Source organism: Dipodomys spectabilis, unplaced genomic scaffold (genome assembly GCF_019054845.1).
Source record: "Dipodomys spectabilis isolate Male_0828 unplaced genomic scaffold, ASM1905484v1 ptg000322l, whole genome shotgun sequence".
Lineage (NCBI taxonomy): Eukaryota > Metazoa > Chordata > Mammalia > Rodentia > Heteromyidae > Dipodomys > Dipodomys spectabilis.
Genome location: NW_024870999.1, coordinates 917,004 through 977,951, shown reverse-complemented (window position 1 = coordinate 977,951; position 60,948 = coordinate 917,004). Strand labels below are relative to the sequence as shown.

The window sequence follows — 60,948 nt, the reverse complement described above, 5'->3', positions numbered from 1 at the left end:
CTTGTCCCTACTTAGGCCCGGACCAGCTCAGGCAGGAAGGCCAAAGAGAAAAGAAAGAACAAAAACAATACCAACAATTCAGCTCCAATGGAGAGTTGAATTGGGACACAGTGGTGACCAGAGAAGAGTCAAGCCCCATGTCTCACTGTTCCTATCCTGTCTTCAAGCTCTACTCTGGTCCTCGTGGTATCCCAATTCAACTCTTCATTGGAGTTGAATTGTTTGTTGGTATTGTTTTTGTTTTAATGTTAGTATTATGCTCACCTTTGTTCCCCAGCTCCACCCACACCTGGGCCACCCTCCTATTCCTGGAGTTCCCTCCTTACAGCTGGCCCCTCCCTCTCTCTCCGCCCGAACTCCCACCTACCTTACTTCCCATCCCCCCCAGACCCTCCTGCTACCTGGATGGTGACTGAGGCCATGTGCTCTCTCTTAGGGGAAATATGGCTCCTCTAATAAACCTTATAATAATCTTTCTTGTGTGCCTGCCTGCCTCTGCGTGGGCCCCTGAGATGGATGTGTCCGATCCTCTTACACTTTCTTTCCTCCTCGGCCTTCATGGGCCAATTTTGTAGCTGTGTTAAGTGTATTTGCTGGCTGCTGGTCTTTGAGGCGAGTCCACCATGCACTTGGCAGCCTTTTAATAAGGACTCCCAACTCAGCCCCTCACAATGTGGCTTCCCTGTTGCCTCACCTTCCAACAGGAGGGCGCAAAAAGCTCAGAGGTAGCACCCAGGTACGCCCTGAAGTCAAGCCCTAGGACCAGCACCAAAAACAAACCAAACAAGAAACAAAACAAAAACCACACACGATTCATGTTTTATTTTATACATGCATATAAAGTGCTCCACTGCCCACCCCCCCAACTGAGGCTGTTTACTTTCCTGTGACTCATTCTTTCTCATTCTGTCTTTCCCCCCTTTCAGGGATTTATATACTATAAAGTAATGGAATATATTTACTAGGTGCAATACAGAAAACATGAATTGCACTGATCTGCTTTTCTAGTAGAATCAAGAATCAATCTGCCACCTTTACAGTTTGATATCCAAGACCTTTGAGTAGGTATTAACTACCTCTTAATCTTTATATCTGACCCCATTCAGAACTAAAACCTTGTAAGTCTTAGCCATATCTCCAACAAACCAAGTTCTTCCCAATCTTGCAGCCTTCTGTTGTATTTTCCTGTCCCATAGGTGATAAAATATAGTAACAAACCAAAAATCTCATCCAAAAGTCCTATCCATCTAAGTAAAGGATAAAATTATTTTGTGGTGTGTGTGTGTAAGAGAGAGAGAGAAAGAAAGAGAGAAGAAGGGAGGGAGGGAAACAGCACTGTCCCTGAGCTCTTTCACTCAAGGCTCTACCAAGTTAGACAAAACTGTTCTGGCTTTTTGGTGGTTAATCAGAAATAAGAGTCTCACAAGAGGGCTGGGAAGGTGGCTCAGTGGTAGAGCGCTTGCCTTGCATACATGAGGCCCTGGGTTGGATTCCTCAGCACCACATAAGCAAAAAGGAAAAAAAAAGCCGGAAGTGGCACTCTGGCTCAAGTGGTAGAGCCCTAGCCTTGAGCTGAAGAGCTGAGAGACAGCACCCAGGCCCAGAGTTCAGCCCCACAAAAAAAAAACAAAACAAAACAAAACACAAATGATAGCCCATTTAAGAAGGTGGGGTATAAAAAAAAAAAAGCCTCATAAGATTTTCCTGCCCAGGTTGGCTTTGAACTGATCCTCAGATCTTAGCCTCCTGTGTAGCAAGGATTACAGGCATGAGCCACCAGCACTCAGCTGATAAAATGATTTTTAGTTATAACTATAATAGATTGAGTATTGCAACCCACTTTAGGGGATCACAAGACAAAAAAAGAACTCATTGTATACAATTCATCACATTAGGTAGGATGAAGGAACAAAATACTAGTAGTCCTAAAAGCCAGGTAGGGCCTAGCACTGAAAAAAGCTGGCATGAGGACTTAGGGGCTGCGCATACAGAAATTCAAACCATCATCTAAGGAAGGAACAACCAATCAATAAAACCCAGAGTAACTCCCTAAAAACCTGCCCCAAACTTCATATTGGCTTAGCAACATCCCGTTGTGCTTGCCCGCCCACTGTTCCATTAAACATGCATCTTAATAAATGCTTTTTTCCTTCTCTTGCTTCCGTAATTATTTTAGGGACTGTGGCTGTAAAATTCACTACATGAAGAATTCTCTGTGTGGGGCTGGGAAGGTGGCTCAGTAGTAGAGTGCTTGCCTTGCACGCATGAGGCCCTGAGTTCGATTCCTCAGCACCACATAAATAAGAAAGGCCAGAAGTGGCGCTGTGGCTCAAGTGGTAGAGCGCTAGCCTTGAGCTGAAGAGCTGAGAGACCAGTGCCCAGGCCCAGAGTTCAGGCCCATGACCGACATGGGGGAGGGGTTGGGGTGGGGGAAGAGTCAATGCCTAATGCCTGTTAATCCTAGCTGCTCAGGAGGCTGAAACGTGAGGACAGTGATCCAAAGCCAGCCAGGACAGGAAAGTCTGTGAGACTTTTTTTTGTCGGTCATGGGGCCCCCGTGTCCCCACCCCGCAGACCCCTGCGTGTGCCCTCAGCACCCAGGCAGAGGACTTAACTCCACCCTCGGGCTCAGGAAGGAAGGCAGGCATAGGGAGAACTCCAGAGGAGGCACAGGCCAAGGGCGGGATTGCCGCGCAGCCCCGGCAGCCCGCACGCCTCAGCGTCCGGTGATGTCATCGCGGGGGGGGGCGGGGAAAGGTGCGGCCGCTGTGCGCGCGCGACATGGGCGGGTCTGCGTGTTGACGTCAGGACGCGCTGCGCGTGCTAAGCTTCTAGCTACGGCGGGCCTCGCAGTGGAGGTTGGGGGGGCTCGTTGTCGCGCATGGCAGTCATCCGCCTCCATCGGGGACCCCAGTCGATGCCGGTACTTGTTTTTGAGCTCGGGTGGGGGCCGTGAGGGCTGGGGGTCGGTGGTACGTGGCGCGGAAGGTCAGGCTGCAGGGTGGCAGCGCGGGCCCCGGGGCTTCTCCTTGTGCCGGCCTAGCAGTTCTGTGCACGGGCTGGCGCGCGGTGCCTCTCGGATCGTTCAGAAGAGGCGTAGGCCAGGCTGCGTGGGAGCCTTGGAGACAGCGCTAGAAACGTGCAGCGTGACCTGCGACCTCGTGGGACACCTGCCTTAAGACAGACTGGAAGGGGCTGAGAAGGTGGCTCAGTGGTTAAAGCGCTTGCCTTTCATGCCTGAGGCCCTGGGTTCGATTCCTCAGCACCACATAAGTAAAAAGAAAAAAGCCGGAAGTGGCGCTGTGGCTCAAGTGGTAAAGCGCCAGCCTTGAGCTGAAGAGCTGAGGGATAGCTCCCAGGCCCAGAGTTCAGGCCCACGACCGGACCCAAACAAAAAAGACATACTGGAGCGGGGAGTGGGTGGGAGGTTGAGGAGCTGCAACTGGATGGTAACTTGGAGCCATCAATGCAGCTAATTACATTTGTCCGATAGGCCGGTGCTCTGAAAAGATCGAAGATTTCACGAAACCGGGACGGCTGACACACAGCAGATTATCCGGAACATGGACTGGTAAAGTCACGTTGTGAAGGTTTAGGAACACCTTTCTAGAGCCAGGTTCTTGACCATTGGGGTGTCTTGGTCTATATCCTGGCTCAGAAGTGTTTTCCAAGCTGCAAAGTACGTGTGGATATAAAAAAGGAAGTTTATGTAATTACGTGGTGTTGTTTCTGTGATCATGAGTTTAAAAAATTCATGAGTTTAAGAACACTACAATTTTCCTGAGGTGTAGTCATGGGCCCTAGGAACCCTCCAAAACCATTAGTGTGTATGTATGTGTTCTTGTGTTTGCCTGTGTGCCAGTACTGGAGCTTGAACATAGGGCCTGGATAGCTTTTTCCACAAAGAACACAGCTCTAGAGATTTCTGGTTTTTGGGTGGTTAATTGGAGAGAGTTTTATGGATTCTACTGCCTAGGCTGGCTTCAAACAGTGAATGTCAGTTGCAAGCCTCCAGCGTGCTTGAGTCTGCTGTGATTCCTGCATTCCTACAGTGCTTGCCAGAACAGTTTTGAAACGGTTTGAGGCCTTGCCCTGTTCCATCCAGAGCAAGGTTATAGAAATTTCAGACAATTGTTTGCTCCCTTTTGGATCTGGTATGCAGTCATCATGTTGATCTTTAAATGGCACCACTTTGCACATCTGAAATTCGCTTTGTCTTTTGTGCCAGTCCTGGGGCTTGAATTCAGGGCCTGGCCACTGTTCCTGAGCTTTTGTGCTTTAAGGTTCCTAGCATTTCAGCCACAACTCCACTTCCAGTGTTTTGGTTGTTATTTGGAGATAAGAGTCTCATGGGGGTCTAGGAAGGTGGCTTAGTGGTAGCATGCATGAAGCCATTCCACAGTGCCACATACACAGAAAAAGCTGGAAGTGGCACTATGGCTCAAGTGGTAGAGTGCTAGCCTTGATCAAAAGAAGCTCAGGGACAGTGTCCAGGCGTGGAGGAGGGGGCAGTCTCATGGACTTTCCTGCTCGGGCTGGCTTTAAACCAGATCTCAACTTCCTGAGAAGCTAGGTTAACATTGGGCCCAGTTAGATTAAGGTTAAATTTTTGAGGCATCACCATTAGACAGTTTTAGATTCAGTGCAGATAAGCCACTGGTTACCCAGCTAGAAACTAGCAGGTTGAGATTTGAGACCACCTCTCTGGACTACATCCTAAGTCTTACAGGTAGCATCTGGGAGGATGGGTAGAATCCAGAAGATGGGGAAGCTCTCATGCATGTGCTGATTTGGTGTGGAGGATATTGAGTAGAGAGGGATCGGTGACATGAAGTTGTCTGCTTAGTTCTAACTCTCTGACTCTGCAGTCCAGGAGTTGTCGATAAACACCCTTGCCCTGTCATCAGGAAATCAGAAGTGGAGAGTTACTGCCATCTGGTGAGTTGGAATTGGCTGCCCTTTTCCTCTGAGTGGACTTTTAACTTCTCTGTGTTTTTTTTTAATGACTTATTAACTGCTCTTTGTCTCTAATTGAGGTGTTTTGTTTTTTTTTAAGACAGTCTCCCTAACAGCTTGGGCTGGTCTCCATGAAACTGGCAGGCTACCTTGTTAGCTGCAAGGAGTAACATCTCACACCTCACAGCCCCCTTCTCCCAGGGCCTCTACTGTATGTCATTGCACCAGCACACACAAAGCGGTCATCCCTTCCTCAGTGTTTCAGCAGTAATCCCAGTTTGCCAGAGCTAGAAGAGCCCTGAGGTGGGTGGAGCAGCCCACAAATCATCACAACTGTGCAGTGTCTGGTGGGCCACTCTATGGAGTCTGGTCTGTATAGGGGTAAGTATGAAGGAAGGCATTCTAGTGAGTGACTTTGCTTCTCTTTTTTTTTTTTTTAAATTTAATTTAATTTTATTTGTGAACATACTGTACAGAGGAGTTACAGTTACATGGGCAGGATAATGCGTACATTTCTTACCAAGCATTGCAGCCTCCTCCTTTGTTTACCCTTCACATCCCTTCCCAGCCTCCCCCCTCCCCCCCAATCCCAATCCTTCTCCTTCCCCCCCTTCCCCCCCCCCCACTAACATTGTAAAGCTCGTTTTGGACCTGACAACTTGTACTTCTCATTGTTGCAACAGGTCCACCTGTATCCTTAAACAACTGGTTTTTCCCCATCTCCTCCACAAGTTATACTGACATCAAATATAGTGAAAGCAGGGGTTATACTGTGGGGGAGGGACATACAAAGCAACAAAGAGATAATCTTATAAATGTGTTAGAAACACATGCATGAAAGAAAAAAAACTCTTTTGTATGGTAACTTCCTATGAGTCACCTGGTCAAGCAAAGGTTTAAAACAAACAAAACAACTTATTCTTGCCTTCCATGTTAAAGGCAGGGAATTGAGACCCAAAAAGTTTGTCTTTAAGCTCACATGTCTATTTGGGGGTTGAAGACTCTTGGGACCTAGCTATCTAAATTTGGGGTGGCCTTTGTGGTTTGGATATTACCTGGGTGAGGTCAGTGGGCCACAGAGGTGTCACTACTGTGGGAGTGTGGTCTGGAGCTAGAAACTTAGATTCAGTTTTCTGAACAATTGGCAGTAGTAATGGCTCCTGATTGTGTGTGACATCACTTCACAGCATGCCTTGGTATTTGTCATGGATATGGAGACATGAGCCCTGGCTATGAACACCTAATGAAAGTGGGAACAAAATTTGCAGCTTAATTATCCAGATAGATTTCAAGCCCTGCCTGCTTGCCTTCTAGAAGGAATCAACAGTTTCATGTTCTTGGTCCAGGGTAGTGTATCTCAGGTCCTCCAGCATCTCCTGAATGGAAAACAAAAGATACTTAATAAATGTAGCTTTAAATACCACTGGCCCCAGCCTCTTGTTTCTTCTTCCCTGTACCAGGTATCGTGGTAAAGATGCTCTGTCCCTTGGAATGCTGGGTGGTGGTCACCACAGAGCCAAGACCACCATTTGAATTCTGCAGTAGAAGTGATAGGGGATGCAAAGGAACTAAATCCTGGGATTCTCTGCCTTTGGCTCATGGAACATTCTGTCCTTTCAGATAATCTCCACTGTGTGGTTCCTCAGTCCCAGAACCAAGTGGATTGTGTTTAAAGTCATCCTGAGTAAAGTGTTATCAAGTTGGGTGTGGTGGCACGGCCATCATCCCAACTATGCAGAAAGTGAATGGGAGAAGTAAATAGTCATAGTACAGGTCTGCCCAGGCACAAATGTGAGACCTTACATCTCCTCAAGGAGATGGCACTTATAGCTAATGAAGTGACTTGCCAATTTCAGATGCTGATAGGAAGCAAAATACACAGACACAAATGCATGTGCCTATGATCCTAGCACTTGGGAGGCTAAGGCAGGATTGGAAGTTTGTGGCCATTAGGGAGACTATCTCAAGGAAAAACTTGAGACCAAGAACTGTTGATTGACAGCAAAGGCAAAAACGGCTGGGAATGCTGGCCTAGCAAGTGCTAATTCAGCCCCCAATACTATCCCTGGAAAGGATGTTCTGATGGCCCTGTTATGCCCTATTCAGTAGAAAGTATCAGCAGTCCATCCACAGGTTTTACCTCAAGGCCACTCAACCAGCTTGGTAACATTGTCAAAGTGTAGCAGCTAAGTCTAAGGCCTGAAAAATATAGCCAGTGAAGGTGCAATGAATGGCTGTGTATGGAAAAACCCAGTTTCCAGCCAGTCCCTTGTCTTACAGACTGAAAAACTAAAACCAGATTCAGGAATCATGACATCTTCCCTAGCTTAGGAGCTGACTTGACTAGTTACAGTGCGTTTTCTAGTCTACAGCTATTGTAGCATTTCCTTCATACCAGGAGACAAGCAGTTGCTCATGTTTTCCCCAGGACTGGGGGTGGTGTGACAGCATTCAGCTAGGTTCTGGTCTAAGTTCAGGAGGTGCTTGTGTATGTGGTGAGCCTGTATGTGCAGGTTGGAATCCTCCCCCTACAGCTGACTCAGTTTGTCCTTAAGTGAGGTTAAAAAAGACCTAAATTGAGTCCAGTTGGGGAGTTGCAAAGGGCAGCTCTACCAGCACTGGGCATTGCTACTGAGGGCAGCTGCAGCATTTGGGACCTGTGTAGGAGACACCTCAAAACTCATCTAGGTGTGGGGCTGGGAAGGTGGCTCAGTGGTAGAGCACTTGCCTTGCGTGCCTGAGGCCCTGGGTTCGATTCCTCAGCACCACATAAGCAAAAAGAAAAAAGCTAGAAGTGGTACTGTGGCTTAAGTGGTAGAGCGCTAGCCTTGAGCTGAAGAGCTGAGGGACAGCGCCCAGGCCTAGAGTTCAGGCCCCACGATTGGACCCCCAAAAAAACATCTAGGTGAGCCAGGCACTGATGGCTCAGGCCTTTAATCGTAGATAATCAAGAGATTGAGATCTGAGGATAAAGATTCTAAACTAGCCAGCCCATGAGACCTGTTAGGAGTATTTTAGACTACCAGAAAACACTATAGACATCCAGGTACAAAGAACAAAGAAACGGTTTATTGCCAGTAAAGGGATCAGACAAGACCACTCAGAAGGGAGAAGTGAGAAGTTCTGGCTATTGTCTGAGGTGACCTGTACAACCTACTGAGGCTAGAAGGGGCTAGAAGGTGGAGATCCTGGTGTGGACCAGGTTTTTCATCATGGTGGATTAGGATTTATGGCTGCTGCACAAGTAGTAGGTAAGGGGTCCTGTAGCTGCTCAGACGAAGGTTACTCTAAGGGGCTTTTGTTGCCTTATATGGTGGTAGCTGCCCCAGAGAGTGCCATCTCAAGGTAAAGGGGAGTTGGAGGCTGATTATTTACTGCCTTTATTACATGGGCCTAGGAAAAGGGCATGCTAAGCTGTGGAAAGGGGAAGGAGCTCATTGGGCTAACAAGACCCATCTCCAATTAATGAGCTGCAAGTGGAGGTATAGTTCAAAAGGTAGAATTCCAGCCTTGAATGAAAAAACCAGCAAGAGCATAAGGCCTTGAGTTCAAGCCCCCAGTATCTCATCCAAAGAGTAAAATTGCCAACAGCAGGGCCCCAGTGACTCGTGCCTGTAATCTTAGCTACTCTGGAGGCTGAAATCTGAGGAACACAGTTTGAAGCCAACCAGATCAGGAAAGTTCATGAGACTTAAATTTAATAAACTAAAAAGGCTGTAACTAAGAGCTGTGGCTCATGTGGTAGAGCCTTGAACACAAAAACTCAGACAGCGCCCAGACCCTTAGTTCAAGTCCCAGAAGCAGCACTCACACACAAAGTAATAATAGTGCTGTTGGGATTTTCTCAATCCCCAAGCCTGAGTGGGTGATGGCCCTACTCTGCTTTCCTGTGTTCTGCTAGTCTGCCCACTAAAGGAGCATGGCCCAATGAAGCTGTAAATGCCTACCCATTGGTCTGCTTGCTGAGGATCATTCTAAGACTGATCTTAAAATAGGAGCTTGGTGCCAGTAGCTCATGCCTGTAATCCTAGCTACTTGAGAGGCTGAGATCTGAGGATTGTGGTTCAAAACTAGTCCAGGCAGGAAGGTCTGCAAGACTCTTACCTCCAATAAACTACTCAAAAAGCCAAAAGTGGACCTATGGCTCAAATGGTAGAATGCTAGCCTTGAGCAAAAGAAGTTCAGGTATAGTGCCCCGGCCCTGAGTTCAAGCCCTAGGGATAGCACAGAGGAAAAAAGAAAAAAAAAAGCCAGGCACCAGTGGTTTATCCTGTAATCCTAGCTACTCAGGAGGCTGAGATCTGAGGATCGTGGTTCAAAGCCAGCCTGGGCAGGAAAGTCCATGAGACTTCCTTTTTTTTTTGTCAGTCATAGGGCCTGAACTTTGGGCCTGGGCACTGTCCCACGGCTCTTTAGCTCAAGGCTAGTAGTGCTCTACCACTTGAGCCACAATGCCACTTCCAGCTTTTTCTGCTTATGTGGTACTGAGGAATTGAACCCAGGGCCTCATGCATACAAGGCAAGCGCTCTACCACTGAGCCACCTTCCCAGCTCCTGTGAGACTCTTATCTCAAAGAAACCACCAGAAAACTGGAAGTGGCGCTGTGGCTCAAGTGGTAGAGCGCTTGCCTTGAGCTCAAGAGCTGAGGGTCAGCATCCAGGCCCAGAATTCCAGCTCCATGACGAACAAGAAAGAAGGAAAGAAAGAAAGAAAAAGAGAAAGAAAGGAAGAATTCAGGGGCTGGGAAGGTGGTTCAGTGGTAGAGCGCTTGCCTTGCATGCCTGAGGCCCTGGGTTCGATTCCTCAGCACCACATAAGCAAAAAGGAAAAAGCCGGAAGTGGCACTGTGGCTCAAGTGGTAGAGCACTAGCCTTGAGCTGAAGAGCTGAGGGACAGCGCCCAGGCCCAGAGTTCAGGCCCCATGACGGGACCCAAAAAAACAAGCAGAAAGGAAGAATTCAGGGCTGGGCTGACCCAGAGGTTTGTCTGGTCTTGGAAGGTACTTCCTTGTGTGATGTCATCTCTGTGCCCTGGCCCCTAGCTGCAGTGGATGTGAGAATAGCAGAAACAACTTTGTGGGTCATGGGAATTGAATGATGCAATGAAGGCACGTGGTTGTGCAAACCCTCAGGGTGGAGGAGGCTCAATCTTGATTATGGTCCCTCCCAGAGTTGCCCAGCAACCAGTGTCTGAAGGCCCACCCACAGGCCAATCTCTGAACTAAAAATGGTCTTGACATTTTCAAGTGGTTAAGGGAAAAAAAACCCCAAAAGAATACTATTTCATGACAGATGAAGATTTTTGTGGAACTGGAATTTTGATGTCACTAAGATTTTTCTGAAACCCATACCAATTTTTCTTCCTCCTCCTTTATTTTATTTTGTGTCCATCCAGGGCTTGAACTCAGGCACTAGACTCTGAGCCTGAGCTTATTTTGCTCAAGGCTGGTACTCTACCACTTGGGCCATAGCCCCACTTCTAGCTTTTTTTTTGTCGGTTGTGGGGCTTGAACTATGGGCCTGGGCGCTGTCCCTCAGCTCTTCTGCTCAAGGCTATGCTGTACCACTTGAGTTAGAGTGCCACTTCTGGTTTTCTGGTGGTTTATTGGAGATAAGAATTTCACGGACTTTCCTGCCCGGGCTGGCTTTGAACCGTGATCCTCAGATCTCAGGCTCCTGAGTAGCTAGGATTACAGGTGTGAGCCACTGGTGCCCAGCTCTTCTGGCTTTTTTTTTTTTTTTGTCGGTCATGGGGCTTGAACTCTGGGCTTGGGTGCTGTTCCTGTGCTCTTCAGCTCAAGGCGGGTGCTCTACCTCTTGAGCCACAGCACCACTTCCGGTTTTCTAGTGGTTTATTGGAGATAAGAGTCTCACGAACTTTCCTGCCTGTGCTGGCTTAGAACTGTGATCCTCAGATCTCAGCCTCCTGGGTAGCTAGGATTGTAGACGTGAGCCACCAGCTATCTTCTGGCTTTTTTGTAGTTGAGTGGAAATAACAGACTTTCCTGCATGGGCTGTCTTTGAACCACCATCCTCAGATCTCAGGCTTTTGAGTAGTTAGGATTATAGTCATAAGCCACCAACACTTCACTGCCAATTGTTTTGTTTGTTTGTTTCAACTTTTTTAGTTTAATTTTTAATTGTCATTATAAAAGTATGTAAAATGGGGTTACAGGGACTGGGAAGGTGGCTTAGTGGAACAGTGCTTGCCTAGTATGCATGAAGCCTTGAGTTCGATTCCTCAGTACCACATACACAGAAAAAGCTGGAAGTAGTGCTCCAATTCAAATGGCAGAATGCTAGCCTTGAGCAAAAAGGAACTTAGGGACAACTCCCAGGCTTAGAATTCAAGCCCCAGGACAGGCCAGAAACAAAAAATTTTTAAAAAGGGAGGCGGGGTTATAGTTACATAAGTCAGGTTAAGGGTACATTCCTCCCCCCCCCACCCTCTTCCTCCTTTTTTGCCACTCCTCGGGTTTGATTTCTGAGCTAGTGAGCTGTCCCTGAATTCCTTTTTTTGCTCAAGGCCAGCAATCTACCACTTGAGCCACAGGCACTACTTCTGGCTTTTTTCTGTGATTAATTGGAGATAAGAGTCTCACAAACATTACTTCCTGGGCTGGCTTTGAACAGCAGTGCTCAGATCTCAGCCTCCTGAGTAGCTAGGCCAGTGCCTAGCCAAGAGTACATTTCTTTTTATTGTTGTTGTTTTATTTTGTCAGTCGTGGTGCCTGAACTGTGAGCCTGGGCGCTGTCCCTCAGCTCTTCAGCTCAAGGCTAGTGCTCTACCACTTGAGCCACAGCGCCACTTCCAGCTTTTTCTGCTTATGTGGTGCTGAAAAATCGAACCCAGGGCCTCATGCATGCAAGACAAGCACTCTACTGAGCCACCTTCCCAGCCCAGGAGTACATTTCTTTTTGGACAATGTCATCCCTTCTCTCTCTCTCTCCCAGTTTTCCCCTCCCATCCTCACCCACAAGTTGTACAGTTCATTTTCAACATTGTCTAATACATTCCTTTTTGGACAATGTTACCTCCTCCCTCACTCCTTGCCAATTCTTCTTCCTTTTTTTTTTTTTTTTTTGTTGCTCATGGGGCTTGAACTTGGCCTGGGCTGCTGTCCTGTCCCTTAGCTCTTTTGCACAAGGCTAGTGCTCTACCACTTGAACCACAGCTCCACTTCTGGTTTTCTGGTGGTTAATTGGAGATAAGAGCCTCATATATGGTGTATGGACTTCCCTGCTGGGGCTAGCTTGAAACCCTGTTCTTCAGATCTTAGCCTCTTGAGCAGCTAGGATTACAGGCCTGAGCCACCAGCTTTTGGCCCTGCCAGTTTTTAAAATTCTCAGTATCAACCTGAGGTGTGCTTTGCTTGAGTCCCTGGGCATTGGGGAAGTGAAACTAGAAAAGGAGACTATAGGTGGGAACCCCCCCAGACTAGAGGTTAGATTTGGGAAACCCTTCAAAAGCACCATCGAAGAGCTGGGGGTGTAGAGGGGCTTCCTTTGCCAGAGTTTGCATGATGAAATGACCCTGAAATTGTCACTGAAGAGCCTGGCCCAGATGGATCTCAGGAATTTTGGAGGTGGGGGGTTCCTTATTGCTGATGGTACCTAGTTTGGTCAGATGGAGAGATGTTTAAAATTTTAAGGATTTATTCTTAAGCATCTTGGAGGAAAAAGCCTTTTGGGTGGTACTGCGTTTTGGGTTTTGTTTTCCTTTTCTTCAGGTGCTAGTCCCAGAGCTTGAATTTAGGGCCTGAGCACTCACAGCTCCATTTTCGGCTTTTTTAAGTTAATTTGAGATAAGAGTCTCACAGATTTTTTGCGTAGGATAGCTTCAAATGATGATTCTCAGTCTACTGAGTAACTAGGATTACAGATGTGAACCACCAGTGTCCAGCTTTGTGTGTGTGCTTGCATGGGACGGGGAGAGAGGAGAGAGGACCCTGGGGCTTGAACTTAGGGCCAGGGTATTAACCCTGAGCGTTTTTGCTCAAGGCTAGAACTGTGTTTTGTTTTGTTTTGATTTGGGGCTTTTTTAAAATTGAAAACAAGCATCTCACAGACTTTATTGCCCCAACTGTCTTTGACCAACAACCCTCAAATCTCAGCTTCTTTTTTGGGGCCTGGGTGCTGTCCCTAAGCTTTTCAGCTCAAGGCAATGATCTACCACTTGAGCCACAGGGCCACTTCCGGTTTTCTGAGTAGTTTATTGGATATAACTCTCATGAACGTTCCTGCCTGGGCCGGCTTTGAACTACGATCCTCAGATCTCAGCTTCCTGAGTAACTAGGATTACAGGCATGAGCCACTGGTGTCCAGGAGACTGAGATCTGAGGATTGTAGTTCAAAGCTAGCCCAGGCAGAAAAGTTTTGGTAATATTCTTTTTTTTTTTTGCCAGTCGTGGGACTTGTAGGACCTGGCACTGTCCCCGAGCTTCTTTTGCTCAAGGCTAGCACTTGAGCCACAATGCCACTTCCTGATTTTTGTGTTTATGTGGTACTGAGGAATCGAACCCAGAGCTTCATGCATGCTAGGCAAGCCCTCTATCACTAAGCCACATTCCTAGCCATGGTTATACTCTTATCTCCAATGAACTACTCAAAAAAGCAAGAAGTGGGGCTGTGGCTCAAGTGGTAGAGTACTTACCTTGAGTGAAAGAAGCTCAGGGATCAACAGGCCAAGTTCAAGTCTCAGGACCGGCAAAAAAAAAAAAAAAAAAAAAGTTTAAGGATTAAAAGACAAAGCCAGGCGCCGATAGCTCATGCCTGTAATCCTAGCTATTCAGGAGGCTGAAATCTGAGGATTGCGGTTCACAGCCAGCCCAGGCAAGAAAGTCTGTGAGACTCTTATCTCCAATAAACCACTAGTAAACCAGAAGTGGCAATGTGGCTCAAGTGGTAGAGTGCTCACCTTGAGCTGAAGAGCTAAGGGACAGTGCCCAGGCCCAGAGTTCAAGCCTCACGACTGACAAAAAAAAAAAAAAAAGATTAAAAGACAATGATTAAACAAATTATGAATTGAAGAAATCTCAATAGTGGCACACAAATGACTCAAGTTTAGGAATACAGACATCTGCCAGCTAGCAGCCTGCCAAATGAGGGAGATGAGGGGGAACTGTCTCAGAGCTCTGGGAAAGAAGTACTGACTGCTTAGAAGCAGACCCTGAGGTCAGAAACATTGCTGGAAATGAGCCTGTTATATCTACAATCTCCTCGATAAACCTGACATCTGTCAAGATTGAGATGAGGCCTGGAGCTCCAGGAAGTGTGCTTTTATCGACTGATCATGAAGGCTGGATTGAGGGACAAAGCCAAGGACAGGCACAAGGGTCTCACCTCAGCAGGCTGGCACTGCCAGAGCACTCTAAAGGGACTTCTGTCCATCCCTGGCCACTGGGAAGAGAAACGCCCTTTGAAGGGTCAGAAAGGAAGCTTTTTTTGGGGGGGGACGGTCCGGTCTTGGGGTCTGAACTCTGGGCCTGGGCGCTGTCCCTCAGCTCTTCAGCTCAAGTCTAGCGCTCTACTACTTGAGCCACAGCGCCACTTCTGGCATTTTTCTTTTTGCTTATGTGGTGCTGAGGAATTGAACCCAGGGCCTCAGGCATACAAGGCAAGCGCTCTACCACTGAGCCACCTTCCCAGCCCAGAAACGAAGCTTTTGCTGTGGCCTTTAAAGAATGCAATAAATTGCCAGATGACAGTGGTTCATGCCTGTAATCCTAGCTACTCAGGAGGCTGAGATCTGAGAACCTCTGTTTAAAGCCAACCTGGGCAGGAAAGCCTGTGAGACTATCTCCAATTAATTATCAGAAAAAGCCAGAGTGGCTCAAGTGAGCCAGGTGCTGGTGGCTCACATCTTTAATCCTAGCTACTAAAAGGCTGAGATCTGAGGATCGCAGCTCAAAGCCAGCCCAGGCAGGAAAGTCCATGAGACTCTTCAATTAACCACCAGAAAATCAGAAGTGGTGCTATGCTCAAGTGGTAGAACACTCACCTTGAACTGAAGAACTCAGGGACAGTGCCCAGGCCCTCAGTTCAAGCTCCAATACTGGCACAACACACAAAAAATATCACATGTGACTAAAATCACTTAGTGCTGGAAACCAACTTATAAAATCATCTCTTTTGACTCTATGCCACTTGTCTCCATGGTGTCCCTTCAGCTCTCCACCAAAGCTGAATTGGTTTGTTGGTATTGTTTTTGTTCTTTATTTCCTCTCTGGCCTGTTTCCTAACAGTATGAAGTGTATTTGTGGGCTGAGGGCCTTTGTAATAATCGGCTGCCTGCAGACTGCTAGTGCTCTAATAAAGACTCCAAGATTCAACCTCCCTGATAATTTACCTTACAACAAACAATACCAACTTTACTTGTAGACATACTCATACCATCTGCTATATACTGAACCTTCTGGAGTTTGTCAAAATCTGTATGGAACATACACACACACACACACACACAGAAAAAAATCTTCTCTTTGCTTAAAGAGTAGACTAGGGTTTCTGAGGGGACTAACAAGAACCCCTCCAGAGCAGAGTGGGTCATTAGGCACCATCTCTCTTCTGCTCGGGCAGCAGGAAGCAGCACCCTTCACACTCCTGGGGCGGGAGCAGCAAGTGGGCAGGGCCACACTCCTAGGGCTAGAACCCACTTCCTACTTTACCACAGCAGTGCAGGAGGAGTTTGCACGGGGTCTGGGCCTCCCCTGGCCTTCGCTCCGCTCCCTAAGGTCTGGTGTACAGAAAGGTTGGGCCACCCTGGTCTGAGGATGGAGGGCGAGGAAGGTCCTGAGTATGGCAAGCCTGACTTTGTGCTCTTGGATCAAGTGACCATGGAGGATTTTATGAAGAACCTGCGGCTCAGGTATATGTAGGGCTGGGATTTGGGACTCCTTTCTTTCCTAATCACCCCCTCCCCTCACAAACCTGAGGGTAACCTGAGAGGCACTTTGTTCCCCATCAGCAGAGAGAGGAACAGAGCCAGGTAGGCTGAAATGAACCTCGAAGCATGTTCCAGAGAGATGCCAGAGAGCTGGTGGCTGCCCACAAAGTGACTGCCGTCAGGTCTCAGCTGCCCCATCTCGCTCCCTAACATGACTCCTGTGCTCTGTCACCTCTTATTTAACAAGGCCATCACATGAGCCCCCTAGGACCGACAGGCAAAGACATTGGACAGGAGCTGTGCCCTTTCCAACTCCTGACCTGCTGATTCTTTCTCTCTGAATCTTATATAGGGTCTTGGGGATCCCAACATGAAGTGGGCAGGTTCCACTTGGGATCCAAACCATCTCACCTATTGAGATCATGCTCCAGGGATGAGACACAGAGTGTAGGTGACATAGGAGCCCATTTGGTATGGAGGAGGACAGAACAGAAGAGCACAGGAGTAGGGGGCATGGCACACCGGTGGCCTTGTGTGTGGCTGGGTCTCATGCCTGCCCCCTAGAGAGGTCTACTATATGTCAGGAGAGCATAGAGACCAGGAGTCCCCCCAAGCATAGAGGCCAGGAGCCTGGTCCTGACCCAAGGAGAGGGTGAGGCAGTACATAGCTTAGATCTCTGTGTGCTTTGTGTGCACCTTGAACACTGAGTCTAGAGAGGAAATTGACTAGCCACTAGCCACACAGCATGGAGAAGGGTGTGAGCTGAGCCTTGTGAGGTGCCTGGTGAGGCCACAGAGGAAGAGGAACCCCGGACAGAGCTGCCTGGTGATGGGTGGGTCCTACACACCAAAAGCAGTTGGGGCCATGGAGCAAATTCTTGGGGCCAAGGGGCAAGTTCTTGGAGCCAGTTCTCCCAGGGGTAGAAAGATTTAGAGAGGTACAGACTCCAACTGGTGACTTGGTTTGTGAAGGTTAAAGAAATGTGAAGGTATATTGGAAGAGGGGTGTCAGCCAGGACTGGGGATACAATGACAACAGACCACAGGCACCATACTGCCCCTCCCTGATGTCTGGGTGGGGCAGGGCGGGTCCCCTTCCCTGTTAGGTTCCGGCCTAGGCCCCAACACAGGAAACAGTCAAGTCTGCTCCTCCTTTCTCTCAGATCCCCTATCAACCACCCTGCCCGGCAAGGTCCACACAGGAGCTAGCCCTGAGCCTGCTGGGTACATGAATGGGGGATTGTGATCGCTGGGGCCTCTGTACCCCGTAGACAGCATGTAGAACCCACGCTCTAGGCTGTGGCTCAGCTCACCAGGATGGCACCACGGATTCCCTTCTCCCTTCTGTGTGCCAAGCCATTTTTGGTAGGGGCACTGGTTGACTGGGGCTGCTTACACACGAATGCTGAGGTCTTGCTCTGCTGTACCCAGATTTGAGACAGGCCGTATCTACACCTACATTGGGGAAGTGCTGGTTTCTGTGAACCCCTACCAGGAGCTGCCCCTATATGGACCCGAGGCCATCGCCAGATACCAAGGCCGGGAGCTCTATGAGCGGCCACCTCACCTCTATGCTGTGGCCAATGCTGCCTATAAGGCAATGAAACGCAGATCCAGAGACACCTGCATCGTCATCTCAGGTACCTGTCCCAGTGGCCCAGGCACCTGAGCCACCCCCTGGTTTATAAATGACAGGGGGTGGGTTGCTTAGAGCATCTCCCATTACCTGGGATGGATATGGACAGAACAGGGAAGTAGGCGAAGAGGCACAACATTGTTGATTCTTCTACCTTCTGTCTTCTTGGCAGGGGAGAGTGGGGCAGGGAAGACAGAAGCCAGCAAACACATCATGCAGTACATTGCTGCAGTCACCAACCCAAGTCAGAGGGCTGAAGTGGAAAGGTAAGCATCTCTGGGCCCTAGCAGAGTCAAGACTTCTGTGCTAGGGGAAAGGCCTGGCACTAAGAAGCAAGAGATGTGAGCCAGAGCCCAGATTAGGCCCAAGTTCAGTCAAGGTTGCAGAGAGGTAAGAGACAGTTGGGCATGCCTAGGATCTCTCAAATGAGGGAAACGAAAGCTGTCAGCTGTGGAAAGATTGTCACCAATGGGTGGGGTTATAGAAACTGGAAATGGCTGACAGGGCAGAGTCATCCCTGGGAGTCCAAGAAAGACTGTAGGAATTTGGTAGCCTGACTAGAATAGTAGAACATGCTGGCAGGCATGTGGGTTACAGCTGGCTCAGACCTAAGAAGGGCTGGCCTACCCACACCTCTACCTCTCCTCCAGGCCTTGCAGAAGGGGCTTTCTGTGTCTGGGCCTGACTCTTCCTGGGTGGGGTGGTGGGTGCTAATGAGGTCAGTTCCTAGGCACACGTGGCCAGCATTGCCATCTACACTATAGCCTGAAGTGCACTGAATAGTAGTCAGATCACTTTGTCTTCACCTCCCCTAGGCTGCAGCTGAGGGGAGAGAGCACAAAAAAGCAAAGAATAGGCTTGGCACCAGTGGCTCACGCCTTTTAATCCTAGCTACTCAGGTGGCTGAGATCTGAGGATTGAAGCCAGCCCTAGCAGGAAAGTCCATGAGACCCTTATCTTTAACCACCAAAAAGCTGGAAGTGGAGCTATGACTCAAGTGGTAGATCACTAGCCTTGAGCAACATAGCTTGGGGACAGCATCCAGGCCCTGAGTTCAAGGCCCACAACTGCCAAAAAAAAATGAAGAAGGGAAGAATAACATTTTCTGGATGACTGGTCTGGACTTAGAGCTACACAGACCATGTACAACAGCAGCAAGTCAGTCAGGTGCATGCCCAGAGACACTGGGCAAGGTGGGACCTGGGGATCTCTACTCCCTCCCAGTCAGTTTCCTGAGATGCTGTGGTTAACGTGGGGGAGACTCAGGCAGGTCACTGTTCTACAGCTAGGCATCTTTATCTTCAGTCCTAGCCCCTCTGTCCACAGGGTCAAGGATGTGCTGCTGAAGTCCACCTGTATACTGGAGGCTTTTGGAAATGCCCGCACCAATCGCAACCACAACTCTAGCCGTTTCGGCAAGTACATGGACATCAACTTCAACTTTAAGGGAGATCCTGTGGGAGGACACATCCACAGCTACCTCCTGGAGAAGGTGGGCCAGTGGGCCGACACACCCTTTCCTTCCAAGGTCTCAGGCCTTAGGGTCTGAGTGTGATATGAAGTTGGAAAAGCTGCGCTGTCTCTGTGGTCCTTCTCTTGGTATCCTCCCAGGCTAGATACTCTAATCTCCACCCTTTCCTGTATCTGAGAGCTGAGAACACTCAAATGGTGTCAGGGGGTGGGGAGGTGGGGTGGGGGGGCTGACCATTCCCAGGCTGAAATCCAGCTGCTCCTCTCCCTCAGTCTAGAGTCCTCAAACAGCATGTTGGAGAAAGGAATTTCCATGCTTTTTACCAGGTGAGCCTCTGTGGCTGGGGCGGGGCTGGAGGGAGGGGAGCAAAGAAGAGAGGGGAATGAGGAGGTCAGCAAACTGGGCCCACCTTCTATAACCTTGCTACTATGCTCTGTTCTACCTACCCCAGCCATTACCCTCACTCCTCACCACACCCAGATGCCCGCCCCGTCCTCACCCAGATGGGAGCTTCTTCTTTTTTTTTTTTTTGCCGGTTGTAGAGCCTGAACTCTGGGCCTGGGCGCTGTCCCTCAGCTCTTCAGCTCAAGGCTAGCACTCTACCACTAGAGTCACAGCGCCATTTCTGGCTTTTTCTGCTTGTGGTGCTGAGGAATTGAACCCAGGGCCTCATGCATGCGAGGCACTCTACCACTGAGCCACCTTCCCAGCCCTCATGATGGGAGCTTCTAAGCAGGGTATCCCCAACATCTGAGACTCTCAGATGTGAGAATACCCTGGGGCTGTGGGCAGTGTCTCTATGGGCTCTGAGCTATACCTTCTTCCCCACTGTACTAACTTCCTCTGCCATCTCTTGGTTCCAGATTGGGAGGTAGGATGTGTCCTTGTATAATCTGTGCCTCTGGGAAGGGTAGGATGGGAAAAGAGTCCTTGGAGATGAGTGACTTAACTAAGGGATCTTTGTGTCTGCAGTTGCTCAGGGGCAGTGAAGACCAGGAGCTGCAAGCACTCCACCTGGAAAGAAACCCTGCTCTGTATAATTTTACACGCCAGGGAGCTGGTCTCAGCATGGGTGCTCACAATGTAAGGGCGAGGGTTTAAACAAGGTTGGGCCCTGGGTCCTAGGAATGGGGGGGCAAGAAATAGGTGGTGATGGATTTAAACCAGGGGGGTTGTCAACAGCTCAGGTTAATGTGGAGGGCAGAGGACAAACAGCTCAGGGAGGAGATAAGTTGTAGGCTCCTAGGTGCCTGGGATGGAAGACTCAGAGGTCCAGAGAAGGCAGATGCCCTGGACCCCACATTGGCCTGAGCGGTTAAACTCTTACTCCAGGGTCTGGACAGTGATGAGAAGAGCCATCGGGCAGTGACTGAGGCCATGAGAGTCATTGGTTTTAGTCCTGAGGAGGTGGAATCCATCCATCGCATCCTGGCTGCCATATTGCACCTGGTGAGCTTGGCTAAGAGGACCACAGGAGTGTCCCTCCAGGAGCCATGAGAGGCAAAGAAGGCACTCCTGAGATATCCCAGTGAAGTTGTTGAGCTGACCCCTTTTCTGCTGAGAGCTGAAAACACTCCTATGGGGTCCGGCTGAGGGCTAGTGATAAGATCAGTGGGTGTCTGGGTAGAAACCACGTTCCTACTGCACCATGAGTGACAACATAGCAAGAAGCAAGCATTGAGCATGCTGCCTCTTAGGGCTATTGTTGATGGGCTCATCCTCTCTTCTCTGTGAGAGACGCAGGGAGCAAATCTCAGAGTGAGAGACCTTACTTATGAATCTAGAATGCTCTGCTGTGTCTATGGCCTGCAGTGCCCAGCTGGTCATAATATCTAAGTAGGACCTGGGTCCCCCACATCCACATTCCATGACTCCCATCCTTCTCCCCACTCAAAAGTGTCTGGGCTCCTTGGTGCCTGGACTGTTCATGATCCTTTCATTGACAGGGAAACATCGAGTTTGTGGAAACAGCAGAAGATGGGCTGCAAAAGGGAGGCTTAGCAGTGACCGAGGAGGCTCTGGTGGGCCACGTGGCCAAGCTGACAGCCACACCCCAAGACCTCGTGCTCCGTTCCCTGCTGGCTCGGACAGTGGCTTCTGGAGGCCGGGAGCTCATAGAGAAGGGCCATACTGTGGCTGAGGCCAGCTACGCCAGAGACGCCTGTGCCAAGGTAACAACACCCCCCCTGCCCTCCCCCCCCCCGTTCCCCCCTCCTCTTCCCTCCCCCTCCCTCGCCACTGAGGTGGTTGGCAGGGAATCTCAGAGGCCAGATCGGTGGCAGTAAGAAATAGTGTGCTCCATACCAGGCGGTGTACCAGCGGCTATTTGAATGGGTGGTGAACAGGATCAATGGCATCATGGAAGCTCGTGGTCGAGACCCTCGACGTGACGGCAAGGACACTGTCATTGGGGTACTAGACATCTACGGCTTTGAGGTGTTTCCTGTCAACAGGTAGGCAGCCCAGTCAATGGCACCCCCTTCTAGTTCCCCAACCACTGCAATCCAGAGAGCTGTGGCCGAGAGGCAGGACTGTCTAGATTCTCCTGCTGGTCCCTGGGCCCAAAGACTCATGCCTTCTAAATGTGGCTTGGCTGTGCCCTGAGGCAAGAGTGTCTTTAGGAAAGGCAGGCTTTGGAGCTTCACTTTGGCTGTTTAATTCCCAAGTCTATTCCAGAATGGGCATGGGGCATAGGTAGGGGCAGAATGAAGCCAGTTGGTCCAGCACAGCCCAGGAGATGTTGGGGGGAGGGCTGGCCATCCATCCCACCTATCCTTGGGAATAAAGCCTTGTCTCATAGCTTCGAGCAGTTCTGTATCAACTATTGCAATGAGAAACTCCAGCAGCTGTTCATCCAGCTCATCCTGAAGCAGGAACAGGAGGAGTATGAGCGCGAGGGCATCAGCTGGCAGAGTGTGAGCACCGATGCTGGGCTGGGGCGAGGGCTGGGTGGAGGAAGATGACCAGCAGCCTCCTGGGCCTAATGCAAGCAAATAAAGGGGAAGTGGCTAGCTAGTGAGAGAGCTTTGGGAAACATTTGACTGCCTGCCTCTGTTCCAGGTGGAATACTTCAACAACGCTGCCATAGTGGAGCTGGTGGAGCGGCCCCACCGGGGCATCCTGGCCGTGCTAGACGAGGCCTGTAGCACCGCAGGGCCCATCACCGACCATATCTTCCTGCAGACCCTGGACACACACCACCGCTACCACCCTCACTACTGCAGCCGCCAGGTGCTCCAGCTGACCCTGTGTCAGGACCCAGGCTGGTGGGACATACTCAGAGGTGTCTTCAAGCTGTGTGTGCCTCTTGAGGCCTGGGCATAACCCAGTGATGCCATTGTGGCAATCGCTCTACCCAGGCAGGAGGGTTGTGGGATTGTCCCCTCATGCAGACCCCAGACCTGCCTCTGTCTTCTATGCCTTGACCTCAGCTTGTGCCCTAGCTATGTCCCACTGACAAGACCATGGAGTTTGGACGAGACTTCCGGATCAAGCACTATGCAGGGGATGTCACGTAAGTGCCTCTCCGACTATTTATCTCTCTTGCATGTGGCTCAAAGCAGGAGTGTTCTGGGGAAATGGCCAGGTTCTCCATCCTTCACTAGAGGGCAGGATCAGAGGCTCTTTTAATTTTATTCTAGTATTATGGCTTGAACTCTGGGCCTGCAGTACAAGAGTGCGGTCCCTTAGCTTTTTTGCTCAAGGCTGATTCTCTACTACTTGTGCCACATCTCCACTTGTAGCTTTGTTTGTTTTTGTTTTTGTTTTGTTGGTCATGAGGCTTTAATTCAGAGCTTGGGCGCTGTTCTTGAGCTTTTGTGCTCAAGACTAGCATTCTACCACTTTGAGTCACAGTACCACTTCTGGTTTAGGGGTGGTTAATTGGAGATAAAAATCTCATGAAGCTTTTCTACCCAGGCTGGCTTGGCCAGGCATGTGTTTTATGTTTGGGTATGTGTACACGTGTGCACACCAGTTACTGGGGCTTGAATTCAGGGCCTCACATATTTGTTTTTTTTGTTTTTTGTTTTGGGTCTGGTCATGGGGCCTGAACTCTGGGCCTGGGCACTGTCCCTCAGCTCTTCAGCTCAAGGCTAGCACTCTACCACTTGAGCCACAGAGCCACTTCCGGCTTTTTTTCTTTTTGCTTATGTGGTGCTGAGGAATCGAACCCAGGGCCTCAGGCATGCAAGGCAAGCGCTCTACCACTGAGCCACCTTCCCAGCCCCGGCCTCACATATTTGCTTAAGGATGGCACTCTACAACTTGAGCCATGCTTCCAGTTCTGGCTTTTGACCTATACATTGGAGATAACAGTCTCTCAGATTTGTTGGCCCAAGCTGCTTTTGAACTGTGGTCCTCAGATCTTAGTCTTATAAGGAGCTAGGATTACAGGCGTGAGCCACCAGCATCTAGAGTCTGCTTTTTTTTTTTTGGCTAGGACAGCTGTTCCTGATCCCCTTTGTGCCCAAGAATAGTGTTCTACCACTTGAGCCTCAGCTCCATTTCTGTCTTTTTCTGAGTAGTTTATTGTAGAAAAGAGTCTTTCCTGCCTGGACTGGCTTCAAACTACAATCCTCAGATCTCAACCTCCTGAGTAGCTAGGATTGCAGGTGTGAGCCACTAGCACCTAGCTAGATTCTGCATTTTTATTGTTTTTGTTTTGTTTTGTTTTGTTTTTTTGGGTCCAGTCGTGGGGCCTGAACTCTGGGCCTGGGCGCTGTCCCTCAGCTCTTCAGCTCAAGGCTAGCGCTCTACCTCTTGAGCCACAGCGCCACTTCCGGCTTTTTTCTTTTTGCTTATGTGGTGCTGAGGAATCGAACCCAGGGCCTCATGCATGCAAGGCAAGCGCTCTACCACTGAGCTACCTTCCCAGCCCCAGATTCTGCATTTTTAAACAGATTCTTTTTATTAGTATATATTAATGTACAATGGGAGTTTTATTGTGGCATTTCATGTACACAGAATACCCCAATGAATTCACTCCTTCCATTTCTGTTCTTCATTCTTCTTTTCCTCTTCCTAAAACAAGTTCAGTACGTTTTATTATTCTATTTTTATTATTTTGGTCACATTTACCATCATTCACCCTCTCTGCTGGCCATTCCCCCAGCCATTTGTACATGCACTCCAATAGAGTCTGATTGACTTTAGGAGAGAAACTTCTGTCGGAGGAAGTCAGGTGATGACAGAGAATGCATAAGTGAGGGTGAAGGAACTAAAGCACCAAGGGCAGGAGGGAGGAAGAGATTGATCTATGAAACCAGAGTCAGGTGGGAGAAAGTGGGGACCTTCCTAGAGACAATCAGTGTTTAAGACCAGGTCACTGATCCCTTCTCTGGCCCCGGCCTTGGGCAGGTACTCCGTGGAGGGCTTCATTGACAAGAACAGAGACTTTCTTTTTCAGGACTTCAAGCGGCTATTCTACAACAGGTGGGCCTGGCTGGATGGGTGTGGGTGCCAGAGGGCCAGGGCTCAAGGCCTTCTGGGAATCTAGCCCTATTTGCCTGGTAGACAGCCCAAGACACAAGGCTAAAGCTACATAGCTCCTGGGGCCCCACTGGGGTAGGCAGGCTACACCACAAGGGCAGCTGGGTATGCAGCCTGTGTTTGCAGCATGGATTCCACTTTGCGGGCCATGTGGCCAGATGGACAGCAGGATATCACAGAGGTGACCAAGCGCCCCCTGACAGCCGGCACACTCTTCAAAAACTCCATGGTGGCCCTGGTGGAAAACTTGGCTTCTAAGGTATGTCTCACTCCCCTGACATTCCAGAACCTACTCTTTGTGCCCCATGTAGGGCTCATAGTAAGACATACTTGTCCTGTATGCCTGACTCCGTCTGCCTCAGTGGGGACGCCATCTACTGCAGAGGTTTTTTTTTTTGTGGGGGATCAGTGGCCAGGCTTGATCAGTCAAGGAGCACAGGATTCAACCCAGCCTTCCCTGGCTCCCTACGTCTCAGGTGAGAAAGGACTGGAGAAACTGCTGGGTGCTTAAATTGGCCTGGTTCAGCTCCAGCTGAGAGCAGGGCAGATGGAGCCAGGAAACTGGCAGTAGCTTTCTGGGAGAGCTTCATGCCCAAAGTCAAAGGGGAATTTGAGGTCACACATCAGGGTGTTGTTGTTTTTTGTTGTTGTTGTTTGTCTTTTGTCGGTCTTGGGGCTTGAACTCTGGGTCTGGGCGCTGTCCCTCAGCTCTTCAGCTCAAGACAAGTGCTCTACCACTTGAGCCACAGTGCCACTTCCGGTTTTCTGAGTGGTTTATTGGAGATTAGAGTCTCATGGACTTGCCTGCGCGGGCTGGCTTTGAACCCATAATCCTTAGATCTCAGTCTCCTGAGTAGCTAGAATTACAACGTGAGCCACGGGTGCCTGGCTAGCAGGGTGGGTTTAACAACAGAGTTGGCAGTTTCTCTCAGAAGAGAGAGAAAGAGAAAAAGAAAGGTGTCCCTGGGTACTGGCAGCTTATATCTATAATTCTAATTCCTCAGGAGGCTGAGATCTGAGGATCATGGTTTGAATCCAGCCTAGACAAGAAAGTCCATAAGACTCTTATCTCCATTTAATCAACAAAAAGCCAGAAGTGGAGCTATAGCTCAAGTGGTAGAGTGCTAGCCTTGAATGAAAAACCTCAGTCCCAGGTCCTGAGTTCAAACCTCAGTGCCAGCATAAGCAGGGGTGTGGGGTGTGGGACAGAAGGGGAGGCCTGCCCCCGCTCTCCTGGACTGGAACCTGAATTGAGCCTCCAGAGTCTTTATCTGCCATAATTTCCTTTGGCCCAGCTCTCACAGTATAGATGCTCATGGGGGTGGGAAAGCCCTCTCCAGAGCAGTATATACAGTTGCCATTGTGTTAGGCTACCATGCAACCTCTCCCCCTGCAGGAGCCCTTCTATGTCCGCTGCATCAAGCCTAATGAGGACAAGGTGGCTGGGCGGCTGGATGAGGACCACTGTCGCCACCAGGTCTCCTACCTGGGGCTGCTGGAGAATGTGAGGGTCCGTAGGGCTGGCTTCGCTTTCCGCCAGCCCTATCCTCGATTCCTGCTCAGGTATAGGCAGTGGGCCTGTCACTCTGTGGATCATGAACCCCATGTGGGGTCCAAGGGGTAGAAGCAGAGGGTCCCTCCATAGTGCTTCACACTTGGCAGCTCACACTGGAGTTGCCATGCTGCTGATCTCAACCCCAAAATGTCTGTGAGGACATGCATATGAACACATATGGGTGATGTGCATGTGGATATGTACAGCCAGGAGTGGCAGGTGTGAGGACATGCATGATAAGGGCACACGAGTGTGTGTCACGGGTGCCTCAGCATACTACTCAGAGTACTTCTTCCCCGGCCTTCTAGCACCCCTGTGGTCCCACCTGTCCTCTCAGGACAGTCGATCACTGTCCTGTCTTTGGTGACAGGTACAAGATGACCTGTGAGTACACATGGCCCAACCACCTGCTGGGTTCTGACAGGGCAGCTGTGAGCGCCCTTCTGGAGCAGCATGGGCTGCAGGGTGATGTGGCCTTTGGACATAGCAAGTTGTTCATCCGCTCACCCCGGACACTGGTTGCCCTGGAGCAGAGCCGAGCCCGCCTCATCCCCATCATCGTGCTGCTACTGCAGAAGGTGTGAGGATATGGGACTGGGGGGCGGGGGGGGCTATGGCTCCTTCCCCAGGCAGGTCCTCATAGTGTTCCTGGGGATTCAAGGTCAAGATCCTTACACTGCTCTAAGATGTATACTGATTATATAATTCTCTCTCTCTCTCTCCCCCCCCCCCCAGTACTGGGACTTGAATTCAGGGCCTGCTTGTTGTACCTTAGATTTTCACTCAAGGCTGGCATTCTACCGCTTGAGCCACAGCTCCACTTTTAGCTTTTTTTTGATGGTAGTAGTCATCGTGGGGCTTGATCTCAGGCCTGAGTTCTGTCACTGAGCTCTTTTTGCTCAAGAAGGCTAGCACGCTACCACTTTGAGCCACCACTCCACTTCTGGTTTTTGAGTGGTTATTTGGAGGTAAGAGTCTCATGAGGACATTTTTCTCCAGGCTGGCTTTAAACCATGATCCACAGATCTCAAGCTACTAAGTAGCTAGGATTGTAGGTGTGAGCTACTGGTGCCCAGCCCACTTTCAGGTTTTTTGGTGGTTAATTGGAGATAAGAGTCTTAAGGACTGGCCTGCCCAAGCTGGCTTTAAATCATGATCCTCACATCTCAGTCTCCTGAGTGGCTAGAATTACAAGCTTGAGCTACCAGCACCCAGCATATAAGTCTCTCCTTTTTGTCAGTTGTGGAACTTGAACTATGGGCCTGGGCACTGCCCCTGGAGCTCTTCAGCTCAAGGTAAGCATTCTATCACTTGAGCCACAGTGCCACTTCCAGTTTCTTGGTGGTTAATTGGAGATAAGAATCTCACCAAGCAGGGTGCTGGTGGCTCACGCCTATAATCTTCGCTACTCAGGAGCCTGAGAGCTGAGGATCACAGTTTAAAGCCAGCCCAGGCAGGAAAGTCCATGAGACTCTTATCTCCAATAAAACCACTCGGAAACTGGAAGTGGCGCTGTGGCTCAAGCAGTAGAGCCCTTGCCTTGAGTTGAAGAACACAGAACAGCACCCAAGCCCAGACAGAGTTCAAGCCCCATAACCGACCAAAAAATGAAAAAAAGAATCTCACCGACTTTCCTGCCCAGGCTGGCTTTGAACTGCAATCCTCAGATCTTAGCCTCCTGAGGCCTTGTAAGCTATCTAGTCTAGGTTCTGGGTTTGTGTGTGTGTGTGTGTGTGTGTGTGTGTGTGTTTACTTTCTTTTTTTCCCTTCCTTCCTTCTTTCCTTCCTTCCTTCTTTCCATCCTTCTGCCTCCTGCCTGCCTGCCTTCCCTCCCTTCCTTTCCTCCCTCCCTCCCTCCCTCCCTCTCTCTCTCTCTCTCTTTCTTTCTTTCTTTCATTTCTCCCCCCCTCTCTCTGGTGCTGGAACTGGAGCTTCAACACTCAGGGCCTCACACTCTCAGCTTCCTAATAGCTAGGCACTGGGAGCACCCAGCCAGTCCAGGTTTGATGAACTCATTCTAGAATATTCCCAGGACTGGTCAGGCGACCTTAGAGGTAAGAAAGTCTTCATCTGCTCCCATCTCTCCTCTCATGCACGCTGGAGGGACCTGGAGGCCTTGTAGTACCAGCTTTAAAAGCCAGGCATAGGTGACAGGCACTTTTCTGAGGGTCTGCAAAGCTTTGAGAAGGGCTTGCCTTGCCTAGCCAGCCACAGATACAACCTGGACACCACCTCTGGCTGGACATGACTCCTGGGGGATGGGTCAGCCTCCCTGCAGGCAAGCTGGAATACTCAGGAAAGACATAAGGCATAATTGGGTTAGGATACCAGGCCTGGGCTGGACCTTAAGTCATGTCCTAACCCACCAGGCATGGCGGGGCACCCTGGCCAGGTGGCGCTGTCGGCGGCTTCGAGCAGTCTACACCATCATGCGCTGGTTCCGGAGGCACAAGGTGCATGCTCACCTGGCTGAGCTGCAGCGGCGATTCCAGGCTGCACGGCAGCCCCCGCTCTATGGCCGTGACCTTGAGTGGCCACCACCCCCTGCTGTGCTGCAGCCCTTCCAGGACATCTGCCATGCACTCTTCTGCAGGTACTTATCCCACGTGCTATGTTCCATTCAGCCAGCAGCCTCTCAACATTAGAGCCTATCAGCCCAGGCACACAGGGCCTCACTGAGAGCAGGAACAGGAAGCTGAGTCATATTAACTGATTGTCACAGCCCATGGTTGGCAGTAGAGTGACTGTCCCAGCACCATTGTGGTAGACATTTGAGGGCCATGGCCATGATCTACAGCGGGGAGAATGACTAGTTAAGACTGGGAGTGGGACTGGGAATGTGGCTTAGTAGTAGGGTGTTTGCCTTATATGCATGAAGCCTTGGGTTCAGTTCCTCAATACCACATAAACAGAAAAAGCCAGAAGTGGCACTGTGGCTCAAGTGGTAGAGTACTAGCCTTGAGCAAAAGCAGCTCAGGGACAGTGCCTAGGCCCTGAGTTCAAGCCCCAGGACTGGCAAAAAAAAAAAAAAAAAAAGCAACCAAAAAAACACCTGGAAGTGGAAGACAGAGCCTTGAAGGCTGTGTAATTCTCCAAGATGAGACCTAGAGCATGTGTGCCAGAGCAGAGGGGTGCTAAGTGGTCATGGTCTAGGGACAAGCAATGGGAATGGCAGGAGAGATCAAAGGATGGCAGTAGGTAGGTCTTAGGGAGCTCAGGCTGAGGATGAGCTTTCCTGGGGGAGGGGTGGGGAAAGCATGAACGCACAAGTAAGCATCCTCTGATGGCTGCACAATTCCAGGTGGAGGGCCTGGCAGCTGGTGAAGAACATCCCCCCTTCTGACATGGCCCAGATCAAGGCCAAGGTGGCTGCTATGGGGGCCCTGCAGGGGCTGCGTCAGGACTGGGGCTGCCAGAGGGCCTGGGTTCGAGACTACCTGTCCTCTGTGAGTGCTGGGCTGTCCTGGGTGGTGGAGACGCTGTTTCTATATCCAAAATGGTGGTGTCTGGCCTGTGTCTGAGGCTTTGGCACCTGCCCTTCTCTCTAGATTTCATCCCTGTGTCTTGAGGCTTAAGGCGCCTCTCTCTCTCTCTCTCTCTCTCTCTCTCTCTCTCTCTCTCTCTCTCTCTCTCTCTCTCTCTCTCTCCCTCTCTCTCTCTCTTCTTTTCTCTTTTGTCGGTCGTGGGGCCTGAACTCTGGGCCTGGGCACTGTCCCTCAGCTCTTCAGCTCAAGGCTAGCGCTCTTCCACTTGAGCCACAGAGCCACTTCCAGCTTTTTCTGCTTACGTGATGCTGAGGAATTGAACTCAGAGCCTCAGGCATGCAAGGCAAGCACTCTACCACTGAGCCACCTTTCCAGCCTTCTTCCTTCTTTCCTTCTTTCTTTTCCTTTTTCTTTTTCTTTTTTGTTCGTTATGGGGCTTGAACTCAGGGCAGGGTGCTGTCCTTGGGCTCTTTTGCTCAAAGCCTAGTGCTCTATCACTATGAGCCACAGCTCCACTTCCAGTTTTCTGATGGTTAATTGGAGATTAGAGTCTCACAGACTTTTCTGCTCAGGCTGGCTTTGAACCATGATCCTCATGTCTCAGCCTCCTGAGTAGTTTGGGTTACAGGTGTGAGCCACCAGTGCTTTTCTTTCCTTCTTTGTTTTTTCCTTCTTTCTTTCTTTCCTTCTTTCTTTCTTTCTTTCTGGTTCATTCTTCCTGCCTTCCTTTCTTTTCCCTTTATTCCTTTTTTCCTTCTTTCTTTCTTCCTTCATTTCTTTCTCTCTATCCCTCCCTCCCTCCCTTCCTCGTTCTCTCTCTCTCTTTCTCTTTCTTTCTCCCCCCCTTTTCTTTTTTTTCATTTTCAGGCTTAAACTTAGAGCCTGGTTGCTGTCTCTTAGCTTATTCCTCATGGCTAGCACCTATCCACTCTACTCCTTAACACACAACTCCACTTCCAGATTTTTGGTGGTTAATTGGAGATAAGAGTCGCACAAAAAAAAAAAAAAAAGAGTCGCACAGATTTTCCCGCCCATGCTGACTTTGAAGCATGATCCTCAGATGCTAGCCTCCTGAGTAGGTAGAACTACAGGCATGAGCCACTGGTACCTGGTATGTTAAGGGTTTTCAGCACCCCCACCTCCAGCCTGGGTTCTGCCGAGCAGCTCCTGACCTTTCAGAATTCCATGTGCTTAGTTTCAGCCTCCCCTTCATTATTGTCAATACGGTCAGGTGCACATGTGCATAATTGTACCACCACTGTCATGGCTTCCTTAGTTCTCTCCTGGCTGCTGTGAGTTTGCTGTCCCTGGGCCTGGTCTTCAGAGGGCAGAAAGTCTAAGGGCTTTAGACTCATCCAGGGGCAGATTCTTTGTGGAGAGGCCAGGTTCCTGGCTCCTTCCTGCCTTCTGGGGGAGGTGGGGGAGTCTGTCCAGAGCTACCTACACAGTGCAGTCTGGATTTGAACAGTCATGGCCAGCTGGGTGGGTGCTGGGATGAGGAGGGCAGAGCGTAGACCTGGATGTCTAAGCAGGAGGGCTCTGTGCATGCTTCCTTCATGAAATCCAGTGCTACTTGGCACATGTACATGTCTGTGATTCTGTTTCCCCAAAGTGAAGGACAACTGTGGTGATTCCCAGGGATTTGCCCTCAGTTGCCTGTAATCCCAGGCCTCATCCTAAGCACACACACCATCCCTTCCTCTCTCCTCAGAGCACTGACAACCCCACAGCCTCAGGCCTGTTTGCTGAGCGACTCAAGGCACTTCGGGAGAAGGATGGCTTTGGGAGTGTGCTGTTTTCTAGCCACGTCCGCAAAGTTAGTACTGGGTCCAAGGGTTCATGGAGGGGATGGGTTGGAGAAGCTTAGGAGAGACCTGAAATGGCTCCAACCTAGGCCTGCTAGGCTCAAGCCTGAGATGCTAGGAACCATCCTCCTGGGCCAATTAATGAGGAGGACCCAGGGAAGGGAAGAAGTAGGGACTTCTGGGGCCAGGAGGGGGACATATCCAGCCTCACATCTGTAGGTGAACCGCTTCCACAAGAGCCGGGACCGGGCCCTCCTGCTCACAGATCGGCACCTCTATAAACTGGAGCCTAGCAAGCAGTACCGGGTGATGCGGGCCGTGACCCTGGACATGGTGAGTACTGTGGGCCAGACTGTGTGCAGAGCATTCATGAGGGGTACAGTGGACCCCTGGAGGGGAGATCTACCTCAGTCTCCTTTTCCCTGTTCATCTATGCTATCCCAGATCACCTTAAAACCCACCTGCCTAGCTGGGTGGCTCACGCCTATCATCCTAGCTACTCAGGAGGCTGAGATATGAGGATCAAGGTTCAAAGCCAGCCCAGGCAGAAAAGTTTGTGAGACTCTTATCCCCAATTAAGCAGCAAATAACTCTTAAGTGTAACTGTAACTGTGGTTCAAGTGGTAGAGTATTAGCCTTGAGCAAAAAAGCTCAGGGACAGCGCCTAGGCCCTGTGATCAAGCCCCAGGATGGACACACACACACACACACACACACACACACACACACACACAATGATGGGGCACCCTACTGAAAACCCTGCAGTGGCTTCCATTGCTGGGGATTGAAAGAGGTTCTGGACCCACCAGCTCCACAGGTTACCTTGTTCCTCCACATGTCAAATGGCCTCTCTCTCCACTTGTGCCTATTTAGCAGAGGCAATGTCCCACCTGGGCATGATTGAATACATTTGAGCCCCCTTCTCAGTGTTCAGCTACCTCACCTCCCAGGAGACCCACCTTTGCCTGGCTCTGGGGCTACTTGTCTCTTGCCTGGAAGCTATCCATTCTGCAAATTCTCCTTCCCACAGAACAATGCATAGCCTGGGGCAATGATTAAGACTGGATTACCTCTGGGTCTCTCCTGATCTGGGGAGTTCTCACACCTGTCAGAGTAGAAGGGCTTTTAACCTCATCCTGCATCATCGTGTAGTAGCCATGTGCCAGGGGGGCAAAATAGCTGTTATCAAAGTAAAATAAAACTGAAAACTCAAGCCGGGCACTGGTGGCTCACACCTACTAGCTACTCAGGAGGCTGAGATCTGAAGATTGTGGTTCAAAGCCAGACCAGGCAGAAAAGTCCATGAGACTCTTGTCTCCAATTAACCATGAGAAAACCAGAAGTGGAGCTGTGGCTCAAAGTGGCAGAGTACTAGCCTTGAGCAAAATGCTCAGCGACAGTGCCCATGCCCTGAGCTCAAGCCCTATGACTGACAAAAACAAAAACAAAACTAAAAACTTAGCTGGGCACTGGTGGCCCAAGCCTAAAATACTAGCTTCTCAGTGAAAGGCTTCCCCCCCAAAATCACTTGGACACATGTTTAGTTTAATGTCAGGAGCCTGACAGTCTGTCTCACAGTCAGAGAGCAGTAGTTAGAGGGGACTCCAACCATGGTTATCTGGGGTCAGGTTCACGTGAGCCGTGAGGGACGTGAGTGGGGGGCTCCGTTGTGGCAGGGCCAAGATTAATGATTGCAGCCACACGGGCAGGAAATTACTTCAGGGGGACTGCTGTTACCATTGATGGTTGTAGCTACACAAATAAGGTACTGCTTCAAGGGGGGAGGGTTGTTGTTACTGGTTGAAGTAACAACCTGTTTTGAAAGGCTCTGACACTCCTGTGTCAGCTAAGCACCATGCTTTAGTGCAAGGCCTAAAATGGGGGTGGGAGTGGGGTGCTTCCTGAGATAGAGGAGATCATGCTAACACTCAGTAGGCTAAGATCTGAGGATCACAATTCAAAGCCAACCCAGAAGACTCAGATCCAATTAAACAGCAAACAGCACACACACACACACACAAAAACAACAACAACAACAAAACCCAAAACCAAAGTCATAATAGCACATTGAAGTATCTATGCCTGATGTCTTACCCTATCTGGAGAGCGTTGGGTCCCTCAGACATATGCTGATTGTTGTATAGGCCAATGTGTGCCGCACATTGAAGTGCTTGGTAGCCATAGGTAAGCAATGGCTGTTATAAGGATCTAGAATTTTCCAACATGGCGGAAATTTGTATTGTTCACAGGGATGATTGGGAAGGCAGGGATAGTGGAGAGGGTGGCTGAATGTTGGAGCAGATCTACTGCCAAAGGCAGAGCAGCCAAATGGAAGCCAGGAATGTCTTCCTGGGGAGGGCTGGGGTGCAGAGTCTGCACCTTCCATGCCCCTGATGCCAAGTTTTTTGCCCAGGTGACAGGGCTGAGTGTGACCAGCGGACAGGACCAGCTGGTGGTGCTGCATGCGCGGGGCCAGGACGACCTTGTGGTGTGCCTGCACCGATCCCGGCCGCCACTGGACAATCGCATTGGGGAGCTGGTGGGCATACTGGCTTCACACTTGCAAGCGTAAGTCTGGGACTGGTAAGGGATGTGTGGAAGCAGAGCTTTGCCACCCTAACCCTCTACTTTTCCTGCTCCAGAGAGGGCCGAGCTCTGGAGGTCCGTGTCTCCGACTGCATCCCACTGAGCCATCGGGGCACTCAGCACCATGTCTCTGTGCAACCCAGGCCAGAGCAGTCTGAGCCAGATTTCTGCTGCAGCCGTAGTACCTTCACTCTCCTGTGGCCAAGTCGCTAAACCAACCTAAGCCAAGCTGGCCTGGCCTCCCTGCAGCTCATTACCCTGGCTCTGGACCTGCCTGGAGCCCCACACAATAAAAAATGCTCTGTCTATGCCTGGTGTCCTACCCCTTCTAGACGGAAGCACACATCCTCAGACATGTGTTGGCTGTTGAATAGGCCAATGTGCTTCTCACAGATCCTGCTCACTCACTGTGGGGGTCACATGAACAGGAGAAGGAGGAACAGAAGCCCAACCTGGGATGAAATGGCAAGACCTAGACCTCAGGGATGAAGCCCAGAGACAGGCTGGCTGTGGTACCTAGGGTCTCAAGGGAAGAGTTCTCGTGATGCCCCAGGCTGCCTCTCGGCTCCAGATTGTCTCACACCCACAACGGTCTCTGTCTCTCTCACTTCCTACTCACATGTCTGCTGGCCATATTCCTTACTGTTTTGTTTTTTTTGTGTGAGTGGGGGGAGGCTTAGATTCCCCAGGGCAACTTAGAGCAGAGCTAAGGGAAGCAGATCTGGGGCACAGTGCAGCCATCACAGGATGTGGTTTGGGGCAACTGTGGCCTAACCTCTCACTAGAATCTTAAATCTCTTTACTAGTTGGGATTACAGGAGGGTACCACCATATTAGACTTGTTTATTCCTTCCCCCCCCCCCCACCCCAGAGATGAATTGGGGTTAATCCTTCCTTACTGTTTGAACCATTTCATTTGGAGGTCACCATCAGTACCTTTGGCTAAAGGGTTCATGCCTTCCTAGGCCCTCCATCCACTGTTCACATGACTGGGCAGCTACTAGGGCCATCAGGATCAGCCATCACAAGTCCCCAAGAGCCTCCATGAAGCCAGTCCCCAGTCTCTAGCAGCCCTGGACTGGGCCAAGCAGGTCCCTTATAGAGCAGTCATAAATGAAGGATATCATCCACTTTTGGGTCCTAAACGGTTCTATCAGGTGTGCCCTGTAGTCCGGTCCTTTGCAGATCATCTCATCAGAGAACCAAGAAGCATCTGTTGCCATTTTTTCCCCTTCCAGTAATGGGGCTTGAACTCAAGGCCTCAAACTCACACTTAGCTTTTTCCACTCAGCTGTTCTTCTTCATTTGAGTCATGCCTTCACTTCTGGCTCTTTGGTGGGTATTTGGATTAAGGGTCTCATGGATTTGTCTGCCTGGGTTGGCATTGAGCCAAGAGTCTAAGATTTCAGCCTCCTGAGAAGCTAGAATTATAGTTGTACCCAGCTCTGCTGGCTTCTGTCCAAATCACTCATCCCTGAGGTCTGGAAGGTGCCACAGGGAACCCAATGTACACTTGTCAAAGCTTTCTGAGATCTTTAGGAAGTTCTGTGAACAGGCCTCAGTGGATCTCTTTAAGCCAAGGATGGGCCTCAGTGAGATGGTCATGGAAACCCAGGCATGGGAAGAAATGTATTTGAAATCCAGCCTTCCAGGACTGTTCCTTGCCTAGGCCCTGAGTCTCAAAAGGCAACACTGCCAAGTGGTGCCAAGGATCTTGAGATCTAGCCCAAGGGATGGGCAACATGCTATCGAGAAGGCCATCTAATGAACTCTGACCCCACAAGGTCATGTGTCACTTCGACATACCCTCATGGAGGGCTCACCTTGTGCCCATAGCTCAGTGCTTCACAAATCTCCTCCTGCCTGATGCCTTTAAGGAAGGTTGGTGCTGCTATCATTACCTCAATTTCAGCTGAGGAAACAGTCTCCATGACTTGCCTGAGGTCACCAGTCCACAAAAGACAGGTGCAAGGATGCATAGCACCAGCAATTTCAGAAATGAACAAGCCCCTGACACACCAACAGCGGTGGCTTGACCAGCTAGACAAGAAGATTACTCCGTCCATGGGGAGCAATCCTTGAGCATTCTGATGAGGTCACTGGCACAAGTAACCCAAGATCAGCTCCTCCACTTAATTGAGCCTAATCACATTTTCCCTGGGAGGATGAGTTTGCTCGACCTTTCCTCTTGTCATTGTTATTGTTGTTTTATAAATGTTGGTACTGGGATTTGAACTCATTGTGCATGACTGTGTGCTGTCCCTTAGCCTTTTCACTCAAGGTAATGCTCTTCCACTGGGATGGGCCATAGCACCACTTTCCGTTTTTTGCTTAATTGAAGATAAGAATTTCACAGACTTTGCTTCCTGGCTTCAGACCAGGATGCTCAGATCCTGATATCAGCCTCCTGAGTAGCTAGGATTACAGGCATGAGCCACCAATGCTCGGCTGCCTCTCCCTTTTTCTTTTTCTTTTTTCTTTTTTTTTGGACAGTCCTGGGGCTTGAACTCAGGGCCTTAGCACTGTCCCTGAGCTTCTTTTTTGCTCAAGGCTAGCATTCTACCACTAAACTACATTCCCAGACCCCTCTCCCTTTTTCAACAGTCATCAGTATTTTGTTTTGTTTTGTTTTTGTCAGTTGTGGGACTTGGACTCTCTCAGAGCCTAGATGCTGTCCCTGAGCTTTTTCACTTAAGGGTAGTACTTTACCACTTTGAGCCACAGTACCACTTTTTTTTCCCTTTGGTGGTTCATTAGAGATAAAGACTCTTGCAGACTTTCCTACCCAGGCTTTGAACTGAGATCCTCAGATCTCTGTGTCCTGAATAGCTAGAATTACAGGTGTGAACCATCAGCACCTGACTTTTTAGAGGGTTTTAGTAAGCTGTTCTTACACATATGTATCATGTACTTTGATCATTTGACCCCAATACCATCTCCTTTCAACTCTTCCCACTCCTACTGCCCCTCCTCGCTCATTGAAGTACAAGTTACAGGCCATAAAAATTCCCATTTGAAAATGTGCTATTTGGTAAATTTTAATATATTCATAAAGTTGTGCAACCAACATCACCATTAACTTGAGAACTTTTTCACCACCCACAAAGAGAGTCTTAGTAGTCAGATCTCATTACAGGATTGGTCCTCCCAGTCCTAGCCCCTGGAGATCACCACTCTATTTTGTGTCTGCAGTTATGCCTATTCTAGATATTTATGCAAATGGAATTATATAGCCTCATATGTCTGGCTTCTTTTATTAAGAAAAATCAGGATGCAATACTGATATATTGCATCCTATATCAGTACTCTGTTCTCTCATAGACAAATAATCTTTCATATAGGAATGTCACATTTTGTTTGTTTCATCAGTTAATGGACATTTGGATTGGCCATCATGCAAGGAACTATGGGTACAAGTTCTTCTGTGGACATGTGTTTTCAATTCTCCATGTATATCTAGGATGGATTCTCTGAGTCAAATGTGGTTTCTCACACACACACACACACACACACACACACACACACACACAAACACACACACACACTCTCTCTCTCTCACACACACATACATACACACATATCAGGGTCTAGGCACTTTCCCTTAGCACCTTGGCCCTAAATTCAAGTCCCAGTACACACACACACACACACACACACACACACACACACACACACACACAAATCTGATCCAGGTGTCATAGTTTTCCTGTATGAATATAGTGCACTCAAGGCTGCTTGTCAAGCCAGTGGCTCATGCCTGTAATCCTAGATACTCAGGAGGCTGAGATATGAAGATCATAGTTCAAAGCCAGCCTGGGCAGGAAAATCCATGAGACACTTATCTCCAATTAAATACCAGAAAACCAGAAGTGGCACTGTGGCTCAAGTGGCAGAGCGCTAGCCTTGAGCTGAAGAGCTGAGGGACAGCGCCCAGGCCCAGAGTTCAAGCTCCATGCCTGACAAAAAAAAAAGTCTGCTTGTCAGGCTTTGTGAATGAAGAGAGAAAACCCAGGGAGGTCACTGGCATGCTAGAGATGGTGGTTCCCCATTGAATTCCCCATAGAATGTAATTATGGGGCAGGGAATGGGGCTTAGTGGTAGAGTGTTTGCATAGCTTACATGAAACCCTGAGTTCAATTCCTCAGTACCACATAAACAGAAAGAGATGGAAGTGGCACTGTGGCTCAAGAGGTAGAATGTTAGCCTTGAGCAAAAGAAGCTCGGGGACAGTGCCTAGGCCCTGAGTTAAGCCTCAGGACTGGCAAAGAGAGAGACAGAGACACAGAGACAGACAGACAGACACATGCACACACACACAGAATGTGAGTATGGAACCATGCTTGTTCTCTGCCTGCACATCTAGAATTGGAATGAAGCTCCATGCCTTTGGGAGAGCTTGTCTTGGGCAACTGGTGGGATTACAGCCATCCTGTGTGTTTGGTGTCTTTCTCCTTTTCCCCAATTCCCACAGTGAATGTCGCCAAGCCATGTAGGCCCTGCAGCGCAAATTGCAGTCAGGGCTGGGAAGTAATGGGTCCACCCCACTGCCCAAAATATAGAAGTGTGAGGAAATGCACTGCATCCCAGCAGGCAGTGTCTACCACCACCAGGCCTCCCAGGTCTGTCAGGAGCAGCAGGGTAGGGCATAGTTTCCTTTCCCTTCCCCAGCTATCCACCAGGCTCCCCAGATACAAGTGCCACCTTCATCCCTGAGTGTACTTTGTAGAGGGTCCTTTTTAAGGCTTGGGAGTTTGACCCTTCTGTGGTCAGCTTATGCATGGCAGGTGGTGTGGGGGATGAAATCTCAGGGTCTCATTATGGTAGAAGCTCTAGCTTCTGTTTCTGAAGGCTTGCAAGCACCAGTACCCACAGAAGTGGAACAAGGGGAGCCCAAGTCTTGAGACTCACACAAATGATCTTAGTAGACACACACCACCACTCAGATATGCTTGCTTTCACTTTGTCTTGGAGGAAGAAAAGTCAGAATATTCCCAAATTTCAATTTGAACAAGCAGAAACATCTGTTCAGTTTAAATCTTCACTGAGCTGACAGACTGATCCTGCAGCTGGAGAAATTCCAGGGCAGGAATCATGGGCCCCAGTGGGTGCTATGGGATTAGTCTCCAGGCTCCTCCTCTCATACAAAACAGGACAGAAACCTGCAGCCACCAGCATTTCCCTTCCAGGACTTCATCTTCCTTCCCAAGCAGGACTTACCTCACCTCTGGGCATGGAGGTGACTTCATGTAGCCAGCAAACAGCCTCTGGAGGTGAAGCAACACTGGTGTCAAATGACATGGGGGGTGGGACAGGAACACAAGTGTTACAGCTGGAGGCTTAGGAGGCTGAGACAATCCAGGTGATGGTCACCAAGCAGTTGTGTGTGTGCACGTGCATGTGTGTGTATGTGCATGCATACATGTGTATGTGCATGTGTGTACTCTGCAAGTGTGCATGCATGCATGTATATTGTGTGCATGCATGTATGTGGTGTGTACATGTGCCAGTGTGTGTGCATGTGTGGTGTGTGTGTGCGCATGTATGTGTACAGCACGCTGGTACTGGGGCTTGAACTCAGGGACTAGTGCTGTCCCTGAGCTTGTTCACTCAAGGCTGGTGCTTTACCACTTGAGCCACAGCTCCAGTTCCAATTTTCTGGTGGTTAATTGAAGATAAGAGTCTCACAATGGGTATACTCCCATCCAGTGATGTTATGGGGATAGGGGGGCATAAGCACCCATTCTCTTGGTACTCTCTTCCTCTCTCCATACCCACATGCCCACTCACGGGGGGGGGGCAAAGGGGAGGACCCTCTTTCCCTGCAAATAAATAGACATATAAAGTCCCACAGATTTTCCTGCTTGGGTTGGTTTTGAACCATGATCTTCAGATCTCAGCCTCCTGAGCAGCTAAGTAGATGCCATAAAACAAGACCCCAGAATAATGTCTGTGAACTTGTCCAACCATGAGCTGGTTTGAAAAAAAGGCTGCTGCCTGTGTCTGTGTTTTCCCTCAATTCCTAGAATCCCTGCCAGCCTTCAGGGCAGCTGAAGAGGTGCTGTGGCTCTGCTGCTCTGTCCCATGAGCATGGCAGAATGGAGATGAAAATGTAAAAGATTATCTTGAGTGAAAAGTGCCTAGGCGCCAGGACTGCACCTTGAGTTGGGAATCACAGGAAAAGCTCCCAAGTGCCCGCCCACATTGGGTTTTAAGCATTTTTGGCTATGGCGGGAAAGATTGGTTGCTGGTTTTAGCCAAGGATTGTTATAAGAAATTCACACCTTAAGTTTAAATTTCCCACCAAGGTTTTGCTGGTGGAAGGCAGGAGAATAGAACAAAGGGTGGCGATGGTTCAGCTGGGTTAGGGCTCCCAATGACTGACCAAAAAAAAAAAAAAAAAGTCTCCCAGTCTTCTGCCCAAGCTGGCTTTGAACCAGGATCCTCAGATCTTAGCCTCCTGAGTAGCTAGAATTATAGGTATGAGCTACCAGTTCTGGCTTATATTTTTTACTGTGTTAAATGCTTACAGTGCATCTTTTGTTGTTGATGATGATGATCATAGGGCTTGAACTCTGAGCCTGGGCACTGTCCCTGAGCTCTTCAGCTCAAGGCTAGCATTCTACCACTTGAGCCACAGCACCATTTCTGGCTTTTTCTGCTTATGTGGTGCTGAGGAATCGAACCCAGGGCCTCATGCATGCAAGGCAAGCGCTCTACCACTGAGCCACCTTCCCAGCCCCTGCATCTTAGTCTTCACACACTATACCCCTAGTGCTCAGAGCATGTCTGCTACTGTACATACCACACAGCTCCAGAGTTCTGGAGCTCTACAGGTACACAGCAAATATTTCAGGAATGTATGAATGAGTAAACAAATGAAGGAAGGACTCTTGGGAGAGGAACAGAAAGGAATAGTGCCTATGTGCATTTGATCATAGAAAATGAACTCCAGCTGGGAAGGTAGCTCAGTGGTAGAGCGCTTGCCTTGCATGCATGAGGCCCTGGGTTCGATTCCTAAGCACCACATAAGCAGAAAAAGCCGGAAGTGGTGTAGTGACTCAGTGCTCGCATTGAACTGAAGACCTCAGGGACAGCACTCAGGCCCAGAGTTCAAGCCCCACAACCGAGAGAGAGAGAGAGAGAGAGAGAGAGAGAGAAGTCTGATGAGAACTGAGGCCTGGAGGTATTGGATGGTGTAAGGTAAATTAAATAGGCAGGTTAATTAGGTAGCAGATGAAGAGAACTTGGTATTTACTCAGGAAAAGAAGTTTATTTTAGGGGCTGGGAAGGAGGCACAGTGGTAGAGTGCTTGCCTTGCATGCCTGAGGCCCTGGGTTTGATTCCTCAGCACCACATAAGCAAAAAGAAAAAAGCCAGAAGTGGCGCTGTGGTTCAAGTGGTAGAGCGCTAGCCTTAAGTTGAAGAGCTGAGGGACAGCGCCCAGGCCCAGAGTTCAGGCCCCACGACTGGACCCCCCCAAAAGAAAAAAAAAGAAGTTTATTTTATTATTGAACTGCTGCCCAGAGTTCAAGCCCCACAACTGACCAAAAAAAAAAAAAAAAATGGAGGGACAAAGGATGAATAAACCAGCAATGGTACTCACTGGACACCATATTGAGAACGAATTACACAACTTTTGGGTGGGGATGGGTGGAAAAAAGTGGGAGAGAAGAGGGAAGGGGGGACATTGTTTAAATAAAAATGTACTCTTTACCTGACTTATGTAACTGTAAAACTTATGTAACTGTACAGCACCTTTATAATAACAGTTAAGAACTTTAAAAACTCTTACATGAGATATTTTGTATTCTATGCTATGTGGGTGTGCGTGCTTATGTATGAGTCTGTATCCACACAGCATTTTAATTAAATTAAAAAGACATGTTTTTCTGATTTTTTTGGGGGGGGGTCTGGTCGTGGGGCCTGAACCCTGGGCCTGGACACTGTCCCTCAGCTCTTCAGCTCAAGGCTAGCACTCTACCACTTGAGCCACAGCGCCACTTCCAGCTTTTTATTTTTTGCTTATGTGGTGCTGAGGAATCAAACCCAGGGCCTCGAGCATGCAAGGCAAGCGCTCTACCACTGAGCCACCTTCCCAGCCCAAACGTCATGTTTTTCATAGCACATTCTTTTGAATATATTTAGTAGAGGAGTTTAAGGATATATTAACTTGTTTATAATTTTTAAAATAAAACATAATAAAAAATTTAAAAAGTCATGTTTGAAGAAAAAAAAATGAAGGAAAGCATGAGCAGCAAGTTCCAGGAGGAACAAGCTTATCAGTAATGGCCACCAGGGGGCAGGAGAGCATAGTTGGATAGCCTCTGGAGCCCTGGTCAGGTCTGGGGTATCCAGTGGAGGGTCCCAGGCTGAAGTCTCCCAGGCCCCTGGGATTGATCCCCAAGGTCCACATCTGCTGTGAACCCCTTTCCTTTTTTGTGCTGCAGCCATCACTTGATGAAGAGGGATGGGGGGTACACTAGCCTGGTAGGAGTAAGTAAGAGGGTCGCTGAAGTTTCTCCTGATCACTCAGGAAGATGAGACTTTCACTCACAGATCCTGAGGATTGGTCTCTGCTGAACAGGTTAGCTGAGACAGCTGAGTTCTAGGACTGAGGCCTGACTCCAGAGGTGCCTCAAATAAACAGATATGAAATAAGGAAGGGCAGGGAAAGGAAATGTATTTTTTTTTTTTTGGGTCCAGTCGTGGGGCCTGAACTCTGGGCCTGGGTGCTGTCCCTCAGCTCTTCAGCTCAAGGCTAGTGCTCTACCATTTGAGCCACAGTGCCATTTCCGGCTTTTTTCTTTTTGCTTATGTGGTGCTGAGGAATCGAACCCAGGGCCTCAGGCATGCAAGGCAAGCGCTCTACCACTGAGCCACCTTCCCAGCCCAGGAAATGTATTTAGACAACAAGGGCACACCATAGGAAGAGACAATGTGAAAAGATTGAAATAGAGGAAGAATTTAGGCAGAAGCTGTTAGGATCATCACGACCATCCCAGGGGACCACGCAGAGGCAAGCAGGCACAGGAGAAAGATTATTATAACGTTTATTAGGGGGAACATATCTCCCCCTGGAGAAGGAGCAATATGGCATCTGCTCCCATCCAGGTGGGGTAGCTCTGGGGCAAGGGGCATGTGTAGGTAGGTCTGGTGGGAACTCTAGGGCAGGGAGGAGCTCAGATTGGGGTGGAGCTGAGGACCAAAGGTGGGAATAATGCTAACTGGAACAAGTCCTGGTCAAAGATGCATTCCTGTTGCTCCTTATCTCAGAATGGTAAGGCAGAGCCTGGTTAGGACATGAAAGTCTGTGTGTGTATGCGTGTGTGTGTGTGTGTGTCTGTGTGTGTGTGTGTGTGTCTGTCTGTCTGTATGTGTGTCTGTATGCGTCTCTCTCTGTGTGTGCATGCTGGTCCTGGGGCTGAAACTTAGGGATTGGGTGCTGTTTTGTACTACTTGAGCCACAGTGCTACTTGTGGTTTTCTGGTGGGTAATTGGAGATAAGAGTATCATGGGCCAGGTGCCTGAAATCCTAGCTATTGAAGAGGCTAAGATCTGAGGATCATAGTTTGAAACTAGCTTGGCAGGAAAGTCCATGAGACTCTGATCTCCAATTAACCACCAGAAACCACAATGGCACTGTGGCTCAAAGTGGCAAAGTACTAGCCTTGAGTGGAAATGCTCAGGGACAATGCCTAGGCCCTGAGTTCAAGCCCCACAACTGATTGAAAAGAAACAACAACAAAAGACTATCATGGGCTTCTCTGCCAGAGCTGGCTTTAAACCATGCTCCTCAGATCTTAGCCTCCCCAGTAGCTAGGATTACAAGTCTGAGCCACTTATGTCCAGCTTAGTAAAGTCCTTTTTGCCTAGGTGATAGCTTCAACTCTTGTCCCAAGTTGTTACATGTCAATCCTGTCTCTGGATATCAAAGTGGCTGCATGGTGACTGCAGGGGAGTATGACCCCGGGTAGGACAGGGACACCAAGCTTTCCAAACTATATTCCCCCCACCATTGGAGATTGAATCATTTGAGCTACACCCTACTCCATGCCAGATTTTGTTTTATTTAAATTTTTACTTTTTATTGTTATTATAAAGGTGATGTATAGAGGAGTTACAGTTATATGACAGTTAATGAGTACTTTTTTTTTTTTTTTTTGTCAGTCGTGGGGCCTGAACTCTGGGCCTGGGCGCTGTCCCTCAGCTCTTCAGCTCAAGGCTAGCGCTCTACCACTTGAGCCACAGCGCCTCTTCTGGCTTTTTTCTTTTTGCTTATGTGGTTCTGAAGAATCGAACCCAGGGCCTCAGGCATGCAAGGCAAGTGCTCTACCACTGTGCCACCTTCCCAACCCTAAGGTGATTTTTTTTTTTTTTTTGCCAGTCCTAGGCATTGAAATCAGGGCCTAGGCACTGTCCCTGAGCTCAAGGCTAGCACTCTACCACATGAGCCACAGCGCCACTTCTGGCTTTTTTTTGTTTATGTGGTACTGAGAAATCGAACCCAGGGCCTCATGCATGCAAGGCAAGCACTCTACCACTGAGCCACCTTCCCAGCCCTCTCCCTTTTTTTTTTTTTAAGTCAGTTGTGGGGCTTGAACTCAGGGCCTAGGCACTGTCCCTCAGCTCTTCAGCTCAAGGCTAGCGCTCTCTTGCCTTGCATGCATGAGGCCCTGGGTTCGATTCCTCAGCACCACATTAGCAAAAAGAAAAAAAGCTGGAAGTGGTGCTGTGGCTCAAGTGGTAGAGCGCTAGCCTTGAGCTGAAGAGCTGAGGGACAGCGCCCAGGCCCAGAGTTCAGGCCCCACGACCGGACCCAAAAAAAAAGGCTAGCGCTCTACCACTGGAGACTTCAGATCTCAAGCCTCCTCAGTAGCTAAGATTACAGGCATGAGTCCCCAGCACTCGGCATGAGTACATTCTTTTTTGGAAATGTTACCCTCTCCCAGAAATGTCACCCTTTCCTTCCCTGTTTTGTTTTCTGGTTTTTGGTTGTTTTTTTATTGCAAATGCTGGGGTTTGAGCTCAGGGCTTCTATTAGGTCTGCCTGGGAGAAGAGCTTTCTTTCCCCCTCTCCTCTTCAGGAAGGAGAGCAGGTAGACTTACCAGAGATCACCTGACCTGCCCCAAATCAGTAATTACCTGTCACTGTTAGTCACTTGACAATCATCTGATTGTGAGTCAGCAGAGGACCCCAAGCCCTGAGGTCACTTCTGCTGCAACCACACCTCCTGCTCACCTTTCCCTGTACATTCTTTCTCTACCACTAGTCCAGCTACAATACGCTACACACTGTGCTCTGAACACCTGCATCTGGTGCTGGCCAACAGTTTGGTTCTCCTAATAAACTCTCCTGCTTGCTGGGAAGGTGGCTCAGTGGTAGACCGCTTGCCTTGCATGCACGAGGCTCTGGGTTTGATTCCTCAGCACCACATTGTAAGGTCCGCCCCTGGATGGCAAGCAGACTCCACCCTCCTCGCAGCAAAGTCTCCACCCAGTACCTGCGTTACCTAGGCAACTGAGACACCTGGAAGAGGTCACATCTGCATCCGCTGAGGTCACATCTGAATTTGATGTGGCCACACCTTTCCCCGCCCATACCCTACATAAGGCCTAGCCCAGGCCCAGACTCTCTCTCTCTCTGTTCGTTTCTAGCTCTTGCTCTTCTAGCTCTCTTGCTCTTGCTCTTCTTTTCTAGCTCTGTCTGCTCTCTCTCTCTGCTCTAGCTCTTTCCTCTCTCTTTCCCAGCCACGTGGAGTGCCAACCTTGCCTGGTCCCAGCAGGTCTACTGAATAAACCTACCCCTTACCTGAATACCACGTGCGTGCTGGTGCAGTTCTTACTCGGCTACCTCTTTTTAAAAACCTAACACACATAAGCAGAAAAAGCCGGAAGTGGCGCTGTGGTTCAAGTGATATGGTGCTAGCCTTGAGCTGAAGAGCTGAGGGACAGTGCCTAGGCCTCTGGGTTCAGGCCCACAACTGACAAAACAAAACAAAAACAAAAACAAAAAAACCCCACACCTCTCCTGCCTAAACTGTGTGGTAGTCTCCTCTTGGTGACCATTATTACTTTACATTTGCTCACCCCAGTTGGTGCTCTACTACTTGAAGTATACCTCCAATCTGGATGTTTGCTGATTAGTTTGGAAATAGATTCTCTTGAACATTTCTGCCCAATCTGGCTTCAAATCATGATCTTCCCAGATCTCAGCTTTGTAAAGTAGTAGGTTGACAGGTGTGAGCCACTAGTACCTGGCTCAGGCCAGCTTTTAATACTATTTCCAGTTAATTTGTGAGCCAGTGGTTTTTAGCAAAAGCAGTTTCCAAGTACCTGTTACATAGGGAAGCCCACCCTCCCCATAGCTCTGGCTTTCACAATGAGAGAAAGAAAGAGAGAGAGAGAGAGAAGAGAGGAGAGAGAGAGACCCTCTTTCCTGCCCAAGGCAAACTTCCTAGGGTTGACCTGAGGAATGTCCTTTCCCCATAGTGGCTGACCACTTCACAACCAGGCCTGTAGCAGGCATGGCTGTGCCCCTTGTGTGTGTGTGTGTATGTATACATATATACATATATATGTGTATATATGTATATATGCATATATGCATATATATTTTATGTATATATGTGCATATGTATATATATGTATATGTATATATGCATTGTCCCTGAGCTTTTTCTTTCTTTTTTTTTTTTATTGTAAAGATACTATACAGAGGGTTACAGTTACATGAGTAAGGTAATGAGTACACTTCCTATTGAGCATTGTTACCCTCTCCATTGTTTTCCCCCTACCATCCCTTCCCTCCTTACCTTCCCCGAGGTTCTTTTTTATTTTTTTTTGATTGTGATTAAGTGTGTACGTATACATATATATACATATATATGTATATATGTGTGTATATATATGTATATATGTTATGTATATATGTGCATATGTATATATGTTATATGTATATATATATATATATGCATTGTCCCTGAGCTTTTTCATTCAAGGCTAGTTCTCTACCATTTTGAGCCATAGCACCACTTCTGGTTTTCTGGTGGAGATGAGTCTCACAGACTTCTTGCCCCGGCTGGCTTCGCACAGCAATCCTTAGATCTCAGCCTCCTGAGTAGCTAGGATTATAGGCTTGAGCTATTGGAACTCAGCCTGCCCTTTCTCATCTCCTTCCTCCACAATGCAGTTTCTGGACCCTCTCCCACAGAACACCCTCTGCTCCTCCCATTAACCTCCCTCTCCCCTTATTCTTCCCAAGAAAGGTACTGGGTGGTTTTCCACTCCATGGATGCCAGGGGCATTCTCTGAGCTACTCTGGTTTGTTTTCCACCCAGCCTTGGATATTGGCTTTATAGTCATCATTTTAGGTCTTAGCTCTGAGGGGTTGCATGGGATGGGGGGTGCTCCAGAGTGGTCTCCATTGCAAAGAAGTCTGCCCTCCGAACTCAGAGGATGCCCGCCTGCCCGAAGGAATCTCCCAGGCCCCCTACCTCAGTCAAGCTCTCCTTTCCAGCAGGCCACAGCTCTAAGAGGCCTATAAACTGAATGCCACACTTATAGAGACGCCAAAAGCACTCTAGGGGTGGGTGGATGATTCTCAAGCTGTTCTTTCTTCCCTACCTGTGTATTTGAACCCAAGAGCAGAGCTCATACTACGCCCCACTTAGGATAATTCCACTGCAGCTCAGTTCAGGGCAGGTACTAGTCATTTCTCATTTCTCCCAGGCCTGTGGTGCAAAAGGCAGAGGCTGGACTTCTTTCTATCCTATCTGTAAAGTCTGCCCTGGGAAGGCGAGGCAGACTCCTCCCTCCTCTTGGTTAAGTCTTAGTCCAGTACCTGCTTAAAATAGGTAACTGGCACAACTGGAGGCAGATACCTCCCCCTCCGCTGAGGTCCCATTCTGGGCTCCTGTCACACCTTCCATTGGACCAAGGGAGGTGGGTCCCGGGCCCTGAGGTCACATCCTCATCCAGTGTGGCCATATCACTCTCCCCCTCCCCCCACCCCACACACCTGGCTGCACCTGCTCCCCTTCCCTTCCCTTCTCTTCCCTTCCCTCCCTCCCCTTCCCTTCCCTTCCCTCCCCTCCCCTCCCCTTCCCTTCCCTTCCCTCCCCTTCCCTCCCCTTCCCTCCCCTTCCCTTCCCTCCCCTCCCCTCTCTTTCCCTTCCCTTCCCTTCTTAAACCCAGGTGGGACCATGGCTTACCCCTTTTCTGCCGTGTACTCTCCACCATGCAGACAGGGCAGCAGTTCAGTAATAAAATAAACTTCTTTTCCTGTATGAATACCGAGTTCTCTTCATCTGCTACCTAATTAAAGCTACCTATTTAATTTACCTCACACCATCCCATACCTCCAGGCCTCAGTTCTCATCAAAGGCCAACTTTTTTCTTTCTTTTTTTTTTTTTTTGTCTGTTGTGGGGCTTGAACTCTGGGCCTGGGTGCTGTCCATCAGCTCTTCAGCTCAAAGCAAAAGCCCTACCACTTGAGCCACAGCACCACTTCCGGTTTTCTGGTGGTTAATTGGGGATAAGAGGCTCATGGATTCTCCTGCCTGGGCTGGCTTTGAATCATGATCCTCAGATCTCAGCCTCCTGTGTAGCTAGGATTACAGGTATGAGCCACCAGTGCCCAACTAAATCTGCTCTTATTTATATATATATTTTAGATTTACATGGGTGAACCATGTTTTTCTTTTTCTTTTTTTTTCAAATTCTTTATTGTGATTAAGTGATTACATAATTTCCCAAATTTCACAGTATTGCGGGATAGTGATGCTTAGTTAGAGTCACAAACACATTCTGACTTTCATGGGGCAAATTGTCTATCGTGATCTATAACAGTTACGAATTCTATGAGCTTTGTAATACAATTATTTCTTCCACATTGGGTGATATGTACATTTCTTTTGTTTTACATAGCATCAGCTGTGAACCACGTTTTTCAATGAAGTCTTTTTTTTTTTTTTTTGGTCCTGGGGCTTGAACTCTGGGCCTGGGAATTGTCCAGGCTTGAGCTCTTCAGCTCAAGGCGAGTGCTCTATTGCTTGAGCCACAATACCACTTCCGGTTTTCTGGTGGTTTATTGGAGATAAGAGTCTCACGGACTTTCCTGGCTGGGCTGGCTTTGAACCAGGATCCTCAGATCTCAGCCTCCCTGAGTAGCTAGGATTACAGGTATAAACCACTGGCGCCCAGCTCAATGAAGTCTTTTTTTTTTTTTTAATGTATTATAAGGTGATATACAGAGGTGTTACAGTTACATAAGTCAAGTATGGAGTATATTTCTTTTTGGACATGTCACCTCTTCCCTCGTTCTCTCCCAGTTTTCCCTCCTATCCCCACCTACAAATTGTATAGTTCATTTTCTTTAATTTTCTTTTCTTTCTTTTTTTCTTTTTACCTTTCTTTCTTTCTTTCTCTTTCCTTCTTTCTTTCTTTCTTTCTTTCTTTCTTTCTTTCTTTCTTTCTTTCTTTCTTTCTTTCTTTCTTTCTTTCTTTCTTTCTTTCTTTCTTTCTTTTCAGTCCTGGGGCTTGAACTCAGCCTGGGTGCTGTCCTTCAGCTTCTTTTGCCCAAGGCTAGCACTCTACCACTTGAGCCACAGTTTATGTGGTACTGAGGAGTCAGACTCAGGGCTTCATGCATGCTAGGCAAGCACACTACCACTAAGCCACATTCCCAGCTTCATAAAGTTCATTTTCAATGTAGTGTCCAGTAAGTACCACTGCTGCATTTGTTCACCCTTTGTCCCCCCCATTTCTATGCTCCCTTACCTTCCCAAACACAGATAAACAAACAAGGCAAAGAGACAACAAATCAACAAAGTGCATTTGTTTATTAACTATTGCCAAAAATATGAGATTTTGATTATAGGTAATTAATAATTTCAGTGTGTGTGTGTGTGTGTGTGTGTGTGTGTGTGTGTGTGTGTGTGTTTGTATGCCGGTCCTGGGGCTTGAACTCAAGGCCTGGGCACTGTTTGCTTAAGGTCAAACTCTACCACTTGAGCCACAGCTCCACTTCTGCCTTTTTTCTGTGATTAAATGGAGATAAGAGTCTCACAAACTGGGCTAGGAAGGTGGCTCAGTGGTAGAGCGCTTGCCTTGCATGCCTGAGGCCCTGGGTTCAATTCCTCAGCACCACATAAGCAAAAAGAAAAAAGCCGGAAGTGGCGCTGTGGCTCAAGTGGTAGAGCGCTAGCCTTGAGCTGAAGAGCTGAGGGACAGCACCCAGGCCCAGAGTTCAGGCCCCATGACCGGACCCAAAAAAAAAAAAGAGTCTCACAAACTTTCCTGCCTGGGCTGGCTTCAAACTATAATCTCAGCCTCCTCAGTAGCCAGGACTATAGGTATGAACCCCTAGTTACTTTTTTTTTTTTTTTTTGCCAGTCCTGCGGCTTGAATTCAGAGCCTGGGCACTGTCCTTGAGCTCAAGGCTAACACTCTGCCACTTGAGCCACAGAGCCACTTCCAACTTTTTCTGTTTTTGTGGTACTAAGGAATCCAACCCAGGGTTTCATGCATGCTTGGCAAACACCCTACCATTAAGCCACATTCCCAACCACCCAATAACCGTTTTGTTGTTGTTGGTCATGGAGCTTGAACTTTGGGCCTGAGCACTGTCCCTCAACTCTTCAGCTCAAGGCAAGCAGCACTCTACCACTTAAGCCACAGCACCACTTCTGGTTTTCTGGTGGTTTATTGGAGCTAAGAGTTTCACAGCCTTTCTTTCCTGTCTGGGGTGGCTTTGAACCATGATCCTCAGATCTCAGCCTCCCGAGTAGCTAGGATTACAGGCATGAGCCACCATCGCCCAGCACTGCCCAGTAACTTTTTAAATTCTTTTCCAGTGCTGGGTTTTAAGTTTAGTACCTTTTGAGCCACATCTCCAGCATGATTTCATTTGGAACACCTTGTGTTTGTGAGTGCTACAGTGGATCCTGGAGCCTGGAAGAGAGGTGAGGTAAGGGACAGAAAGTAGCTAAGCAGAAGTCAGCCTGCACAGTGTAAAGGCTGCTTTACCATGATTCAAAGAAACCTTATCTAAGCTGCACAAGCTGCCACAACTGCCTGCTGTGTTGCTTTCCTTTCCAGAATCAAATCAAATAGCAACAAAATTGGGGAGAGCCCTTTAGGAAGGGCCCCAAGCCAGTGTTCTTCATGTGTCAGGGGAAACCAAATCCACAGCACAAAGAAGCCATGTTTACAAGATCTGAAATGCAGACATATTTTCTTTCACTCCACCTTCTAATCAAAGCCATTGACTCATAGAATATTTATTTGCTCTGTTACCCTTATCCAAGCAATTACAAAACATTTGTAGTAAAGAAAAATCAAATATAGACTTCTCAGATGCTACTGATTTAATATATTAACATTAACAATCTAAAACTAAAATTAAAGCAAAAGGAAGTTGGAGCCAGGCACTGGTGGCTCATGCCTGTAATCTTAGCCACTTAGGAGGCTGAGATCTAAGGATCATGGTGCTAAACCAGCCCATACAGAAAAGTCTATGCAACTCTTTTTTTTTTTTTTTTTTTCCGGTTGTGGGGCCTGAACTCTGGGCCTGGGTGCTGTCCCTCAGCTCTTCAGCTCAAGGCTAGCGCTCTACCACTTGAGCCACAGCGCCACTTCCGGCTTTTTTCTTTTTGCTTATGTGGTGCTGAGGAATCAAACCCAGGGCCTCATGCATGCAAGGCAAGCGCTCTACCACTGAGCCACCTTCCCAGCCCCAGTCTGTGCAACTCTTATCTCCAATTGACCACCAAAAACGTGGAGGTATAGCCTTGAACAAAAAAGCTAAGGGACAGTACCCAGGCCATAATTAGAATTGTGTATTATTGTTTTAAAGCACAGAATTTGTGTGTGTTCATGAAAAGACCTTGACATGAGGCCAGCAAAAGAGACTCACCAACAACTGTGCTGCCTTGGTAGTGACTGCCCACTAATGCAGGCTGTCGAAGGCCAGACTGCCAGCTGCCACCCAGGTGGGAGAAGCCCAGACCCTGGGACTCATAGGCCTGTCCATGTGGCTGGCATGTGAGATATACATCTGATGGCTCTGGCCATGGCTGCCCCAGCTGGTCTCAGTGTCATCATGAGCTGTCTCCACTGAGCCCTGCCAAGGTGCCAATTTGTGAGCAAAATAGATGTGTGTGTGCCAATACGGGTCTTGAATTCAGGCTTAGATATCGGTCCCTTAGGGTCTTTCTTTCTTCCTTCCTTTCTTTTTTCTTTCTTTCTTTTTCTTTTTTTTTTTGGTGGGGGGGTCTGGCCGTGGGGCCTGAACTCTGGGCCTGGGCGCTGTCACTCAGCTCTTCAGCTCAAGGCTAGTGCTCTACCTTTTGAGCCACAGTGCCACTTCCAGCTTTTTTCTTATGTGTGCTGAGGAATTGAACCCAGGGGCTCGAGCATACAAGGCAAGTGCTCTACCACTGAGCCACCTTCCCAGCCCCCCTTTCTTTCTCTCTTTCTTTCTCTCCTTCTTTCTCTCTCTTTCTTTCTTTCTTTCTTTTGCCAGTCCTGCTGGAGCTTGAACTCAGGGCCTGGGCACTGTCCCTTAGCTTCTTTTGCTCAAGGCTAGCACTCTACCACTTGAGTAACAGTGCCACTTCCAGCTTTTTCTGTTTATGTGGTACTGAGGAATGGAACCCAGGGCTTCATGCATGCTAGGCAAGCACTCTACCATTGAGCCACATCCCATCCCAATCACTAAGTTTTTTTTTTTTTTTTTTGGGTCCGGTCGTTGGGCCTGAACTCTGGGCCTGGGCGCTGTCCCTCAGCTCTTCAGCTCAAGGCTAGCACTCTACCACTTGAGCCACAGCGCCACTTCCGGCTTTTTTCTTATGTGTGCTGAGGAATCGAACCCAGGGCCTCATGTATGCAAGGCAAGCGCTCTACCACTGAGCCACCTTCCCAGCCCCAATCACTAAGTTTTGAAGGGATCTGGAGTCCTGGAGATGGTGACAAGAAGAGGACCATGAGGGGAGACTGCAGGAAATGCAAGGTCTGGGACAGAGCAAGACAAGGAAGCAAGGAGAAGCTACTTTAGGTCAGAGGCAGAATCCTTGCAGGGAACGTGTGGAAACTATCTAAGGAGCCCAACATCTCCTCCAGAGCTTCTGAACTGTGTGAGAGGAAGATAAGAAGCCCATTGTGTTGTTTTTCTTTAAATTCAGAGTACACTCAATCTGAGAAAGAATATTATGAATGTAGCTGGGTGCTGGTAGCTCATACATTTTAGCAGTATGTGGATAGAACTTAGGGCCTGGAAAATGCTATGCAAGTGCTCTACCACTGAGCCACAACCCCAGCTCCCGGCTTTTTGCTGATTAATTGGAGATGAGAGTCTCATGGATTTGTTTGCATTGTCTGGTTTCAAACCACAATCCTCAGATCTCAGCCTTCTGAGTAGCCAGGATTTCAGGTGTGAGCCATCAGTGCCGGGCTCCTCTCCTTTCTTTTTGAGCACTTAGTTTCTGACAGAACAGTCTCTCCTCAGGATGTGTTTTCTTTCTTCCCTCCAGCTCTGGAACGAGCAATTTTTTTTTCTCAGTAGAGAATGATATTAAGAAAGCAAGATCTATCAGGCACTGATGGGGAGGCTCAGAACTGAGGATCGAGGTTCAAAGCCATGAAACTTCTATCTCAAATTAACTTCCAAAAAATCCAGAAGTGGATCTGTGGCTCAAGTGGTAGAATATTAGCCAAAAGCTGAGGGATATCATCCAAGCTCTGGATCAGCACAAAAGAAGAAAAAAGAAAGAATAAAGCAAGGGTCAGAAAGTGGGTGGCTCACACATATATTCCTAACTACTCAGGAGGCTGAGATCTGAGGATTTCTGTTCAAAGACAGCCAGCACAGAAAAGTCTGTGAGACTCTTATCTCCAACTAACCACCAGAAAACCAGAAGTGGTGCTGTGGTTCAAAGTGGTAGGGCACTAGCCTTGAGTGAAAAAACTCAGGGGACAGCACCCAGGTCCTGAGTTCAAGCCTCATGACAAAAGAGAGAGAGAGAGAGAGAGAGAGAGAAACACGTTATACTTCCTTGGTATGAAAGGGAGGCATGGTAGCTCATGCCTATAATCCTAGCTACTCAGCAGGCTGAGATCTGAGGATCACAGTTGAAGTAAGTTCAGGCAGAATAGTCCATGAGACTCTAGTTCCTAATTAAACACACACACACACACACACACACACACACACACACACACACACACACACACACACACACACACACCAGAAGTGGAGCTCTGGCTCAAGTGGTAGAGCATCAGCCTTGAGTCCTTGAGCAGAAAAAACTAAAGGACAGCTGCTTAGGCCTTGAATTCAAACCTCAGTACCCTGCCACACACATACCAATTCCTACTTTACTTGATATCAAAAAAGGACTCATCCAACTGTAGGAGAATAGAGGGGTAGAATTTCTTTGATCCAGCAGGCAGAAAAATACTGTGCTAACTGACTGAAAAAAGAGGAAATAGCAGCCCTGCCTGAGCTGCAGTTTACCCTTTGGAGCTCTAACACAGAAAAGCAGTTATGCTTTGGAAATGAGGTATAGCCAAGGCTCTAGATGGACGGGCTGTGCCCCTTGGGTGGCAGGCTCCGTTTCTGATTCTGGGGAAATCCACAGGCAGCTGGTGGCTTAAGAACAGATGGTCTGGCTGGGCCTCCGACAGTGGAGACAGCAGGACAAGGGCGGCAGGGAGTCCGGGGGGCTGGTCTCAGCCACAGAGTATGAGATGGGGATATCTCACCCAACCCAGACCCTCTGCATATGGCGGGGGCGGGGGGCACAACAGTGACCAAAAAAGACCGGGGCTGTCTGGCAATCTGGACTACAAAAGCAATTAAAGCTCAAAGAAGGCATCAAATGCTCAAAGGCAACATGGCAGGGGAGGAGAGCTGCAAAGTCAGCTCTGGGCACTAGGTAGGGCCAGCTCTGCCAGGAGCCCAGGTGGCAAGTGTAAGGTGATGGCTCCTGGGAAGGCGATGTGACCGGGTGAGGTTGGCACTAGGAAGCACACCTCCACTCTCTTGCACTCGTATATACTGCTTGTTTAGCTGAAAAGATGACCATGTAGCTGAGACTCTTAAATGAGGGGAGAAATGCTTGTGGCACACTGTTGATCTTTGCTGAGAAGCATCCCTCAGAGTGGCACAGAATGGGCAAGAGGAGTCTAGGCTCACCAACTTGATGCAATCTTTAAGCCAGTGTAGTTCTCGGCTTCTTGTAGTCAGATACATGTCTTCCCCGAATCTTGCTGGAGCTGTGGGTATGCTCACACACGTTGACACACACATATGGGCATGCACACTGGTCCAAGAGTTTGAACTTAGGGCCTGGGTGTACCTGAGCATTTGTGCTCATAGCTAACACTCTACCACTTAACCCTCTTCCAGCTTTTTGGTGATTAATTGGAGATAAAGTCTCTTGGATGGGGCTGGGAAGGTGGCTCAGTGGTAGAGCGCTTGCCTTGCATGCATGAGGCGCTAGGATCCATTCCTCAGCACCACATAAGCAGAAAAAGCCGGAAGTGGCGCTGTGGCTCAAGTGGTAGAGTGCTAGCCTTGAGCTGAAGAGCTGAGGGGCAGTGCCCAGGCCCAGAGTTCAGGCTCCATGACTGGCAAAAAAAAAAAAAAAAAAAGTCTCATGGACTTTCCTACTCATCTGGTTTTGAACCTCAATCCTCAGATTTCAGCCTTTTGAGTAGCTAGGATTACAGGCATGAACCATGGGCTTTGGAACCACGGGCTTTGGATGCTGTCTCAATAAAGACAAGTTTTTCTTATCTCTTGTGCACATTGAGCAGCCTCTGGAGGACAGAGAATGGCTCTTGGCTCTTCCACCCCAGGTGCATTTTATTTATTTATTTATTTAATTGTGAAAATACCGTACAGAGGGGTTACAATTACATGGTCAAGTAATGAGTGCATTTCGCATCAAGCATTGTTGCCTCCTCCTTTGTTTCCCCTTCCCATCCCCTCCATCTCCCCCCTTCCCTTGCCTCCCCACAGGTGCATTTTTAGAATCAGCTGGGGTCCTTTGCAAATTCCCAATGGCCAGGCTTCTTCATCCCACACTACTAAGTCAGGCTGTCACTTGGTCCCTCGGGGATCCCATTCTGTACTGTATATTGGTTGATATGAACTGGTTAAAAAAAAACCATAAAAAATACCATGAAGAATGCTTATCATTTCAAATAGGAATAGAAGAAACATTCCTTAAAACAATAAAAAGCCTTCTATGACAGACCAATAGCCAATATTATACTTAAAGGGGAAAAACTTCAACCAATTCCCCTAAAAATAGGAACAAGGCAAGGGTGCCCACTCTCTCCACTCCTCTTCAATATAGTTCTGGAATCTTTAGCCAGAGCAATAAGGCAAGAAAAAGACATTAAAGGGATCCGAATAAGAGAGGAAGAAGTTAAACTATCTCTTTTTGCAGATGACATGATTTTATATCTTAACAATCCCAAAAGCTCCATCCCTAAACTCTTAGAGCTTATAAACCACTTTGGCAAAGTAGGGATATAAAATTATCCCGCAAAAACCAGTCACCTTTCTGTACACCAACAATATACAAGCAGAAAGGGAAATCAAGGAAACAACCCCATTCACAATAATGTAAAAAAAAGTATCTAGGAGCCGGGCGCTGGTGGCTCACGCCTGTAATCCTAGCTACTCAGGAGGCTGAGATCTGAGGATCTCGGTTCAAAGCCAGCCTGGGCAGGAGAGACCGTGAGACTCCTATCTCCAATAAACCACCAGAAAATCGGAAGTGGCGCTGTAGCTCAAGTGGTAGAGCGCTTGCCTTGAGCTGAAGAGCTGAGGGACAGCGCCCAGGCCCAGAGTTCAAGCCCCACGACCGACAAAAAAAAAAAAAAGTATCTAGGAATTAACCTAATCAAAGATGTAAAGGATCTATTTCATGAAAACTATAAAAGCCTAAAAAAAGGAATCATAGAGGATACCAGGAAATGGCAAAACCTCCCATGTTCCTGGATAGGCAGAATTAACATAGTGAAAATTGCCATACTGCCAAAATTGATAAACATATTCAATGCAATTCCCATTAAAATCCCAATGATGTACTTTACTGAAATAGAGAAAACAGTCCAAAAATTCCTATGAAACAACAAAAGACCTAGAATAGCCAAAGGAATTCTAGACAAAAGAAAGAATACAGGAGGGATCATGATACCGGATTTCAAGCTCTACTATAGAGTCATAGTAACAAAGACAGCTTGGTACTGGCACAAAAAGGGACCACAAGACCAATGGAACAGATTAGAGGACCCAGAAATAAAACTGTATATGTATAGTCAGTTGATATTTGACAAAGGAGCTAAAGACATACAGTGGAAGAATCATAACCTCTTCAACTACTGGTGCTGGGAAAACTGGGTGGCCACATGCAGAAAACTAAAAGTGGACCCTAGCCTGTCACTATGCACTAACATCAACTCAAAGTAGATTAAAGACCTTAACATCAAACCTGATACTCTTAGGCTAGGAAGGTGGCTCAGTGGTAGAGTGCTTGCCTTGCATGCATGAGGCCCTAGGTTCCATTCCTCAGCACCACATAAGCAGAAAAAGCCGGAAGTAGCACTGAGGCTCAAGTGGTAGAGCACTAATCTTGAGCTGAAGAGCTGAGAAGACAGTGCACAGGCCCAATGTATGAATACAAGGTATCTGACAACATTGTCACCCATTGCTCCTAACCCATCCCTTCTCTCACTTTTTTAAAAATTGAAATTAGGTGATTGCATAAATTTCACATATTCACAGTATTGTGGAATAGAGATACTTAGTTAAAGTCACAAACACATTTTAACCTTCACAAGGCACATTGTCATTATCATGGTCTATAAAGTTTGTGAATTCTATGAGCTTTGACAATACAATTATTTATTCCACATCTGGTGATATTTACATTTCTTTCCTTTGCTTACTGTAAGCTGTTCCCTCTTTCCCTCTCATTCCTCCCTTCCCATGGCTGTCTTTGGGTTGCTTAGTTCTTTTTCTTCTATGTCCAGTGAAGCTGATGGGCCCTTTGTTGTATGTTATTCCATTTCCTACTCATTCTGTGTCCTCCTCCTGGCTTCCCTCCGTTGCGTGCATATGTATATCATCTATATGGTCAAGAACATGGAGTCATTTAGCAATGAGTGGTTGTCCTTTGTTTCTCGAGTCTTGTTTACTTTGTCATATCTCCTTGTATTTTGGCTTTTGCATCCACATATCAGGGAGACCATGTGCCCTTTGTCTCTTTGTACTTGGCTTACCTCACTCAAAATAATTTGCTCTAGTTCCATCCATTTCCCTGCAAATGCCATTATTTTGTCCTTTCTAATGGCTGCATAATATTCCATTGTATATAGGTACCACAGTTTTTGGATCCACTCATCAGTAGTGGGGCATCTGGGTTGTTTCCATATCTTAGCTATTGCAAACAGTGCTACAATGAACATGGAGGTGCATGTGTCCTTGTATATGGGTTTCTGTTATTCAGGGTAGATGCCTAGTAGTGGTCTGGCTGGGTCCTAGGGGAGGTCTATATTTAGCTTTCTGAGGTATCTCCAGACTGCTTTCCAAAGTGGTTGTAATTAGCACACCAGCAATGCAGTGGGGTTCCTCTTTCTCTGTATCCCCTCCAGCATTTGTCGTTGGCTGACTTTAGGATGTGGGAGCCATTCTGACTGGGTGGTATCTCAGTATTGGGTTTTGTTTTTTTTAAGTATATGTATAAGTTTTTTGCTCATTGCTGGTACTCTATTACTTGAGCCATGCTTCCAGTCCTGCTTTTTTGTTGCTTCATTGGAGATGGAGTCTCATAGACTTTTCTGACTAAGCTGGCTTTGGACCTTGATCCTCTGGTTCTCAATTTCCTAAAAAGCTAGGATTACGTTCAGAAGCCACTGTCCCTTAGCTCTATTATTCTTTTTATTTTATTTATTTATTTATTTTTTTCTTTTGTTGGTTGTGGGGCTTGAACTCCGGGCCTGGGAGTTGTCCCTGAGCTCTTCAGCTAAAGGTGAGTGCTCTACCAATTGAGCCACAGCACCACTTCCTCTTTTTATTATTTATTTGTTTTTATTTATTTATTTTTTGTCAGTCATGGGGCCTGAACTCTGGGCCTGAGCGCTGTCCCTCAGCTCTTCAGCTCAAGGTGAGCGCTCTTCCACTTGAGCCACAGCACCACTTCCGGTTTTCTGAGTGGTTTATTGGAGATAAGAGTCTCATGGATTTTCCTGCTCTGGCTGGCTTTGAACCATGATCCTCAGATCTCAGCCTCCTGAGTAGCTAGGATTACAGGTGTGAGCCACCAGTGCCTGCGAAAATCCATGTGTGTGAGTGTGTGTGTGTGCCTGGTCACTGTCCCTCAGCTCTTCAGCTCAAGGCTAATGCTCTACCACTTGAGCCACAGTGCCACTTCTGGCTTTTTCTGCTTCTGTGGTGCTGAGGAATAGAACCCAGGGCCTCATGCATACAAGGCAAGCGCTCTACCACTGAGCCACATTCCCAGACCCTCTTTTTATTTTTTTAAATAAACTTATCCCAATAAAACTCAACCCCTGTATCACTCTCCCTTAGGCTCCAGAGCTATTCCATAGCCTGTACTTGTTGTTGTTGTTCTGGTCCTGGGGCTTGAACTCAGGACCCTGTGTACTGTCCCAGAGCTTTTTCTACTGAAGGCTACTGCTCTACCTCTTGTGCCACAGCTCCACTTTGAGTTTTTTTGTTGGCAAAATTGGAGATAAGAGTCTCACAGACTTTCCTGCCCAGGCTGGCTTTGAACCACATCCTCAGATCTCAGCCTCCTGAGTAGCTGGGATTACAGGCATAAGCCACTGGTACCAAGCGTTTAGCTTATACTTTTGTAGAATTTCCCTCATGGTGACACAGGTCTTGCATATCTGATGAGACTTGTCTCAGAACTGAGGCTATGTCTTCAGGAGGCTCATGGTATCCATCCCTCCTTCCCCACTGATGTGAAGTGGGTACCTGTGTACCTCATACTTGCTACTTTAACTTTTGTCACTGATAATATGTATGCAATGATACTTTGTAACTATGTAACCATCCACTATACCCATCAAATTTTTACCCACTAGTTCCAACTCCCATCATTCTTTATTACTTGGCATTGTACCATATAAAAGATCCTTTTAGAGGCCAGGCGCCAGTGGCTCATGCCTGTAATCCTAGCTACTTAGGAGGCTGAGATCTGAGGATCATGTTTCAAAGCCAGGCCTGGCAGGAAAGTCTGTGAGACTCTCTTGTCCAATAAACCACTAGAAAACCAGAAGTGGCGTTGTCGCGAAAGCGGTAGAGCGCTCGCCTTGAGCTGAAGAGCGCAGGAACAGCACCCAGGCCCAGAGTTCAAGCCCCACAACCAAAAAAAAAAAAGATCCTTTTAGGCTCCCATTTATTATATCCACATATATATATATATATAGTGTGTGTGTGTGTGTGTGTGTGTGTGTGTGTGTGTGTGTATATATATATATATATATATATACATACATACAGCATATATATATACTGTCTGTAATTATATGACTGATAAGCTGTTATTATCATGTATCCATGCTTAAGTTATCTTAGATGAAGTCATTTGTCCATTTGACAAATCCTCTCTTTCTGGAGCTTGAACTAAGGGCATTTTGCTCTTGCTTGAATTTTGTTGTTCAAGACTAATGCTCTACCCTTAAGCCACACCTCCACTTCTGGCTTTTATCCAGTTAATTAGAAGAGTCTTTCAGATCTGCTGCAGCTGGCTTCAAACTTCAATCCTTAGATCTCAGCCTCCTGAGTAGCTAGAACTACAGACATGAGCTACCACCACCTGGCTCCTGTACTTTGAACACTTAGTTTCTGACACAGAATAGTCCCATCTCAGCCTGTGCTTTCCTTCCCTCTAGCTCTGGACACTAGTAACCCTAGCTGCTTGATGCTGAGGTTTGAAGATTTGCAGTTCAAAGCTAGCCTGGACAGACAAACCTATGAGACTTTTATCTCCAATTAACCACCAAAAAGCTGAAAATGGAGCTGTGGCTTAAGTGGTAG

The 60,948-nt window shown here is 48.3% G+C and overlaps 1 protein-coding gene, 1 long non-coding RNA gene and 1 other non-coding gene across 3 annotated transcripts; all 3 read left to right on the top strand.

The window, feature by feature from the left end:
• The first annotated feature begins 2,809 nt into the window (after positions 1-2,809).
• LOC122128062 lies at positions 2,810-6,379 on the top strand. Its single transcript, XR_006151350.1, has 5 exons — positions 2,810-2,923; positions 3,494-3,571; positions 4,869-4,938; positions 5,057-5,337; positions 6,144-6,379. It is a non-coding gene; the product is annotated as an uncharacterized LOC122128062 (long non-coding RNA).
• Positions 4,002-4,133, top strand: LOC122128093. The gene has a single exon (XR_006151357.1). It is a non-coding gene; the product is annotated as a small nucleolar RNA SNORA9 (small nucleolar RNA).
• Positions 6,380-15,644: 9,265 nt separating the features above from the next.
• Positions 15,645-34,179, top strand: Myo1g (myosin IG). The gene is made up of 22 exons (XM_042702380.1): positions 15,645-15,823; positions 17,273-17,481; positions 17,650-17,743; positions 18,804-18,969; positions 19,221-19,274; positions 19,921-20,031; positions 20,281-20,397; positions 20,895-21,119; positions 21,256-21,401; positions 21,749-21,863; positions 22,009-22,179; positions 22,392-22,462; positions 24,307-24,381; positions 24,565-24,697; positions 25,835-26,001; positions 26,364-26,571; positions 28,363-28,586; positions 29,295-29,439; positions 31,190-31,294; positions 31,503-31,616; positions 33,697-33,851; positions 33,926-34,179. The coding sequence occupies exons 1-22, from the start codon at positions 15,729-15,731 to the stop codon at positions 34,080-34,082; spliced, it is 3,057 nt and encodes a 1,018-aa protein (XP_042558314.1). The 5' UTR covers positions 15,645-15,728; the 3' UTR covers positions 34,083-34,179.
• Positions 34,180-60,948: the final 26,769 nt, after the last annotated feature.

Coding starts and splice junctions, on each gene's coding strand:
- Myo1g (XM_042702380.1), top strand. CDS start 15,729: ATGGAGGGCGAGGAAGGTCCTGAGTATGGCAAGCCTGACTTTGTGCTC. Junction 18,970..19,220: donor ACAGCTACCTCCTGGAGAAG/GTGGGCCAGTGG, acceptor CCTCTCCCTCAG/TCTAGAGTCCTCAAACAGCA. Junction 24,698..25,834: donor TGGAAAACTTGGCTTCTAAG/GTATGTCTCACT, acceptor CTCCCCCTGCAG/GAGCCCTTCTATGTCCGCTG.